Here is a 72,089-nt window from a genome sequence, read left to right as displayed (position 1 = left end):
AATGTCACCAACTCTAAGAGAGCTGTAATCAGTTAATTCAGCACAAAGTATTGAATATGTGACCTCCTGGTAGCTTAGTTCTTTAATGCTACTTTGGGCAATATTCTCAACAGTCATGTTTAAAACCGACCAAGTATTTTCACAGCATTTTTATGCATGCTGTAGTTCTTGTTCTTGTTTGACATCTATGCACTCAGTATATATAATATTGGTATTTATGAAATTTGTATTTCATATAAAACCTCACAAAAGAATTTTTCACATGACACTTGGGGGAGAATTTTCTCCCCGTCGTGCAGGCTTGTCAGGAGCAGGTGCGGAGCCAATAGCTGCCCGCGATCGGCTGTGCGCTGCCATTTTACCTAAGCAGGTCAATTAAGGCCTGCCTAGCATGACACGCATCCGGAAGTGCTCAGCGCTACCTGTGGGGCGGGGGGAGGAGGGAGAGTCGGGGCCTGTACTCTTTCACGCATGCACGTGAAAGAGCGCAGAAACCTCCCTGAGGCACAGAGCTGCCTCAAGGAGATTAATTTCACAATAAAACATTGGAAAAAAGAAAAAATAAAATTACTCAGGCAAGTCCCTTCATGTGACATTGTCACATGAGCTGGGACATGTTTATGAATTTTCATAAAACCTTTTATTTAATTAAGAAACCCTTCATGAAACCTTGTCCCGCCCGTGGATGAGGTTCCATGAAAAATGCAAAGGCTGCCTGGGCTCTTCGCCTGCCCGCCAACCTTAAGGTTGGACGGGCAGTCCTGACAAGTACTTTAATTAATTCATTAATGGCCTTAACAGGCCTTTGACAGTTCGGTGGTCTCCCACCGATTGGAATGACGCGCGATGACGTCGGGACGCACGCCTGACGTCACCGCCCGTCATTTTATGCGTCAGTGTGTGGGCCCCCCCCCCCCCCCGCGTGCCGAGCAGAAGATTCTGGCCTTGGACTTCTGCCAGACTACAATGAGCAATGCATATAATGTAACTGAATCACATGATTCAATTATGCACCAGTAAACACCAACCTCTCTCGAAATTCAGGATTTTGCTGTTTTATATTTGCAGGTGACTCGAGCTGCTACAAAGGGAATGGGGATGGGAATATTGTACAGAATCTGTAGTATGATGGAAAAGATTACTGAACTGGAGAAAGATCGACTGGAACTTCTGAAGCAAAACAATGAACTTCAGGATCAGCTATCTCAAAGTCAACAGGCAGAAGTGGGTTACAGATAATTACTTTTCTAACTGCTTTTTAATTTTTCTGTTTAGTCTGCCCATAGGCCTTGTATGCATGGTTTCCGAGCTGAAATATTGGCCAAAGCTGTTGAAAGAGGATCTTGTAGCTTAATGGTTTGGTTAGTTATCTGTTAATGTAAGAAATCTGAAACAGAAATCTAATCCCCTTGAACCCACCTACTTCCGGTTTAAACAGAGGTGGGATGAGAGATGGGCAATTAACATACTCATGGGAAGTGGGTTGGTCATTTAAATAATTTAACGAGGCTGCCCAGATTCATTTTTAATGTCATTCTATGTTTAAATGAAAGAAAGACTTGTATTTATATAGCACCTTTCATGACCTCAGACATCCCAAAGTGTGTTACAGTCAATGAATTACTTTTTTTGTTGTAAAGATTGTCAGGTGTCTCAAAGGGAGGTCTGGAGGATTGTATGATTGAACATAAACCACTTATTGTTAACCCATAACTATGTACATATCCAAGATACTGCCATGCACAGGTGTTGGCTCCTTTCAGACTCTACTCCACAGTCTACTAACATGTGACTCTCTACGTCATACTATGGGTAGTACTGTTCTCCAGTCCCACTTAGACCTTGCTCTGCCAAGCACCCTTATACTAAAATGGCATGTTGCTATCCCTTAAAGCATATTACAACATCTCCCTTTCTTTAAAAAAAACTTTCCCCTTTCCAATGATTGTATTTACAATACGATCTTTACCTTACTCGCTACCTCTTCTCTCCCCCTCAAGTCTCTGACTTTATAAAGTCAGGCTTGACAACTATTCCAGACCTCAGTCTGTCACGTTTGGAGGAATGGTAGTCTCAGTTGCTTTGGGTTGACTTTGTCGTTTTGGCACTGCAATTGTAGTGCCCTGTGCTTCTGGTACTTGGTTATCTCTATTTGATTCATTTTTTGCACTCCTTCAAGTTGCGTTTCTCTTTATTGACAACCCACTGCTTTGTTTGGGTACCATGGTTCTTCCCATTCCTTCCAAAGGGAACATTCACTCCATTCACGGACTCGGATTTTCTTTTTCTGTGGGGTCCGCCATGTTCTTCCTGGATCTTAATGTTTCAAAAATGGAACTTTCATTTCCACTTGTTTCACAATTTCAGCCAAATATTTGGCTCTCTTATTTTCCAATCCTTTTGCAAGCTTATGGATCTTTTGAATCAGTTCAGCAACTACTCTGGTGAGTTCAGTAGTCTTTGTGTCAGGGTTATCTGTGAAATCCACACTTATCGTATTTCACAGCTTCACTTGGGCATTCAGTTCCTTTCAGAGTCTTTTTTTCCATGGTCACTCACTGACTGCTCCTTAGATTCTTTCAATTCACTCAATAGACCCTTACCTTATTTCTTACACTATTCCTTGTTTTGAGCTTTCTTGTAATTCAACAGTCTCCTTGAGTTTCTTTCTCAGTTTGTCTTGAGTTTTCTTGTAGTTCAACAGAGCCTCCTTGAGTTTCTTCTGCTGTTCTTCCATTCTGCTGTTGAAGCCAATCTTCATTTCTTCATGCTGCTGAAGGGTTATACACTCCTTTTGCATTTGATCTTGGGATGAAAAGGAAAAGGCAATACCTGAACAAATCACATGAGGGCACCAGAGAGGCACAGAACTTCCCAGAAATCCCAGGAATCTATATATTTAGGCAGAAGTCACAAATGATTTCCTTTTTGAAGACACAGACATGTTTCCAAAATTGTACCAGCAGCTGGGAGTGAATGACAAGGAAAAAGCCCTGCAGCAGATAAAGCAAGAAAAATTAGAAATAAAATCAGAAAATGCTAATATGAAAGTTGAACTGTAAGATTTGAACTGGCAGATCCAAGCTGATCCATGCATTCGATCATGAAGGACAATTAGTTGTTCTTTCGACTCTATTTTCTTGCTGACTTCTTGCCGACTCAAACTGTGCTTCAGCGCATTGATTTATTGCTAATGATAGCTCTAAGGCTGTTTTTGCTGAAACAATATTCAACTCCATTTTTAGCCCCTCATGTTTTTCCATGGCTACACGTTGATTCCTCAAAGAGTCTTTCAGGGCTGCAACGTCTTTGGGTGCCTTTTCTGCCTGCTGTTGTGCCTGGCTATACAGCTGGTTGAGTTTTCCCAACTCCTGCTTCGATTTGCAAACTGTGGAATTGTGGTCATTATTTCCTCCTGGTACCTTTGTGACACCTCAGACATTTGTTTGTTCAGGTCTTAAACAGCTTGGTTCATTGAAAACTTCAGTTTGTCATGTGTTTTTAAAGGTTTACTTCTCCTGCAGAATCAATTATTTTGAAGGATCGGACCTGAAACTGCAGCGGAAGCCCCCTTTTGCTGGGGGTTTACTGTGCCTCTTCATGAGCTCTGCACGGTCCTCAACTGGAAGATTAAATTTTTGACAAAAGGCTCTTAATATTTCATTGAAGCTGGTTGAGGACTCATCAATGCACTGCATTAAGATCACTTCACCAGCAATCTCACCAAATGAATACAAAAAGGTGATTCTAGAATTCTTCAGATTTTGTGCTTAGACCAGAATACAGTCCAACAGTTTAAACATTCCCTTCTCCAGGACACCTAATTGTTTGTCAGGTTTGACCCTGGGATGAGTCCAAACTGACCCGATAGTTTTAATTTTCTATCCATGGCTCTTTTTTATAACAGGTGAGTGCCTCTTTAATTTTTTTTTTCTCTCCAAGATGGCTCCCCAGCTGCCTTTTTTCCCCTCTCCCTCTGTTCTTCCCCCGCTTGTCAGTTTTGGTGAGCTTCCGCTGCGGTTACAGGCTTGATCCTTCAAAGTAACTGTTTCGGCAGGAAAAGTAAAAGAAAAGCCATTTTGGGCCAGCCATATGCCCCTTCAAGCCTGGGAGTCAAACAGAGGGGAATGTTTTTACTCTGTCTGCCGTTTTTAAAATTTCTTTTTTACATTAGCCCAGCTTGCAATGTGGGACCAGGTGGATGGATTTCTCAGGCCTTGGGGAAACTTGGCTGCTTAAAGGAGGTGAGAGGGGCTGAATCTATGAGGTCAGTGCCTAAACAGCATTGCCTGTAGGACAGCAGGAGCAGGAGTGCTTCCTCTAAGTCAAAAAAGCTGATCAGTAAATTCCCACTCCCCCCACTGCTATCTGCCTGCTCCCCACCCAGAACATCATCGGACATCCCCACCATATTCCAACCCCCACCTCTTCCAGTGATCAGGAGTCCCTGGACCACCATGGAATTGACCTCCTCCATGAATTGGACCATCTTTCTTGTGATCCGGAACCCCCCACGACCTCACTCCCCCGGTACACCTGCCTGCTCTCATAGGCTTTGACCTCCCTGCCTGGAAGGGACCCAGCCTGTCAATCAGGCTGCCTGTGGAACTGTTATTTTGGGTTTCCTGACATTACAACAGCCTATCTGCACAGAATTCACCTTAAGTGAAAATCCAGCCATTGAAAGTTAACCACAGTAGTAATGGAGCTATTTATCTAAACATATTATGAAATATAGTAATCTGCTGTCAACTAGTTTTTTTCTAATACACCCATTCCTCTCCCTTCTCTTAAAAGAGGTCACTTATCCCGGGCACAGATTCATAGTTACTAACCCAAATATTATTGTACAATTCAAACACAGGAGGCATGACAGCCCAAGCCTAATCTTGTTCACACCCAGTTTCTCTCTCACAGCCCCACACTCACTTTCAAGCAGGGATAATTGCAGACTTTTCTCTGTGCAGCACAGAGGTGACAATTGCCTTGCAGGGACCTTGTGCAAAGGATTGGTTTAGAGTCCGTACTTTATCTGGTGTCAAGGTTTTCAGTAGGTCATAAAAAAGTAGTTGACTAAAAATCAGGGGTCATCTATTGCCAATGCTCAGGTGCCCTTTAACTCCACCCTATGATAGCGTGTGGCTTGCATGGTCCTATTGCCACCCACCCCCCAACCTTCATAGCATTGAAGTTAAATACTAAGTTGCTGTGTGGTCATGACTGAAATCAGCCAACTCAGTGCAAAACAGGGATCAATGAATGGCTTCCTCCTGTGGTGTGACCATTCTGTGATCCTGTGAAGTTGGGATCTCCATTGAAGGTTGAATACAGTAACAGGTACAGCATTGACTCACTGAACTATTGGAGGAGCCGCTGTAAACTGAGGGTTTTTTTTTTCTATTTAAAGGGAAACTGAATAGCAAAACTGAATGCTTCTCAGAAATAAATTTCCTTCTGAACTGAACAATATATACTTAAGGGCTGGATTTTACATGCCCCTGGTGAGCACGTTTCCAGCAAGGGGGAACATAAAATAGGGTGGGTTCCCACCCGGGTTCCCACCCCATCACCTTCCTGCCCACCCACATAATTTGGGGGGTGTGTGGATGCCAAAATTGGCAGCCTGCCCACCATATTCAAATAGGTTATCAAGGGTCAATTAGGCTTGTTACTCTGATAATACGTTGCTCACGCTATAAACCGTTTGGTGTGGGTGGACAGGTGGGAGTGGGCAGCCTGATTTTTTACCTGATTTCTTCAAAAGGCGGGGGAAGGAAGGAGGATTTTGATTTTTGGGGGCTGCCCTTTGCGGATTGGGATCGGCCCTCTTCAGATCGAACCCAACCCTACTTCCTAATCCCCTTGCCCAAGATTCAGGATTTACAGGTTCCATGGATCCCTGGGCCTTCATCGGCTTCTTCTTGCAACCCCGGCAGCAGCCACTAATGGGCTCTTGGCACTGCCGGGATTGAGCTGGTGAGCTGCCTGTGTACCACCCCCCACCACCCCACCACCAGTATTATTCACCCCTAAGTCTCAGTAACAATCACTACACAATGTTTCTCTTGCCTGTTGTAGGTCACATTTCTTAGTTGCTGTACCTGTGGTGCAGGTGCTGGAGTGAATACTTCTCACAATATTCCACAACAATCTACTTGTTCCAGACAGACGATGACAAGGACAAATCCAATAACAGAAATAAAGCGTCGAGTGTCCCTTGCGCCATCTTTAGGTAAACTCTCAACTTCTTCTCATGTTTAGCTGTAAAGCACTTCACTGAGGGTGTTGTACTCTTCCTCAATATTGCTTCCTCTGTTCTTGGTCACTGAATCAGATTGTTATTCAAATCACATAAGCAGGTTGGTTTTTAGTGATGGTAAATGATGGATCCTGACCAACACTTCTGATGGTGAATGTTACAAATTATAAAAGAAAGGAAGAAAGACTTGAATTCTTATAGCACCCTTAATGACTTCACAACAACTTAATGCATTTTACATTCAAGTTAGTACTTTTAAAGTGTAGCTACTGCTGTGTTATAAGGAACAAAGCAGCCAATTCGCAACCAGTAAGGTCCCACAAACAGCAACATGATAGTGACCAGATAATCTGTTTTAATGATATTGGTTTAGAGATAAACATTCCGCAGAACACAGGGGAGAACTTCCCTCACCTTCTTCAAAATAAAATCATGGGATGTTCTATGTTTACCTGACACAGCAGCCTGGGTCTCATTTTAATGTCTCATCCAAAAGCACCTCTGACAGTGCAGCACTCCCTCAGTATTACACTGGAATGATAGCCTAGATTTAGCACTCAAGACTCTGCTTTCTCAGAGATGTGAATTCTACCAATGGAACAATGGCCAACACCATGTAAATACATGGAAACAAAAAAAAATTCATTTATGACAGGCCTGGACTTTAAAAAAAAAATCTAACATTACGGGCAGAATTTAATGCGGTGATAGGGGTCCTGAACCCCAAAATAATAAGTGCTGACAGCCCCATCGACCCAATCTCCCAGAGCCTTGATAGAATAAAGTGCCCAATTGACAGTGGGATTCTTGTTGCCGGGGTTCTGCGCTCTACCAGGGGCATTAAATTGCCGCATCATTTAGTGTGGATGGATATCCTGCTCCCAAGAGCTGGAGGCTAATCAGAGGCTGGTAACTCTCCAGGACTGAGCACCTTCGGGAACACTGGCCATTGCCAGTTCCACACTGGGGCCTATGTCAGGGGTCATTGATGGAGTCCTCGGAGAGAAGGAAGTGGGGAGGAGTGGGGGTCCCAGGGAGGGAGCTGCCAGGAGGGAAGGGGGGTGGGGCAAGTTAATAGCGTGGGCAGTGGGGTTGCTTCACACAGGCACCCGCCACCATGTCTAATGCTGGGTCCCTCGATCGGGCACAGAGCAGGGATGATGATGGAGTCTCCACCCTGCACCTTCCCATCTGATTAAACAGGCTTTCCAGCACCCCCTCTGGGGGGCGGGGTGTTGGAGGAAATACAATTCTGCCCTATATTTTTGTGTGTGAATGCCGATGTTACTTTCAAGGAGAAATTTAGTTTGTCACTGATCCAGTGATGAGCCCACTCATAACAATGGTTTTTCTTTTTCTATTTTTCAGAAGCCAGTGCAGGATTTGAACAGTCCAATAGTTCCCAACACAAATTCACTGGTGTTGCTTCGACTTTGACACCCATATCTCCAGAAACATTAAATCTTGTATCTAAGGATAATCTACAATTATGTATTAGCAGAGTGTGAACAACAAAACCTCATGCAAGAAGAAGTGTCAGACACAAACGATCAACGTTGCATCTTTTCTTCCTAATTTATCCAATATTTCTCCCAATATTCATAAACGTGTCTTTCCTAGAAACAGTAAGTGGGCTATGAGCAGAATCTTAACAATGCCGATTTTACTCTCTCCAGCCCAGGAGCACTGAATATCATATCTTTATAGGGTCATTATCACTATCCTGCTCTGATCAGCCAAGTCTGCACGGACCAGTGATCAAACGTGACTTTTGCGACCAACATTGTGAAGCATCACCACACGGTACATTTACCCCCTGAGTCATTCAGAGGGCTTACCGTGTTTTGTTCTTGCAATCTATAATCCCCGTATTTTGGTATGGGTGGGATGTGAGGACTGGTTCTTCATGTACCAATAGAATGGGAGACACTTTCAACTACAGTGGAGGAATAAAACTGGCAGTACTGGATCAGCCACCCATTATACACCCCGCCTGATTTACCTTACCATTGGGGATCAATGAGGGCCCAGTTCGATGCCAGCAGCTTTACACCACCTCTCCCCGTTCAACCCCCCAGAAGTTACAAGCTTTGCTCTACATCCCTAAGTAACATGAGCTGAAAAATCATCTGTTTGCTCCCACTGGAATTGTTGAAAAAGTTAGGCCACTTTTAAATAAACCATAGTATACATCCCACAATAAACATAGCTGCATTTTGAAGGAATAACTCCTCTGACACTTCCTTTAAGGCATAAGATAGAAGTGACTGTTGATGCTATTATTGTCAAAATATTTAATATGCTTTAAATAAATTATTTACTACCTCAGTTAAATCATGCTGAGAGGAACTTAATCCACAAGTGTTTTAGAGGTTTGTATGATAATATTGTAATAGTAAATTCTGCTTGATAAGTTCCCTCATTTTCCAAAGGCAAAGCTCTGCTCATTTATATTGTCCATCCTTGCTTCCTACAGCTGGAAAATTTCCCTTTATTATTCCATTAATACTTCGCAGAACAAAAGGACAATGTCAGGAGTTTGAACTCTCAGGGTCTGAAGTTACCTGCCCGCTGATTGCACTAACAGGAATGTTTTTTCTCACCACAGGTCAGATTTGAGAGATCAGTGTATTTATATGTTATATCTCATATCAGAACTATAGAATTGTAATCCTATCTCCCCATTTGCAAGGTCATCGTGATGTAGTGACAGAAAGGCCATACTATTTTTGATCCCATATTAATTGTAATTGTTGAATATCTGATAAATGAATAAGACAGACAAAAGGAAAAACTGAAATAACATATTAATAATTAACTTTATTAACAACATAAATTTGAAATATAACATAAAATATTTAATTCAAGTGATCAAAACTTCCTACGAAAGGTATGAGGAGTGTAATAGTTTAGGCATGTCAGGCAAATTTAAGGCTAAATGATTTTTTTCCAAATGGCTATCTGACCAGAACCCATGGGCAGAATCTTCTGGTCAGTGTGAGGGGGCGGGGCCCTGCATGCCGACGCGTAAAATGACGCGCGGTGACATCGGGCGTGCATCCCGACATCACCGCGCTTCATTCCGATCTACGGTTCAGCAGGCGTGCACCGGAGTCGGCTGCAGCCCGCCGAACTGTCAAAGGCCCATTAAGGCCATTCATCACCTAATTGAAGTAGTTGTCAGGGTTACCCATCCAACCTTAAGGCTGACGGGCAGGTGAAGAACCCAGGCGGCCTTTGCATTTTTCATGGAACCTCATCCACAGGTGGGATGAGGTTTCATGAAGGGTTTATAACTTTCATAAAATTTTTTATTCAAATTCATTGATATGTCCCAGCTCATGTGACAGTGTCACGTGAGGGGGCATGTCTGAATAATTTTTTTAATTCTTTTTTTCAAGTTTGCATAATCAAATTAATCTCCCTGAGGCAGCTCCGAGCCTCAGGGAGATTTCTGTGCTCTTTTGCGCACATGTGTGAAAGAGATTCAGGCCCTGACTCTCCCTCCCCCACCCTGCCCTGCTGAGCGCTTCCGGGTGCACATCACCTTAATTGGCCCGCCAACGTAAAATGTTGGCTTGCAGCCAATCACAGGCTGTGTGCCCGCCTGCGCCCCACTCCTGCCCAGCCCGCCTGATGGGGAGAAAATTCTCCCCGCTGTGTTTTTTCTGGAAATTCAATTTAAAGGGGAAGTAAATCTTAAAAGTTGATGGGTGTGGGGAGACTATGTGCGTGTGTGTGTGCACATGTGTGTGTGTGCACATGTGTGTGTGTGTGCACGCGTGTGTGCACGCACGCATGTGTGTGTGCATGTGCGTGTCTGTATGTGTGTGTGCGCACGTGTGTGTGCATGTGTGTGTATGTGTGTGTGTGTGTGCGCGCACGTGTGTGTGCATGTGTGTGTATGTGCACATGTGTGTGTGTGTGCATGTGTGTGTATGTGCACATGTGTGTGTGTGCCTGTGTGTGTATGTGTGTGTGTGTGCATGCGTGTGTGTGTGTGTGTGTGTGCACATGTGTGTGCGTGCGTGCATGTGTGTGGGCATGCCATTGTGTGTGTGTAGTACCATTTGGACAAAATATCTCCTGTTTATTGAAGGAAATAAGAACAGAATTGTTGTTGACATTTTTGTTTAAAGACAATATACTCATGAGTAGGTAGGCCCTTGAGGAGGTAATTTTGTGCTACAAGACTCTTTGCTGGTACCACCGACAGTGGGTACTCTCATCCATACTAGAGTTACTCGATTGAATATATTGGGGACAGAGTGGAAAACTTCAGGCCAGTTTTTGAACTCATTTGGGAATATTGCATCCCAGGAAACTATTCTATAGTTAGAATCTGCATCCCGTTTTGCCGAGGGCTGCCTAGGGTCAGACTGCTCTGGAATGGTGCTCAAGCGGATTTGATGTGGTCCCATTTTGGTCCACTGTTTACTATGGAACCAGTTGATCAGAGGTAAGCAGTCCCACCTGAAAGTGAGGTTTAAGAATACCCAAAACAAAAACAGAATTACCTGGAAAAACTCAGCAGGTCTGGCAGCATCGGTGGAGAAGAAATCAGTTAATGTTTCGAGTCTTCATGACCCTTCGGCAGAACTGAGTATAGTTAGGAGAAAGGTGAAATATAAGCTGGTTTAAGGTGGGGGGGCGGGGGGAGAGAGAAGTTGAGGGTGTGGTGATTGTGGAGATAAGCAAGCAGTGATAGGAGCAGATAATCAAAAGATGTCACAGACAAAAGGATCAAAGAGGTGTTGAAGGTGGTGATATTGTCTAAGAAAAGTGCTAATTAAGAATGGAAGACAGGACACTCAAGGTACAGCTCTAGTGGGGGTGGGGTGGAAAGACTAACAAAGTTTTAGTTTTAGATTTAAAAATAATGGAAATAGGTGGGAAAAGAAGAATCTATATAAATTATTGAAAAAAAAGGGAGGGGGGAGAAACGGGGTGGGGATGGGGGGAGGGGAAGTTTAAGATCTAAAGTTGTTGAATTCAATATTCAGCCCGGAAGGCTGTAAAGTGCCTAGTCGGGAGATGAGGTGCTGTTCCTCCAGTTTGCGTTGGGCTTCACTGGAACAATGCAGCAAGCCAAGGACAGACATGTGGGCAAGAGAGCAGGGTGGAGTGTTAAAATGGCAAGCGACAGGGAGGTTTGGGTCTTTCTTGTGGACAGACCGCAGGTGTTCTGCAAAGCGGTCACCCAGTTTGCGTTTGGTCTCTCCAATGTAGAGGAGACCGCATTGGGAGCAACGAATGCAGTAGACTAAGTTAGGGGAAATGCAAGTGAAATGCTGCTTCACTTGAAAGGAGTGTTTGGGCCCTTGGACGGTGAGGAGAGAGGAAGTGAAGGGGCAGGTGTTGCATCTTTTGCGTGGGCATGGGGAGGTGCCATAGGTGGGGGTTGAGGAGTAGGGGGTGATGGAGGAGTGGACCAGGGTGTCCTGGAGGGAACGATCCCTACGGAATGCCGCCGGGGGGGTGAAGGGAAGATGTGTTTGGTGGTGGCATCATGCTGGAGTTCAAAGGATCATCCTCCGCCATTTCCGCCAACTCCAGCATGATGCCACCACCAAACACATCTTCCCTTCACCCCCCCGGCGGCATTCCGTAGGGATCGTTCCCTCCGGGACACCCTGGTCCACTCCTCCATCACCCCCTACTCCTCAACCCCCACCTATGGCACCTCCCCATGCCCACGCAGAAGATGCAACACCTGCCCCTTCACTTCCTCTCTCCTCATCGTCCAAGGGCCCAAACACTCCTTTCAAGTGAAGCAGCATTTCACTTGCATTTCCCCTAACTTAGTCTACTGCATTCGTTGCTCCCAATGCGGTCTCCTCTACATTGGAGAGACCAAACGCAAACTGGGTGACCGCTTTGCAGAACACCTGCGGTCTGTCCGCAAGAAAGACCCAAACCTCCCTGTCACTCGCCATTTTAACACTCCACCCTGTTCTCTTGCCCACATGTCTGTCCTTGGCTTGCTGCATTGTTCCAGTGAAGCCCAACGCAAACTGGAGGAACAGCACCTCATCTCCCGACTAGGCACTTTACAGCCTTCCGGGCTGAATATTGAATTCAACAACTTTAGATCTTAAACTCCCCCTCCCCCCATCCCCACCCCGTTTCTCCCCCCTCCCTTTTTTTTCAATAATTTATATAGATTCTTCTTTTCCCACCTATTTCCATTATTTTTAAATCTAAAACTAAAACTTTGTTAGTCTTTCCACCCCACCCCCACTAGAGCTGTACCTTGAGTATCGTGTCTTCCATTCTTAATTAGCACTTTTCTTAGACAATATCACCACCTTCAACACCTCTTTGATCCTTTTGTCTGTGACATCTTTTGATTATCTGCTCCTATCACTGCTTGCTTATCTCCACAATCACCACACCCTCAAATTCTCTCTCCCCCCGCTCCCCCACCTTAGACCAGCTTATATTTCACCTTTCTCCTAACTATACTCAGTTCTGCCGAAGGGTCATGAAGACTCGAAACGTTAACTGATTTCTTCTCCACCGATGCTGCCAGACCTGCTGAGTTTTTCCAGGTAATTCTGTTTTTGTTTTGGATTTCCAGCATCCGCAGTAGCTTTTAGCTTTTTGTCTTTAAGAATACCCAAGTTGGTAAGAAAAGAAACTTGACTTTTTTACTAAAACATCGAAACAAAAATCTGCTCAGACCAATACCAATAAAATTTAAACAAAATTTGCTCCCTTAGATTTTGCATAATTTTAGACGCTTTTACAATGAGAACTTTTGAAGTTGTACTGCACAGGAACAGCTGTGCACAAACATCTAACAAAATTTTTGATCCTCATTTTTTTGGAACTATGATCCTACTGCCAGGATAAGTGAGCTGGATTTAGAAGCATAAACACAAACCCGATATATAGATAGTGCTTGTGATCCAATCTAGGAAATGCTTCAAACTGTTGTAGTTCACCAATGCTGATAATAGTGATACCACTGATTGTGAGTATTCTCATCCATGCTGGAGTTATGTGATAGGTGATTCACTTATAAGGCTCAATGGTACCCTCTTGTGGCTGGAATTATGAACTGTCTCCATGGAAAGGAATCAACATTACTTCTCAAGGAGGGCTTGGAAAGTTTAAAGTTGACAGGAGCTAGAAGCAAAGTTTTCACAAATTTTCTTTGTACTCTTTCAGTTCCAATGCTCATTTGCAGATGAAAGTAATCATCCTCTTACACACCAGGAACTCTTAAGGACTTATTGATTCAAGGAAACTTGTGTTCTGTGACTGACAGGACTCTCATTATCAGGAAAGTGTTAGAGTGAGATTATCAAAATAGAAATCACAGCCATATGTTGATATATGGAGCACTGTTTATTTTTAACAAGGCCATATTTTTAAATCAAAATAAGATTAATTTAAGGTTACACTTGTTCAGTTCTGAGATCATGAACTGACATTGTGAGAAAAGGCTGTTTGGCCCATTGAAAATATTTTTATTAACATCCTGACTCCCATTTTAGCATCCAAATGTATTTTGAATCACACCCATTTTGCCTCTAGTACCCTGTCAGTCAGGTTATTGCAAACATTTATCACTTTTAAAGAAGACCTTCCTGATGTTTGTTGATGATTTTTATTTTATACATACATTTATTGTTTAAATTTGTATTTTTAGTGTTTTCCTCATGTACTTTGGCATAATATTCTGGGTTTATATAACTTTAAATTTTAATTAGTTCTTGTAGCCATATTTTCCTAGACGGTAAAATTTGATCATTCCTGATTATTCCTCATAGCTGATCCCTGTTACGTGTTGGATTAGTCTTGTATCCTCACCCTTTACTGTATCCTCAGCAAAGTATAAAGTTCATTTTTGCAACGTGTTAGATTAAGGACTGAAAGCAATACTCCATAAGGCCCGGTTGGTGCTTTGTGAAGCCATTGCAGGCCCTCTTTAAGCTTGTGTTCTAGAGTTCTGGCCATATAACCCATCATTCTATTAGGTTTGTGAATTGCATTGCCACTTTGTCTAGACATTTTAATAGTGACATATATCCTGTTACACCCAAATCCTTTGATAAGAGTCTCTTCTCATTCAATTCCAACAGGTGTGTTGTTATCCTGTGCAATTTTTGACCTCAGCAATGCTTTACATTTATCAGTCTTAAATTTCATATCCTGCTGATCTTCCTATTCTTTATACCATATTTATGTGAAAAAAAAACACTGTTTATTTTTTTAATATATTTTTCTCCTTTCAAGCTCTCCTTGCCTTTGGTCTGGAAACAGTATTTTGAGCTGTATAATTGAGTGAGAATTTTTGGTGGTAGTGGTGGAATTAATTTGGAATGTTGAGTTAAGAAGTGTAATGCTACAATGTTGAAATACATTGTTTTTAGTATATTCTACTCTATAATGTATTGGCAACAAATCTTTGAATAAGTTTAGCAACAATACCATATCACATCTCATTTTAACAAAATTATTACAAATTGAGCATTAAATTAATATTTTCCCCTTGGTAAAATTTGAAGCCATATAAGAAGTACTGTGGTCTTCTTACAAGCTTTTGATTGGCGGACTTGCTTTATCATTTCACATTAAATACACATATGAACAATTGACTATCAAAGTCGATTAATTATTGTTGCCATTGACACATGCCCCATTAAAACAATGGATAGATGAATCATATGAACATGTCAAGCATTCAACTGCTGATTTCACTGATAATAGTTTCTGGTTTAACATGTTTTTCATGTTAATAAATAAAGCTGTGAACCAACTATAACTTTTATATTGCTGAAAAGAAAGACATGTTGCTGAAGCTTTTCATCTTACACTCCTCAGGACAAATGCAAGATTGCCAAATTTCAAATGATCACAACAGTTTATACTACAGGAGAAAATGGTGCTGATTGGTTGACAAGTCAAATCTGATTGACTGGAGTGTTGCCATGGAGAACAAAATGGGGCACTATAGGTTCTCGAAGCTCTAAAGTAAAAAAGGCACAAGGCTACAATAATCACCAACTTAAAATAATTATTCAAGCTCATAACCTGGTCCATTTACACTTGCTGGAAGTGACATATATTCAAATGCAAGGACCTGTTCTCTGCGAACAAAAGTAATATGTTCAAGCCTTGCACCTTTTGAATTACACTGGAGTTTGGGGAGCCTATAGATCCCTGTTGCTTTCTCCATGGCAATGCCTCAGTCAATCAGAGTTGACTTGCCAACCAATCATCACCCTTTTCTCTTGTGGCATAAATAGTTGTGATAATTTGAAATTTGGCATTCAAATTTGTCCTGATGAGTGCAAGACCAAAGCTTTGACACAAGTCTTTCTTTTCAACAACATTACATTTATATTGGAAGATATTGTGGAAAATATATTTTTGTACAATGTTTTATTCATTTTGTAATGTTTCATGTATGATCAATGGAGGGTAAGCAATAAAATATTTACCAACAGTACTTTACGATTGTACCGATGAATTAAATACAGAATAAACTGAAGCAATGCAAACATGGTCATCAGTGAAATGCTGAATGGTCATGAACATTGTGCAATGGAGTGTATAAAAGTCATGGAACAATGTTACTGTAATACTCAAAATAGAGTTATGGAATGGCTGATATAGCACATGAAGTGCACCCGATCACTAATGTCTGAGTGGCATTGAACACTTGTGTAATACAGTATGCTGTGTTTGCCGATGTAGCAAATACAGTGCAATGCAAAGTAATTAGTTGCATGTTAGGTTCTTTGAGGTGTTCCTGGGACATATGACAAGATGCTACATAAGTATAAATCTTTCTAACAATGCATTGCTTGTTGTTGTGGTACAAGTCCTGTAGATCCAAGGCTTGATCCTTGATTTTTGTTGAGTGAGCAGATTGATGTCAGCGGAATACTATATTTTGCCTGAGTGCTGCTGGTATTAGCAAAGAGGAATCTCTCTGGGTTCTAGCTATCTGTTCTCAATGATAACAATTTGCATTTATATAGAGCCTTCAACAGAGTAAGGAGGATCTGAAAGGAGGAGGGAGAGTCAGAGAGGCGGAGAGGTTTATGGAGGGAACCTCAAAGCTTAAGGCCCAGGTGGCCAAAGGCATGGCTGCCTAAAGTGGGGTGATTAAAATCAGGAATGTACTAAAGCCAGAATTGGAGAAGCACAGAGATTTATAATTCTGTAGAGTTAGGATACAGGCAGCAGAAAATTGGATGAGCTTGGGTTAATGGTAGAAGGGAACTGTTCTGGTGGGAGGAGCTTCACTTGAACCATGCTGGGGCCAGTGTCCTGGCGAATCAAATAACTAGGGCTGTAGAGAGGGCTTTAAACTAAATGGAGGATTCGGGTGGGAGGGTTGTAGAAAGGGGGTGCATATGCTAACAAAGCAAAAAGCATTGCAGGGCAACGATTTAGGTACTGATACTCAGGGCAGAATTTTACGGCCCTGTTTCGGCGGGGGCGGGGCTGTAAAATGCGATGAGCCATTATAAACCCCATTGAATTCAGCGGGAACGTAAAATCCCACTTACCATAAAATTCTGCTCCCAGAGCGTGACAGGAAGGGACAGAGTGTACAAACATTAAAAAAAAACAGCAGCAAATACAGCCAAAGGGGGAAAAATAGTAAAAAGGCAAAATTAGCAGCTCTTTACTTCAATGCACATAGTATTTGAAACAAAATAAATGAATTAACAGCACAAATAGAGGTTAATGGGTATGATCTAATAGCCATTATGGAGACATGTTACAAGGAGATCAAAGCTAGGAACTAAATATTCAGGGGTATGTGACTTTTCAAAAGGACAGGCAAGATGGAAAAGGTGGTGGGGTAGCTTTGTTAGATACTTGATGGAATAAGTATGATAGTAAGAATTGACCTTGGATTGGAAGATGTAGAATCCATATAGGTGGAGGTAAGAAATAACAAGGGGAAGAAGACACTGGTGGTGGTAGGCTATAGGCCCCATGACAGTAGCTATACTGTAGGACAGAGAATAAATCAGGAGATAATGAGGGCATGTAAAAAAGGTAGTACATTAATCATGGGTGACTTTAATCTTCATGTAGTTTGGAAAAATCAAATTGGCAGAGGTAGCCACGAGCAAGAATTCATAGGCCAGGATTTTGCCCTCATTGGGTGGGTTCAGTGGCGGCGATGGGTGGGAGCGGTCAGGAAGGCAACAGCCCCCCTGTGATCGGGGCCCGACCACGATTTGATGCTGGCGAGCCAATTAACGCCCACCCAGCATGAAGCGCATGCAGCAGCGCTCAGCACTGCCTGTGTCGGGGTGGGGTAGGGTGTTGGGAGGAGGGTGTGCGGGGAACTTAGCACATGTGTGCGGGCACACGCAGGGAAAGCTCCCTGAGGCAGCTCCGTGAAGATTTTAAAAATTAAAACTAAAGGTCTTTAAAATGTTACAAAACATGTCTCCTCATGTGGAGTCACATGAGTAGGGACATGTTATTAATGAAATGTTACATTTTTAATTCAATTTTTAATAGCAGTTTAATAGCCCATTCTTGAGGTTTCCTAAAAAATCCAAAGGCCGCTTGGCCTTTTTGCCTGCCCGCCAACCATAAGGTTGGATGGAGAACGAGACATTTAATTCAATTATTACTTTAATGGCCTTAATATGCTTTTGATTGTCTGTGGACGCACTGCCAACTCCTGCGCGCATCCACCGACAGAAATATAGCTCATTGGGACACTCGCCTTACGTCATCCTACTTCATTTTACATACGTTTGGGTTGTGTGCGTGCCCGCCCAACGAGCTAAAAATTCTGGCCATAGAGTTTATTTGGGTCAGATTCCGAGAACAATATGTTGTGAATCCAATCAGGGATCAGGCTATTTTGGATCTTGTAATGCATAATGAGGCAGGTTTAATAAATGCCCTCAGAGTAAAAGATCCCCTAGGAAACAGTGACCATAACATGGTAGAATTTAGCATTCAGTTTGAGAGTGGGAAAATTGGGTCAGAAACAACTGTGCTGAATTTAAATACGGGTCATTACAAAGGAACGAGGGCAGAGTTGGCTTGAGCGGACTGGGAAGGGAGTTTAGCAGAAAAGACAGTTGATGAACAATGGCATTTAAGAAAATAGTTCATGACTCACAACAAAGATATATCCCAGTGAAAAAAAAAGATTTTAGGAAGGGGATAAACCAACCATGGTTAACCAAGGAAGTTAAGCATAGTATCAAATTGAGAGAAACACATACAATGTGGCAAAGATTAGTGATAAGCCAGAGGATTGGGAAAGTTTTAAAAACCAACAAAAGATGACCAAAAATATAAAAAAGAGGGAGAAAATAAACTTTGAGGGTAAACTAGCAAGTAACATAAAAACAGACAGTAAGAGCTCCTTTAAATATATAAAAAGGAAGAGAGAGGCCAAAGTGTACATAGGCCCCTTAGAGAATGAGGCTGGGGAAATAATAATGGGGAACCAGGAAATGGCAGAGGAGCTGAATAAATATTTTGCATCATTCTTCACAGTAGAGGACACTAAAGGCATTCCAAAAATACTAAATAATCAAGGTGCAAAAGGAGGCAGAGGAAATAAATCCAATAACTATCACCAGAGAAAAATTACCAGGGAAACTAATGGGGCTAAAGGTAAATAAATTTCCTGGACCTGATGTGTTGCATCCTAGGATATTAAAGGGAATAGCTACACAAATAGTGGACGCACTGGTAGTAATCTTTCAGGAATCCTTCTGGATAAGTCCCAGAAAATTGGAAAACTGCCAATGTCACGCCCTTATTCAAAAAGGGAGGGAGACAAAACACAGGTAACAATAGGCCAGTTAGCTTAACATCCGTCATTGGGAAAATGTTAGAGTCTATTATAAAGGATGTAATAGCAGAGCATTTAGAAATGCATAATATAATCAAGCAGAGTCAGCATGGTGTTGAAGGTAGTATATCAGCATGGATAGAGGATTGGTTGAATAATAGAAAACAGAGTTGGGATAAGGGGGGCATTTTCAGGATGTCAACTGCAACTAGTGGGGTGCCACAGGGATCAGTGCTGGGGCCACAATTATTTACAATATATATTGATGACTTAGATGAGGGGAGTGAGTGTACTATTGTCAAGTTTGCAGATGACACAAAAACATATGGGAAGGCAAGTGACGAGGATGACACAGAGTCTACAGAGGGTTATAGACAGGTTAAGTGAGTGGGCAAACACTTGGCAGATGGAATATAATGTTGGAAAATGTGAGGTTATGCATTTTGGCAGGAAAAATAGAGGAGATGAATATTATTTAAATAGAGAAAGACTGCAGAAAGCTATAGCACAGAGGGATTTGGGAGTCCTCGTGCATGATTTCCAAAAAGCTAGCATACAAGTTCAGCAGGTAATAGGGAGGGCAAATGGAATGTTGGCCTTTACTTCAAAGGGAATGGAGTATAAAAAGAGGGAAGTCTTGCTAAAACTATACAAGGTACTAGTCAGATCACACCTAAAATACTGTGAACAGTTTTGGTTCCTTTCTAAGGAAAGATACGGGCATTGGAAGCAGTCCAGAGAAGGTTCACTAGGTTGATCCCAGGTATGGAGGAATTTTCCTATGAGGAGAGGTTGAGTAGGTTGGGCCTCATTGGAGTTTAGAAGAATGAGAGGCAACCTTATTGGAACATATAAGGTTCTTAGGGGGCTTAACAGGGTAAATGCTCAGAGGTTGTTTCCCCTCGTGGGAGAATCTAGGACCAGAGGGCATAATCTCAGAGTAAGGGGCTTCCCATTTAAGACAGATGAGGAGGAATTTCTTCTCTCAGTGGATAGTGAATCTGTGAAATTCTTTACTGCAGAGAGCTATAGAGGCTGGGTCGTTAAGTATCTTCAAGACTGAGATAGCTTCTTAATCAGCTAGGGAAGCAAGGGTTATGGGGAAAGGGCAGGAAAGCGGAGTTAAGAATTATCAGATCAGCCATGTTCTCATTGAATGGCGGAGCAGACTCTATGGGAAGAATAGCCTATTTCTGCTCCTACAGCTTATACTCACAGGCTTAAACAGGAAGAAGTGAAATTTAAAAAGCAGGGAAAAGTTGCTGATATTCAATTAGTTGATACTATCTTTGATAAGATTGTTCAGGGATAGAGAATGGAGGAGAATGAAGCTGAAGCATTTAGTTCAGTTACAGAATCAGAATCACAGAATCACAGTGCAGAAGAGGCCCTTCAGCCCATCGAGTCTGCACCGACACGTGAGAAACATCTGACCTACCTACCTAATCCCATTTACCAACACTTGGCCCATAGCCTTAAATGTTATGATATGCCAAGTGCTCATCCAGGTACTTTTTAAAGGTTGTGAGGCAACCTGCCTCCACCACCCTCCCAGGCAGCGCATTCCAGACCGTCACCACCCTCTGGGTAAAAACGTTTTTCCTCACATCCCCCCAAACCTCCTGCCCCTCACCTTGACCTTATGCCCCTTTGTGACTGACCCTTCAACTAAGGGGAACAGCTGCTCCTTATCCACCCTGTCCATGCCCCTCATAATGTTGTACACCTCGATCAGGTCGCCCCTCAGTCTTCTCTGCTCCAACGAAAACAACCCAAGTCTATCCAACCTCTCTTCATAACTTAAATGTTTCATCCCAGGCAACATCCTGGTGAATCTCCTCTGTACCCCCTCTAGTGCAATCACATCCTTCCTATAATGTGGCGACCAGAACTGCACACAGTACTCCAGCTGTGGCCTCACCAAAGTTCTATACAACTCCAACATGATCTCCCTACTTTTGTAATCTATGCCTCGATTGATAAAGGCAAGTGTTCCATATGCCTTTTTCAACACCCCACTAACATGCCCCTCTGCCTTCAGAGATCTATGGACACACACGCCAAGGTCCCTTTGTTCCTCAGAACTTCCTAGTACTTTGCCGTTCATTGAATACTTCCTTGTCAAATTACTCCTTCCAAAGTGTATCACACTTTTCAGGGTTAAATTCCATCTGCCACTTATCTGCCCATTTGACCATCCTGTCTATATCCTCCTGCAGCCCAAGACACTCAACCTCACTGTTAACCACCCGGCCAATCTTTGTGTCATTCGCAAACTTACTAATCCTACCCCCCACATTGTCATCTATGTCGTTTGTATAAATGCCAAATAATAGGGGACCCAGCACAGGTCCCTGTGGTACGCCACTGGATACTGGATTCCAGTCACTAAAGCATCCTTCTGTCATCACCCTCTGCCTCCTACAACTAAGCCAATTTTGAATCTACCTCATCAAATTACCCTGTATCCCATTTGCCTTTGCCTTCTTTATAAGTCTCCCATGTGGGACCTTGTCAAAGGCTTTGCTGAAATCCATGTAAGCTACATCAACTGCACTACCCTCATCTACACACCTGGTCACCTCCTCAAAATATTCAATCAAATTTGTTAGGCATGACCTCCCTCTGACAAAGCCATGCTGACTATCCCTGATCAAACCTTGCCTCTCCAAGTGGAGATAAATACTCTCCTTCAGAAATTTCAGAGAGTGGTGAGAGTGTGGTACGAGCTACCATCTGACGTGTAAATGCGGGCTCACTCTTAAGTTTTATGAATAAATTAGATAGATACATGGATGGGAGAGGTCTGGAGGGTTATGGACTAGGTGCAGGTCAATGGGATTAGCGGAATAATATTTCGGCACAGACTAGAAGGGCCGAATGGCCTGTTTTCTGTGCTGTAGTGTTCTATGGCTCTATGGTTTCCCTACCGCTGACGTGAGACTCACTGGCCTGTAGTTTCCTGGCTTATCTCTACAACCCTTCTTAAATAGCGGAACCACATTAGCTGTTCTCCAGTCCTCTGGCACCCCCACCCCGTGGCCAGAGAGGAATTAAAAATTTGGGTCAGAGCCCCTGCGATCTCCTCCCTTGCCTCCCTCAGCAGTCTGGGACACAAAACATCCGGACCTGGAGATTTGTCCACTTTTAAGCCTGCCAACACCTCGAATACCTTGTCACTCCCTATATCAATTTGCTTAAGAACCTCGCAGTCTCTCTCCCCGAGTGCGATACCTTCATCCTCATTCTCTTGGGTGAAGACGGACGTGAAGTATTCATTCAACACTCTAGCGATGTCCTCTGGCTCCACCCATATATTGCCCCTTGGTCCCTTATGGGCCCTACTCTTTCCCTGGTTATCCTCTTCCCATTGATATACTTATAGAATATCTTGGGATTTTCCCTACTTTTACCAGCCAGAGCTTTCTCACATCCTCTCTTTGCTCTCCTAATTGCTTTCTTAAGCTCCACCCTGCACAGTCTGTACTCCACTAATGCCTCTGCTGATTTGCTTCCCTTATACCTGCTAAAAGCCTCTTTTTTCCTTCTCATCGTAACCTGAATATCTCTGGTCATCCATGGTTCTCTGGGCTTGTTTCTCCTTCCTATCACCCTAGAGGGAACATGTTGAGCCTGTACCTCCCCATTTCCTTTTTGAACACCCCCCATTGTTCCTCTGTAGATTTCCCCACAAGTAACTGTTCCCAGTCTACTTTGGCCAGATCCTGCCTTATTTTACTAAAATCCACTCTCCCCCAATCCAAAACATTTTTTTGCAACTTGTCGATTTCTTTGTCCATAACAAACTTAAACTGTACCATGTTGTGGTCGCTATCGCTAAAATGCTCGCCCACCACCACCTCAGCCACCTGTCCGGCTTCATTCCCCAGAATTAGGTCCAGCAATGCACCGTCCCTTGTTGGACCCTCTACATATTGACCTAAAAAGTTCTCCTGTACACATTTCAAGAAATCCACTCCATCCAAGCCCTTAACACTATGCCTATCCCAATTAATGTTGGGAAAGTTGAAATCACCTAATAATCACCAACCCTATTGCTATTGTTTTTACACACCTCCAAAAATTGTGCACATATTTGCTCCTTAATTTCCCGCTGACTATCTGGGGGTCTATGATAAACACCTAATAATGTGGCTGCCCCTTTTTTATTCCTAAGCTCTACCTACAAAGCTTCATTTGATGCCCCCTCCAAGAGATCATTTCTCCTTACTGCAGTAACTGACCCCTTAACTAATAATGCAACGCCTCCTCCTCTTTTATCCCCTCCCCCTCTCGCCTGTTACGTTGGTTACAGCAGAAAGATCCACAAATAAAGCAGTTATATCAGACAGCTTACTCAGAAACAGAGGTAGAATTTATTCCAGAATGTTATTACCTTAAGGGTAGTGTGTTAAGGAAGAAGTGAAGACCATCTCATATTTCAGCAGAGGGAAATTGGATCATAGTGCATCAGATTGTTATACAATCTGGATACAGAAATGAGGTATTGAGAGTAGCTCATGAAAATCCAATAGGGGGATGTTTAGGACCAGGACAGCCAGGATGCAAGAGCGATTGGATTCGCCCAGGCCTCGGGTTTCCCATAGGATCAGGGTGCAATCGACTGCACTCACATGGCTGTCACTTCTCCATCTCAACACTTGGTGAACGACTTTATCCACAAGAGGCTCCATTCGCTGAATGTGCAGCTGATGTGCAACCACCTACAGTGAGTCCAAGGATGAGCATGAACAGGAAAATGTTGAGGGGGCAGACACTTTCCCGGGATTACTCCAGGGAGGCAGGGACACCCGGGAGGCTTTAATCCAATGAACCTTCAGCTATCACACCACATATGGACCTCGAAGACAAGCCTGGGCTGCAGGCTGCATACTCGATACCTAAGTGCAAAATCTACCTGGATAAGAACGTTAAATAAGGGCCTTGTTAATAAAGCTGAATGTCCCACAAATCACTCTTAACATTATTGGTAACCATCCACCTGCAGGAGAAAAGAGGCACCCTCAGCCATGGTGACATGTCTGAATTTAATGGTATAACAAAAGGAACTTAAGAAAACAAAATGACAAATCACACCAACTCATAAAGACCGCATTGCGGGCCAAAATCACCAGTGATAAACCCGTGGTGTGCCGAAGGTGCCTTATGTTTACGTTTTCGGGTGCTACGTCTTGGTGCTGCCCCCTCGCTGGGAGTGGCATCTGAGACAGCCTGCACACTCTGCTGTCCTGTTGGCCTCAATGACGTTGGTGGCCGTCCTCTGGCCCGTGGAGCCTGTGCTGGCCCCGCCTGGGAGGGAGTGGCCAGTTCCACTGCTGGCACCTCCCCAGTCTTTGCAGCCTCAACAGATGCAATGGTCACTGGCAGACGGGCGGAGGAGCTGCCGCCCTCATCTGGAGCGCCCTGAGAGGAGCTCGCAGCGACGACAGGCAGCTGCTGCACCGACGTGAGGTCGCTTCGGACCTCCCTGCTTACCATGGATGGATGGGCACTGAGCTGGGAAACTTGGTGCCGAGACCATCTTCCACACTGGTACTGACCAGCTGAGGTCAATGCCGACGTGAGGGCTTGCTGATTGGTCTCCTGGAGGTACCTCTCCACGAGAGTCTCCACTCTCTCCATGGAGGATGCATGGCGCTCGGCCATGAGGCTCATTGCATCGATGATAGTCCGCATAGACTCCTTCACCACAGACTCCAAGCCAAGCACAGCCTCATGTATCTCCCCCAGATGGTCCCACACACCCTGCCTCATTTTGTGCATTTGCTGCATCATGGACAACTCCAGAAGCACATCATCAGCCACTGACTGAGCATGTGCCTGGTCCCTTGCAGTCCCCTGACTGCTAGCGCCATGGGCACTCTCTGTTTCTGCCAGCTCCTCCAGTGACTGTGAAGTGCCCTCACCACTGTGCCCTGGGACACTAGCCAATGTTCAAATTCCCACCGAGGTGCTAGAATCTGCGCTGGTGCCTGCCAGGCAGAGATGGTGTGACGCTGGTGAGTCCAAGACTTCAGGGCCCTTGGTTTGAGAGGAGGCCTCTGCTGCTCCTCCTCCCGGCCTTGCTCCACTGCTGAAAGGAAGAACAAGGACATTGGATGGGTTAACGTGGAAACAATGTCAATGTGCATCCCTGTCCCCCGGATTATTATGTGCTCATCCTTCCATGAGCAATGGTCAAGCCATGTTGCAAACTTCCAATCATTGAAAAATCAGCATTGCCGTGGCTGTTGGGAGAACAATGGTGACCTCACAGCTGGGCAAACATACCTGCCCATGGCACCCCAGCCTCATTGACACCGGTGGACCTGGGTGCATGGCGCCTCTCCAAATCTAGGGCCTCCTACTCGAAGCAGCTGAGAATTGCCAACTGGGCCGGCCCTCCGCCAGTCCTCACCCGCTTGACGAGATCATGGGCATTCCTCTCCCGAAAAGGAGAGAAGAGCATTGATTAGTGCTACCTGTACCTGGACTTGCTCTACGGCCTGTGCACCCCAACCAGAGTGGGACATTGCAGGGCTCCAGTGCCTCCTCACCTGTTGCTGCCGAACACTCACACAAAGACACTAGGCCTGTTCCCCCCCACCCCCCACCCCCCACCCCCTTAGCCAAATGCTGCTTATGTCACATTAGGCACCACACTGTCTAACCTTCCATAGCAAGGAGGCGCAAGCATGTGGAGCGCAGAGGGCAGCAGATCGATCGGTGCCATGCCACCTCGAAGCTCCCCTCCCAGCATGTCATCACCCTGACTTTGACATGTCCAGGAGTTCCAGCACTGCGCCTAGGTGCAGCTCCTCCAGGTTGTCCCCAAAACAGTAATGTGGGTATCAGTGTGCCACATGCCGCGGGGGCAGAACCCATCTCATCACCACCCTCTCAGGGTGACCTCGGCATGGGCAATATCTGCTGGTCCACCCAGCGAAGGACACATGCCTTCAATGATTCAATGCAGTCACTATACTCAGACTTTGAGGGGGTCAGTGTGCTGGGGGGAAAGTCTATCTGCTGGGTGAAGTGACCAAGGCCAACATGGTGCTCACATTTCATGAGCGCAACAGGTCATTGAAGCGCTTGCGACACTGGACCCAGGTGCGTCGCACCACATCGTGGGAGCTCACCATCTCCGCCACCTCCTCCCAGGCACGTTTGGTCATGTGGGGGGACTCCTCCTCCCGTCCTGGGGTACGAGGACTTCCTCGAGGAGGGCAGCAGGACAATCATCAGAAAAACAAGGGCACAGTGTCCCCCTGCCCTACCCTCCTGCCTGGCCTGCTCACCAGCAGCGCTCTGGGGAGCCCTTCCACTGGCCATGATTCACAGCCTTTGAAAGGCTGCAGTAGCTTTTTAAAACAGGCCGCCGGGTCGCCATTGGACCTGCAGTCCCACCGCCGCCCGCCCACTCCCGCTGTCCTTGGGAGCCGCGATTCATGCTGGCCAGGCCTTAATTGGCCAGCACGTGTAAAATGGCGGTGCGGACCCGATCACGGGCGGTGTTCTGGTCTGCGCCCGCCCACGCCCTCTCCCGCAATGCCCACACCACGACAGAAAATTCTTCCCGAGAAGCACCTGATCCTTTGTCCACCTTCAGCACCTGAGCCCTTCAGGAACACAGCATCAGTGATCACAGATACTGAAGAGATGGGGGCCAGCCCCACCTTAAAAGTGCTGAGAGCACACTGTATGAGTGAACTCTGTGGTGCCTGTCCACTACATTCTGGCAGCAATGACCAGCACCGCCAAGGTGCAGGCATCAGTAATGTTTCCAGGGCATGTGAGGCTGGACCATCACTTTGGCCTGAAGGCTGCACAAAGCACAGGGAAGAGGCCCTGGACTGAGACACCTGCCTTTATCTTGTGCAGAAAGGTTTCACATCTGAGTGACAAGAACACTGCTCATCAGGAGAAGGATCGATAGGCAGGTAGGTATTCTTTAGAGTTTATTCACAGTAGTGAACAGTATGTACAAGTGATTAGCACCCGTGCCCAGGCTGTGCAACTAATTCTTCTTAACTTTCCTAACCCTGCTGCTATGTTTTGGTGCTCCCCGGACATCCAGAGTGGAGGTGGAGGCAGCCTGCTGACTGTGATGCCCTGTCTGTGATGACCTTGGCAGGCGTCCTATGGAGGGCCGAGACTTGGAGGGCAGAGGACATCCCTTCCTGATGTTCCCAAGTTTGTCATTGCAGCTCCAGAGCTGTGACATGACCAAGTCCAGAGGCTCGTCATCTGACTCGGATTCAGCAAATTTCTGGCCTCCAGCAGTCCTTCGAGTGCTGGTGCCAGGGAAGTCTCTGTCACCCCCTGCTGTGGATCAGACAGTACGATGTGTTCACCAGATTGTGATCCCGAGGCTATTCTAAAGCCAGGTCCCATCGAGGTGTGTGTTTTTCCGCTGGTGGAGGGTGTGGGTGAGCGCTGTGACAGGACTTCAAGAAGGGTGCCTTCAAATTCCTCTTCAGAGGTTTCTGTGGGGCATGATTGTAGGTCCTGGGTCATGGACTCCCTTGGCTGTTTCCCAGATGCACCTGTGGAAGCGAGGGGAGATAATTAATGTACGGCAGTGGCCTGTGAAACAGGACATATCACTCACAACCAGTTCCAATGCCTCAGAAATCTGAATCCTTCCCTCCTATACCAGCCTACCAGCCATGTGTTTACTCGCTCAATTCTCCTATTCTCGTTTGCATATACGACTGGGAGTGATCCTGAGATTACTGCTTTAGAGGTCCTGCTTTTCAATCTCCTTCCTAGCTCCCTAAAGTCTGCTTTCAGGACTTCATCCCTTTTCCTACCTAAGTCATTGGTACCATGATCACTACCTCTGGCTGATCACCCTACCCTAGAAGAATGTCCTGAACCCGCTCTGTGACAATCTTGACCTGGTACCAGGGAGGCAATATACCATCCTGGAGTCACATTTACAGCCACAGAAATGCCTGTCTGTTCCCCTAACTAATGAATCCCTTATTATTACTGCTCTTCCCCTCTTTTCCTCCCCTCCTGTACAGCAGATCTGCCTGTGGTGCCACAAACTTGGCTCTGACTGCACTCCTCCAAGGAACCAATGCTTTCACCGGTATCCAAAATGAAAAACTGATTGGTGAGTGGGATCCCAGAGGACTCCTGCTCTACCTGCCTAATTTTCTTGGGCTACCTGGCAGTCACCCATTCCCTTTCTGTCTCCAGTCTCCTAAGCTGCGGTGTGACCACCTCTCTGAACGTGCTATCCACATAGCTCTCAGCCTCACGGATGCGCCACAGTGACTCCAGCCACCACTCAAGCTCCAAAGCCAGGAGCTCTAGGTTCTGCAGCTGGTGACACTTCCTGCACATGTGGTCATCTAGGACATTGGTAGCGTCCACAACTTCCCACATATTACAAGACATGCATTCCACATGACCAAGCTGTCCTGCCATGGCTTCAATTTACTTCCATTGCATTTCACTGCATTTTACTTTGCCTTACTTATACAATTTTATTTTACCTGGCCTCGATTACCTTTATTTCCCTATTGCTTGTGTTTCTTACTTAACTGTAAGAAGCCCTTTCTTTTAAAGAGTATGTGTTTTTTAAATTCTCAGCTACTTGATGACACTTCCTAACAGCAGTTTATCACCAACCGATGAACTTATCTTTCTCCTATGATGTTAGGTGCTAGATGCTGCTGACTGCCTGGCTGGGAGACCTCCTCTCGCACTCTCCTCTAGGTGTTGCTGACTGCATGTCCCAGAGTCCCTCTTTTGCACTCTCCTCTACGTACTGATGACTGTCTGTTCCAGGGTCCTCCTCTCGCACTCTCTTCTATGTGCTGCTGGCTGCCTGTCCCAGGATCGCCCCCTCGCACTCTCCTCAGCCTTCTTTTTCCATGAGAAAAAAGATCCAGAGTCCTCATCCTATTCTGATGGGTATACCCACATTCCTGGCATCAACCTCGTAAATCTTTTTTATGCATCCTCTCCAGTGCCTCTCTATCTTTTTTATAATATGACAGTAATATTTGTACACAATACTCCAGGCCCGGTCTGACCAAGGTTTGATACAAATTTAGCATAACTTCATTATTTTGTAATTTTATCCTTCTAGAAATAAATCCTAGTGCTTAGTCTGCTATTTTAATGGCCTTGTTAAGCTGTGTCACTACTTTTTCATGATCTGTGCATTTGTAGTCCCCAATCCCTTTGCTCCTCTAATCCATTTAAATTCTTTTATCGTAAGTAATATGCAACCTCTTTATTTTTCTTGCCAAAATCAAATACCTCACATTTACCCACAACATGTTGAAATTCATTTTCCAATTGTATGCTCATTCTGCAAGTTTGTCAACATCTTCTTTTAATTCGTTGCCATCTTCCATAGAATTGACCATCTCCCCAATTTGGTATCATCTGCAAATTTAAAAACTGTGTTTTTGATTCCAATGTTCAAACCATTAGTATAAATTTTGAACAATACTGTACTGATCCTTGTGGAACATCACTCCTTACCTTCTGTCACCCGGGAAACTGCCCTTTATAACTATTATCTGCTTTCTGTCTTGATGTAAGCTCGCTGTCCATTTTGCTGCTTCTCCACTGACTCTGCATACTCTGACCTTACTTATTAATCTATAATGGTGTATCGCGTCAAAGGCCTTTTAAAAATTTGAAAAATAAAATCTACTGTATTACCCTTGTTTATGCTCTAAGACACAGAGCAAGATGCGAGCCAACATGTCCCAGGTTAGAGATGACCTTTCACTGTCATGATGGATCCAGAACCCTAATCTCAATCTGCACTGCCCTGCTCAGAAGGCCTGGCTGAGGCTGGAGAATTGCACGAATCTGAGTAAAATCCATGCACTTTTCAGCAGCACAGTTCTGCCACTATATCCAATGGAGAGGCTACAGAATGTGACTGGTTGCTGGTAACACATCAACACTAACGCTGGTGATCTGACCCTGACAATCACAGCTGCCATAATTCCTGTAGGTCAGTCAAAACCAAGATGACTGATAAAAACAATCTTTAATTTTCACAAACATGTGGTATCGATTGTTCTGAGCTAGGTCCTTCTATCTCGGACTCTTGTGTGTGGGCCTTGGTTAGTTGGCTGATTGTAGACATACTCTGGTCTCCGTTTAACACTTGTTTATTAATACTACATCTAAATAGGTTACAGGGTAGGCACATTGCTACCAGGCATGATTCCAACCCCTCTCTCTCTGGAGCCTAAAACGTGACTGACTGATGTCAGTAGAACATCATCATCTACATCATACATTAGCATATCTCACCTGTTAACTCTTTATAGTACACTGATCATAGGAAGTTGTAGATATAGAGAGTGAAGTTGATCTAGGCCAGTGGCACAAAATGAACTCATAATGATTCGTCAACTTGTTTTACACTGTTAATGATTGTTAATGAATGCATCCGTCTGAGTCACAGAAGATTTTTATTCAAAACAAAGCACAGGTTTGTGCAGGAGGCACAAGACAGTCTGAACAATGATTCCCAGGATTACTCCCTCTTTGACAACAATCCTGTGAAATGCCTTGGGACCTTTATTATATTAAAGGTGCTATATCAATGCAAATGATTTGTTGCTGTTGTTGATGGCCTTTCAATCAATTTGTCCGGGCTAGATTGTTGTCTGAATTCTTTATCGAGGCAGACATGCCTATTTCCACACATCTCTGGCTAATACATAGGTGTTATAGATGTGTGCCCAGCAAGATTCCTGGAAGGCAGAAGTATGGAAAGTTAGAGGTTGCCATGATAGTGAATAAGGAACTGAAATCCGATAAAGGTAAGTCCCACTCCAGTTCCTGACCCCTTTTTATCTATGATACCAGACATCTTCCCCAAAATAGACCACGGGGCAGAATTTTACACCTCACAGGCGGGCGTGCGCCTGACCCGAATGGACTTGAAATAGCACGAGGTGACATGGGGCGAGTGTCCCGACCTCATCCTGCACACGAGCAATCTTCAGGTTGGAGGGCGCGTGCGGTAGTTGGAAGTGCACCCGCCAACAATTAAGCCCAAAGGACTGAGGCAATTGAAAGCGATTTTTCGTGAGGTTATTGGCCAGGTGGCCTTTACGCTTTTGCTCAAACCTCAATCCAGGGTGGGATGAAATCTCCGTGGGGAAGTAAAATAGAAAGAGATACCTGGGGACTGGTTTTTTTATGAGGTATGCTTTCAGATGCTTGTGTGTGTGTGTGGACACATTTTGCAGCATTTTTGTTGTTTTGTTTATTCTGTGGAGGTCTGCAGCTCCCTGAGGCAGCTGTCTGCCTTCAGGGTGCTCCCTAGAAGTGCTCGCCAGCACCCGCAGTGACATCGGCGCCCGTCCTCTTCCTGCCCTCACCGGCACTGCTGAGCCTTTCTCAGGGCGCGTTTCAAACTGGCCGTTAATTGGCCGGCCAGCGTGAAATCGCGGTCAGAGACCAGTCGCCGTCAGGAACACGTTTCCCGTCCGCTCCCGGGCCCGCCGATAGCGTGCACTCGACGTGCGAAAAATTCAGGCCCAAAAGTTTTCATTTCTCAATGACGCCTTAAGAAGCCGAGTTCAGTTTTAATAAAGATAAAAGCAAAATACTGCGGATGCTGGAAATCTGAAACAAAAAACAAAAATTGCTGGAAAAACTCAGCATCTGTGGAGAGAAGGACAGAATTAATGTTTCGAGTCCGTACGACTCTTCATCAGAATGAAAGAGAAATAGAAATGTGGTGAAATATTAGCTGTTTAAGGGGGGGGTGGGACAGGTGAAGCTGGATAGTGGGCCAGTGATAGGTGGAGGCAAAGGAGAGATTGCAAAAGATGTCATAGACAAAAGGACAAAGGGGTGTTGAAGGTGGTGATATCAGCTAAAGGATGTGCTAATGGTGACATTAAGGGTAGAAAGCAGGATGAGCAAGTGGCAGATGGTCCTAGTGGGGGTGGGGTGGGAGGAGGGGATCAAAATAGGCTAAAAGGTGAGGATAAAACAATAAATGGAAACATTTTAAAAAAATAATAATAGAAATAGGTGGGAAAAGAAAAATATATATATAATTTAAAAATAACAATTATTAGAAGAAAGGGGATCAAAAAGGGGTGAGGATGGAGGAGAGAGTTCATAACCTGAAGTTGTAGAACTCAATGTTAAGTCCGGAAGGCTGTAAAGTGCCTAATTCGAAGATGAGGTGCTATTCCTCCAGTTTACGTTAAGCTTCACTGGAACAATGCAGCAGGCCAAGGACGGACATGTGGGCATGAGAGCAGGGTGGTGTGTTCAAATGGCAAGCGACAGGGAGGTCTGGGTCATGCTTGTGGACAGACCGAAGGTGTTCCGCAAAGCGGTCACCCAGTCTGCATTTGGTCTCTCCAATGTAGAGGAAACTGCATTGGGAGCAGCGAATGCAGTAGACTAAATTGAGGGAAGTGCAAGTGAAATGCTGCTTCACTTGAAATGAGTGTTTGGGCCCTTGGACAGTGAGGAAAGGGGAAGTAAAGGGGCAGGTGTTGCACCTTCTGCAGTTGCATGGGAAGATGCTGTGGGACCTCTTCCCACCTACATCCGCGATTCCTCTGATGCTCTACATAATATCAACAATTTCCAGTTCCCTGGCCCCAACCGCCTCCTCTCCACCATAAACATCCAATCCCTCTACACCTCCACCCCCCACCAGAATGATCTGAGGGCTCTCCGCCTCTTCCTTGAACAGAGGCCCGAACAATCCCCATCGACCACCACCCTCCTCCGCCTGGCTGAACTTGTTCTCTCACTGAACAATTTCTCCTTAAACTCCTCTCGCTTCCTCCAAATAAAAGGTGTGGCTATGGGTACCCGCATGGGCCCAGCTATGCCTGTCTCTTTATGGGGTATGTGGAACATTCCTTGTTCCAGTCCTACTCAGGCCCCCTCCCACAACTCTTTCTCCGCTACATCGATGATTGCTTCCGTGCTGCTTCATGCTCTTGCCTGGACCTGGAAAAATGTATTAATTTTGCTTCTAATTTCCACCCCTCCATCATTTTCACATGGTTCATCTCTGACACTTCCCTTCCCTTCCTTGACCTCTCAGTCTCAATTTCTGGTGATAGACTCTCCACCAATATTCATTACAAGCCCACTCAGTCCCACAGCTACCTCGACTACAGCTCCTCACACCCTGCTTCCTGTAAGGACTCCATCCCATTCTCTCAGTTCCTTCACCTCCATCGCATTTGTTCTGATGATGCCACTTTCAAAAACAGTTCCTCTGACATGTCTTCCTTCTCCCTTAACCGAGGTTTTCCACCCATTGTGGTTGACAGGTCCTTCAACCATGTCCGACCCATCTCCTGCGCATCCGCCCTCACACCTTCCTCTCCCTCCCAGAACCATGATAGGGTCCACCTTGTCCTCACTTATCACCCCACCAGCCTCCGCATTCAAAGGATCATCCTCCGCCATTTCTGCCAACTCCAGCATGATGCCACCACCAAACACATCTTCCCTTCACACCCCCCACCGGCTTTCCGTGTCCCTCCGGGACACCCTGGTCCACTCCTCCATCACCTCCTACACCTCAACCCCTCCCACGGCACCTTCCCATGCAACCGCAGAAGGTGCAACACCTGCCCCTTTACTTCCCCTCTCCTCACCGTCCAAGGGCCCAAACACTCCTTTCAAGTGAAGCAGCACTTCACTTGCACTTCCCTCAATTTAGTCTACTGCATTCGCTGCACCCAATGGAGAGACCAAATGCAGACTGGGTGACCGCTTTGCGGAACACCTTCGGCCTGTCCGCAAGCATGACCCATACCTCCCTGTCGCTTGCCATTTCAGCACACCTCCCTGCTCTTATGCCCACATGTCCATCCTTGGCCTGCTGCAATGTTCCAGTGAAGTTCAACGCAAACTGGAGGAACAGCATCTCATCTTCCGATTAGGCACTTTACAGCCTTCCAGACTTAACATTGAGTTTCAACAACTTCAGACCATGAACTCTCTCCTCCATCCTCACACCTTTTTCTAATAATTATTATGTATAATTTTTCATCTTTTAAAAATTATATATATTTTCTTCTTTTCCCACCTATTTCTATTATTGTTTTTAATTTTTATTTCCATTTATTGTTCTATCCCCACTTTTTAGCCTATTTCCACCCCCTCCCCTCACTCCACCCCCACTAGGGCCATCTGTCATTTGCTCATCCTGCTTTCTACCCTTAATGTCACCATTAGCACATCCTTTAGCTTATATCACCACCATCAACACCGCTTTGACCTTTTGTTTATGACATCTTTTGCAATCTCTCCTTTGCCTCCACCTATCATTGGCCCTCTATCCAGCTTCACCTGTCTAACCCCCCCTTAAACAGCTTATATTTCACCACATTTCTATTTCTCTTTCGTTCTGATGAAGAGTCATACGAATTTGAAACATTAATTCTGTCTTTCTCTCCACAGATGCTGTCAGACCTGTTGAGTTTTTCCAGCAATTTTTGTTTTAGTTTCAGTTTTAATAAAGTTACTTTACTATTTGTTACCACTAGAGGGTAGTAAATGCCATATAAACTTACAGGTATCAGTGTCTGACATTGTGTTACAATTTTATAACAGACACATGATTCATCAAGCTTCATGGTCATTTCACTCAATTAAATCTGGACGGAAAGTTTGTACAAATGAATGAGAGCAATTGTCACAAAACCATGAGATGGATACTGACGAGAAAGAAAGTTCAACCCAATCGAGGAAGAACCTAATCACACAATAAAATGGATTCTTACAGTGGTGTCTATTTCTTTGCATTCATTAGGCATGTTTAGTAAATGAAGAAATTCCTAATTTCAAAATTTCCCTTTGCCAAGTTCAACTCTGTGAGGGTGAAATTAAATTTTGTTGAGGTTATAAAATGGACAGCAGATGATTGGCTGCACCTTTTACACCACGCCTGATTTACCTTTCCACAGTCAGTGGGAAACAGCATTCAAAATATTTCTTTGTTCTGACGAAGAATCATACGGACTCGAAACGTTAACTGTATTCCTCTCAGCAGATTTTTCCAGCTATTTTTGTTTTTGTTTCAAAATATTTCTGCCTCTGAGGGAGAGCTGCACTGTCAGAGGTGCTGTTTTTCTGATGAGGCATTAATCCCTATTAGTTGGACACAAAAGATCACAGGATCATAATGATTAGAGCACAGAAGGAGGCCATTCAGCCATCATTTTATTATTCATTTACTGGATGTGGGCTTCGCTGGCTCGGCCAGCATTTATTGTCCATCCCTAGTTGCCCTTGAGAATGTGGTGGTGAGCTGCCTTCTTGAACTCCTGCAGTCCACATGGTATAGGTACACCCACAGTGCTGTTAGGGTGGAAGTTTCACGATTTTGACCCAGCGACGGTGAAGGAATGGTGATATATTTCCAAGTCAGAATGGTGAGTGGCTTGGAGGGGAACTTTCAGGTGGCGGTGCTCCCATGTGTCTGCTGTCCTTGTCCTTCTAGATGGTTCTGGTTGTGAGTTGGAAGGTGCTGCCTAAGGAGTCTTGGTGAGTTCCTACAGCATCTTGTAGATGGTACACACTGCTGCTACTGTGCGTCGGTGGTGGAGGGAGTGAATGTTTTGTAGAAGGGATGCCAATCAAGCAGGCTGCTTTATTCTGGATGGTGACGAGCTTCTTGAGCGTTGTTGGAGCTGTACTCATCCAGGCAAGTGGGGAGTATTCCATCACACTCCTGACTTGTGCCTTGTAGATGGTGGACAGGCTTTGGAGAGTCAGGAGGTGAGTCACTTGCCATAGGATGTATCTGCGCTGGCTCTCCGAAGGAGCAATTCACCTAATGCCACTCCCCGGCTTGCTCCTGGGAGCTCTTCCTTTTCAGACAATAATCCAATTCCCTCTTAAATGCCTCGATTGAGCCTATCTGCACTGGACTCTCAGGCAGTGCATTCCAGACCCCAATTACTCGCTGCATGAAAAGGCTTTACCTCATGTCAACATTGCCTGTTTTGTCAATTACCTTAAATCTGTGCCCTCTGGTTCTCGATCCTTCCTTTTTCTCCTTATCTACTCCATCCAGACCCCTCATGATTTTGAATATCTATCAAATCTCCTCTCAACCTTTTCTCCATCCCAAATTCCCCAATCTATCTACATAATTGAAGTTCCTAATCCTTAGAACCATTCTCAGGAATCATTTTTACATGCTCTCTAATGCCTTCAGGTTCTTCCCAAATGTGGTGCCTAGAACTGGACACAATAGTCCAGTTGAAGCCAAACCAGTGTTTTATGCAGGTTTAACATAACCTCCGTGCTTTTGAACTCTATACCCCTATTTATAAAGTCCAAGATGCTGTTTGCTTTACATCTGTATCCTGTATCTGTCCTGCCAGCTTCAATGACTTATGCACATGTACACTCAAGTCCCTCTACTCCTGCACTCCCTTTAAAATTATACCATTTACTTTATACTGTCTCTCCATGTTTTTCTTACCGAAATGAATCAGTTCACACTCCTCTGCTTTAAATTTCATCTGCTGCTTGTCTGCCCATTCCACCGACCTCTCTATGCCCGTTCACCATAACTCTCTGCTTTCTGTCACTCAGCCAATTTTGTACCAATGCTATATATTGTCTCTTTTATTCTGTGGGCTCTAACTTTACTCATAAGCCTGTTGTGTGGCACTTTATCAAATGTCTTTTTAAAGTCAATGAATACCACATCAACAGCATTACCCTCATTAACCCTCTCTGTTAGCTCATCAAAAAACTCAAGCAAGTTAGTTAAACATGATTTGCCCTGAACAAATCCTGCTGGTTTTCCTTAATTAACCCGCATTTTCCCAAGTGACTGAATGTTGTCCCCAATTATCGTTTCTAGAAGCTTCTCCACCACCAAGGTAAAACTGACTGGCTTGTAGTTGCTGGGCTTATCTTTACATCTTTTTTTGAACAAGCTTGTAGCATTTACAGTCCTATGGCACAAACCCTGGCCGGAATCTTCCACCACCCCCATGGCGGGTTCCCTCGTGAAACTTCCGTTCACAACAGTGGGACTGGAAGATCCCGCTGGTCTGAGGGGCTGGAAAATTCCAGTTCCTGAGTCTAAGGAAGATTGTCCAACATTCAGTACTAGATGAGCAGGCATTTCCTCTAACTAAATAGTGGGAAGACAAAAGCCATTGATTTTGATCTCTTGGCTGAACAAGACTATTTGCAACTTTGATGTCATATTTGACCCCAAGATAAGCTTCCAACCACACATTCATGTCATTACTAAGACTGCTAACTTCCAACATGGTAGCACTGCCTGTCCTTGTCCCACCTCCTCTACTCTGAAACTCTCATTTCATGCCTTTGTTACCTCTAGGCTTGACTATTCTAACATGTTCCAGACCAGCCTCCCACATTCCACACTCCCTAAGCTTGAGCTCATCCAATACCCTGCTGCCTTGGTCCTAACTCGCAGCAAGTCCCGTTCACCTGTCACCCCTATGCTTACATAGCCTACATTGTCTCTTGGTTAAGAAATGCTTGGATATTAAAGTTCTCATCCTTGTTTTCAAATCTTTCCATGGCCTCATTCCTCCTTATCTCTTTAATCTCATCCACCCTGAAACCCTCTGAGATATCTGTGCTCCTCCAATTCTGTCCTCTTGCATCATGTTTGCAGTTGTCTTATGCTCCGGAATTCCCTCGCTAGATGTCTCTGACTCTCTATCTTCGTTTCTTCTTTTTAACTTAAAACTTAAACTCCTTTTTCTTCCTTAAATTCTGCTTATCTGGCTTATCTGGTGTAAATTTTTGTTTGATAATGCTCCTGTGAAGTGCCTTGGGTCTTTTTATTATGTTAAAGTTTTTATCAATACATATATGCTATTGTTGTTATTTAAATTATTTTTAAATTATTTTTTAGTAAAATCATTTTTTTCATTCATCATGTGCTCTTCAACCTCATAATTAGTTTAATGCATCATCTCTGCATTTCTAAGGTTGGAATGAGAAACAAATATGAAATGGATTACAACCCTGCTGTATTGAAGTTTTCCTTTAGATCAATTTTATCAAACCTAACACTAGTTAGCAGTAAAAACATATTGAACAGTAATCTGACAAAAGTCTTGCATCATAGGATACATTATTTTCACAAAACAAATAAATTCTGGGAACTGTGCAGTTAACATTTAGATTTTGACATATAATCACATCTGAACGCATATGTTTCCTCTGTAGTTACTTTTACGTTTTGTACGTTAAGAGTTACAGCTACAAGATGCAGTCTGCTGGTTAAACTGTAAGGGCTGAATTTTCAGGCTGATGTGCTGGTGGCGGATCCCGCATGTCAGTGCTTAAAATGTCGCGCGCTGACGTTGCGTGAGCGTCCCGACGTCAGCGCGCGGCATCGCGATATTTAGGTGGGCGGGCGAACTATGCAGCACGGTGCGTGCCCACCATTAATTAAAGGCCTTGTTAAGGCCCTTAACTCGGCAATCGATGCTAATTTTGAGGAGCCCGTGCGAACTTCGGCTTGGCGCACGGGCGCAACAGGCAGGCAGGTAAGTGACTTTTTAACAAACCTCATCCACAGGCGGGATATGTGGGCTCAGAGGGGTTGTTCATGTTTTTTCTGAAGTATTTAATGCAGAAAGCGTTTTAAACTTGCCTGTGTGATTGTTACCAGTTCAGATCGATTTCCAACAGCTTTCTCAAATCAATTTCCAATAGCTTCAGCTCAGCAGTCTGCAGACAGTAACCTTTATCGGGCCTGCAGCTTTCTGGAGGCCTCCATTTAGCCTGAGGGTATGGGTTCTGACATCTCCACTGGAGGCAGCTCCTCTGAGGAGGAAGGGAGAGAGAGAATAAGGAGGAGGCTAGGAGTGGACAATCAGCCTCCAGGGGAGCCACCTTTGGGAGGCCAGGCGCAGGCACTAGGGACGCAGGGCCAAGAGGTTGTCCAAGGTGGTAGGGGCCGCAGAAGACGCCACAATCCTGCTGCCAGGGTATACAGGCGGTGAAGCAGCTACCTCAATATGACTGAGGTGCAGTGCTGAAGGAGGCTCCGGCTGTCAAAGGAAACAGTGAACTATATCTGTCAGATGATTGGCCCTGAGATCTCCCCTAACTGTGTGGGTGGACACCCCATGCCAAAGGCTCTCAAGGCCACAGTTGCCCTGCACTTCTATGCATCTGGCTCCTTCCAGGGCTCGGTGGGTGATCTTTGCGGTGTCTCCCAATCAGCTGTACACATTTGGGTCAAGCAGGTTACAGATGCTCTGTTCATGGGCATTGACCTTCATCCACTACCGTTGGGACCAGGCAAGCCAGACACAGAGAGCCAGAGGCTTCGCGGCCATTGCTGGCTTCCCCCGCGTCCAGGGTGCAATAAGCTGCACACATGTGGCCATCAAGGCGCCAGCAGGTGAGCCCGGTGCCTTCGTCAACAGGAAGGGCTTCCACTCCATGAACGTGCAGATAGTGTGTGATCACAGGATGCTGATTCTGCAAGTCTGTGCAAGGTACCCAGGCAGTTCCCACGATGCCTGCATCCTCAGACACTCCCAGGTGCCGGGGCTCTTCAGTGCTCCGGCTCGGCTTGATGGTTGGCTGCTGGGTGACAAGGGCTATCCCCTCAGAAGGTGGCTCATGACGCCACTACGCTGTCCAAGGACAGAAGCTGAGTAGCAGCGCAATAGGAGCCAGGGCACCACAAGGGCTGTGGTGGAGAGAGCCATCGGTCTTCTCAAGGTGCGCTTCCATTGCCTGGACCGCTCAGGGGGCACACTCCAGTACCCCCCAGATCGCGTCTCTGTGATAGTGGTAGCATGCTGCGCTCTGCACAATCTTGCGCTGGAAAGGGGGGATGCAGTTGACGATGAAGACCTTGACGCACTGGATGAGGCTGCACATGATGAATCCAGCAGTAGCTCAGAGGATGAGGAAGCACAGGGCAATGATGAGGGGCAGCATGCCAACCCGCTACTACACCAAGGAGGCAGGGACACCCAGGACACTTTAATCCAACGAACCTTCAGCTAGCTCCACACACATGGATCAGCAGGACCAGCATTGCCTGGCGCTTCCACACGTGGCACTTAGGTGCTACATCTTCCACCTCATCAACTGCAACTAAGGGCTTAGTACAGAAACATCAATGTCCACTCAAACACTCATGATATGTCCGTGAAACATACAAATGTAGCACAAAGGAAACACCCTCAGCCATAGTCAGAAAAGTGGACTTTATTCAGTCCAAAATAAAACACATACATCGCTCAGACGGACATAAGTATTTTTTCCCTAATCTAGGGCCAACACAAAATCACCAGTGACAAACCCATGGAGTGCCGAACTTGTCTTATGCTTTCGTTTGCGGCTGCTACGTCTAGGTGCCACCCCATTGCTCAGAGTGGCTTGTGAGACAGCCTGCTGACTCTGCTGGCCTGTTGGCCTTGATGACCTTGGCGGGCATCCTCTGGCCCGTGGAGCCTGTGATGGCCCCGCCTGGGAGGGAGTGGCCAGTTCCAGAACTGGCACCTCCCCAGTTGTCGCAGCCTCAACGGATGAAATGGTCACTGGCAGAGGGGCGGAGGAGCTGCTGCCCTCATCCAGAGCGCCCTGAGAGGAGCTCACAGCGATGACAGGCAGCTGCTGCGCCGATGTGAGGTCACATTGGACCTCCCTGCTCACCACAGATGGATGGACACCGAGCGGCGACACTTGGTGCCTAGAACATCTCCCACCTTGCCAATGACCACCTGTGGCCATTAGCGCTGTGAGGGCTTGTAGGTCAGAGCGTAACCCAATCAGAAGACTCTCAATCCGATCGAAGCCCCTCTCCATGAGAGTCACCAATCTCTCAGTGGAGGAAGCCTGAAGCTCTGTCCTGAGGTTCATGCCTTCACTGACACTCTGCCTGGATTCTTCCACCACAGAGACCAACTGAAGCACACCCTCATGCAAGGGCCATTGGATTTGCCTGTATCTCAGGATTCCCACAGATGCAGGGTGTGATTGACTGCACTTATGTGGCGTTCAGGCCTCTATCGCTACACTCAGTGGACTTCATCAACTGCAAGGGCTTCCACTCATTGAACGCGCAGCTGGTATGCAGCCACCAGAAACACATCCTGCAGTTATGCGTATGGTTTCCAGGGACTGTGCACGATGCCTACATCCTGAGTCGCTCGCAGATCCCTGCAGTCTTCCAGGGCCCACAGAGGATACAGGGTTAGCTCCTTGGGGACAAGGGCTACCGGCAGAGGCCGTGGCTGATGACACCCATGCGGTGGCCTCAGACTACAGCAGAGCGATGCTATAATGAGGCTCATGCAGCAGCTCGCAACTTGGTGGAGCAAACTATCGAGATGCTGAAGATGTGGTTCCAGTGCCTGCACCGGTCTGGTGGAGACCTGCAATACAGTCTGCAGACAGTGTCACACATCCATAAGACCATAAGACCATAAGACATAGGAGCAGAAATTAGGCCATTCGGCCCATCGAGTCTGCTCCGCCATTCAATCATGGCTGAAAAGTTTCTCAACCCCATTCTCCCACTTCTCCCCATAACCTTTGATCTCCTTACCAATCAAGAATCTATCTATCTCGGTCTTAAATACACTCAATGACCTGGCCTCCACAGCCTAATGTGGCAATGAATTCCATAGATTCACCACTCTCTGGCTAAAGAAGTTTCTCCTCATCTCTGTTCTAAAAGGTCTTCCCTTTACTCTGAGGCTATGCCCTCGGGTCCTAGCCTCTCCTACTAATGGAAACATCTTCCCCACGTCCACTCTATCCAGGCCTTTCAGTATTCTGTAAGTTTCAATCAGATCCCCCCTCATCCTTCTAAACTCCATCGAGTATAGACCCAGAGTCCTCAAATGTTCCTCATATGTTAAGCCTTTCATTCCTGGGATCATTCTCGTGAACCTCCTCTGGACCCTCTCCAGGGCCAGCACATCTTTCCTGAGATACGGGGCCCAAAATTGCTCACAATATTCTAAATGTGGTCTGACCAGAGCCTTATAAAGACTTGGCAGCACATCCCTGCTTTTATATTCTAGTCCTCTCAAAATAAATGCCAACATTGCATTTGCCTTCCTAACTACCGACTCAACCTGCAAGTTAACCTTAAGAGAATCCTGGACTAGGACTCCCAAGTCCTTTTGCACTCCAGATTTCTGAATTCTCTCCCCATTTAGAAAATAGTCTATGCCTCTATTCTTCCTACCAAAGTGCATGACCGCACACTTCCCCACGTTGTATTCCATCTGCCACTTCTTTGCCCATTCCCCTAAACTGTCTAAATCCTTCTGCAGCCTCCCCGCCTCCTCAATACTACCCGTCCCTCCACCTATCTTTGTATCATCTGAAAACTTAGCCAGAATACCCTCAGTTCCTTCATCTAGATCATTAATGTATAAAGTGAAAAGTTGTGGTCCCCACACTGACCCCTGCAGAACTCCACTATTCACCGGCTGCCATCTTGAGAAGGACCCTCTTATCCCCACTCTCTGCCTCCTGCCAGACAGCCAATCTTCTATCCATGCTAGTACCTTGCCTCTAACACCATGGGCTCTTATCTTACTGAGCAGCCTCCTGTGCGGCACCTTGTCAAAGGCCTTCTGAAAATCCAAGTACATAACATCCATAGGCTCTCCTTTGTCTAACCTGCTGGTTACCTCCTCAAAGAATTCTAACAGATTTGTCAGGCATGACCTCCCCTTGATGAAACCATGCTGACTTTGCCCTATTTTACCATGCACTTCCAAGTATTCTGAAGTCTGATCCTTAATAATGGACCCTAAAATCTTACCAACGACCGAGGTCAGGCTAATCGGCCTGTAATTTCCCGTCTTTTGCCTCACTCCCTTCTTAAACAGGGAGGTTACATTAGCGATTTTCCAGTCCTCTGGGACCTTCCCTGACTCCAGTGATTCCTGAAAGATCACCACTAATGCCTCTACTATCTCTTCAGCTATCTCCTTCAGAACTCTGGGGTGTAATCCATCTGGTCCAGGTGATTTATCCACCTTCAGACCTTTCAGTTTTCCTAGCACCTTCTCCTTGGTAATGGCCGCCATACTCACCTCTGCCCCCCGACTCTCTTGAACTTTGGGGATGTTACTCGTGTCTTCCTCCGTGAAGACTGACGCAAAGTACCTATTCAGTTCCTCCGCCATTTCTTTGTTCCCCACTACTACTTCTCCAGTGTCATTTTCCAGTGGCCCAATGTCCACTTTTGCCTCTCTCTTACCATTTATATATCTAAAAAAACTCTTGCAATCTTCTTTTATATTACTGGCTAGTTTACCCTCATATTTAATCTTCTCCCTCCTTATTTCTTTTTTAGTTGTCCTCTGTTGGTCTTTGTAGGCTTCCCAATCCCCTGGTTTCCCATTGCTCTTCACTTCATTGTATGCTTTCTTTTTAGCTTTTATGCTGTCCCTGACTTCTCTTGTCAGCCATGGTTGCCTCGTCCTCCCTTTAGTATGCTTCTTCTTCCTAGGGATGAATTTTTGCTGTGTCTCCCAAATTACTCCCAGAAACTCCTGCCATTGCTGTTCCACTGTCTTTCCTGCTAGGCTCATCTCCCAGTCAATTCTGGCCAGCTCCTCCCTCATGCCTCTGTAGTTGCCTTTATTCAACTGTAATACCGTTACATCTGATTCCAGCTTTTTCCTCTCAAATTGCAGGGTAAATTCTATCATATAATGGTCACTTCCTCCTAAGGGTTCCTTCACCTTAAGCTCCCTTATCAAATCTGCCTCATTACACATCACTAAATCTAGAATTGCCTGTTCCCTAGTGGGCTCCACCACAAGCTGCTCCAAAAAGCTATCTCGTAGACATTCCACAAATTCCTTTTCTTGGGACCCACTACCAACCTGACTTTCCTAGTCTACCTGCATATTGAAATCCCCCATGATCACTGTAACCCTGCCTTTCTTACACGCCTTTTCTATCTCCTGGTGTATCTTGTGCCCCACATCCTGACTACTGTTCGGAGGCCTATACATAACTCCCATTATGGTTTTTTTACCTTTGCGATTCCTCAACTCTACCCACACAGATTCTACATCATGTGACCCTATGTCGTCACCATCTGCTGCACCCTTTACAACCTTGCGCTGTAATGGGGAGTGGAGCTGGCTGAGGAGGAGATGGAGGAGCTGCACATCTCCCCTGATGAGGAGGATGCCAAGGGGATGAGAGTGAGGGGGTCCTCGGTGGTGACAATGATGGGGATGAGGCTTTCGCACTGACTAGATGAGGCAGGCGCACTCGGGAGGCCTTCATAGCTGCCAGATTTGTGGAGGATGATGACGACATGCAGTGAGGTGTCCTCATACATCCTCACATCGCAGTTGTGAACATTTGACTCCAGTCTGGCTTATCGCAGCGCCAATACCCTCTGTGAGAATGCTCCTGTCATGGAGATGCAGTGGACGCCCTAATAGTCGCTCAATCACAGGAGGATGATGACAACATGCAGTGAGGACACTCCATAGGTCTTCACATAGCTTTTGAGAATGTCTGACTCCTTTCTGGCCGAGGGAAGCTCGCTTGAGCTCTGTGATCAGGGCCATCTCAGAGACGCAGCCATGGAACTTTAGATGCATCTGATGCTGTGTCTGCCTTCAGCATCTCAGCCCTTCAGGAGCTGGTGCACAGCATCACTGGTCACAGATGCTGGTGTGATGGGGGCCAGCCCCACCTTAAAGTTGCTGAGAGCACACAGAGAGAATGAGGGAACACTGTGTCGCCTGCCCACGACATTCTGGCAGCAATGACCAGCACCGCCGAGGTGCAGACATCAGTAATGTTTCCAGGGAGTGTGAGGCCAGACCATCATTGTGGTCTGAAGGCCACAAAGAGCACAGGGAAGAGGCCCTGGACTGAGACACCTGCCTTTTATCTTGTGCAGAAAGGTTTCATATCTGAGTGACAAGAACACTGCTCATCAGAACAAGGAACCACAGGCAGGGAGACATTCTTCAGAGTTTATTGACAAGATTGAACGGTACGTAGAAATGATCAACACCCATGGCCAGGCTGTGCAACTAACTTACCTAACTTTCCTAACCCTGCCACTACATCTTGGTGCTCCCTGGACATCCGCAGCACAGGTTGACAGAACCTGCTGACTATGATGCCCTGTCTGTGATGACTTTGGTAGGCGTCTTCTGGAGAGCCGAGACTTGGAGGGCCCCGGCCTGCTTTTGAGGTCCTGCTGTGTGGCAGTGGCACCCTCCTCGGCCTGTGAAGCTGGATCTGCGGAGGTCACAGAAAGAGGGGAGTCAAATGGGCCAGTCACTCCCAGAGTCACCTGGGTGAATGGCCCCGGAGTGTGCACCTGCTGATCCTCCTCCCTATGGGTGCCCGAGGGCCCCTGGCTGACTCTGTGAGCGGAAGGGATAGTTGGAGTGAGATCAAGCTGTCCAGCACTCCTCTCACGTACACACTGTTGGAGGCCAACTATGGCATCAGTGATGGAGTTAAGCCCACGCAGCAGTGCAGGAGTGATGTCCTGGACCAAGGTCTCCATGGCGGCTGCCATCCTGCCAGTGTTGGCCTTGGTGCTTTGCAATGCTGGCGCTATCACCTCAGCCTGTAGACAGATAGAATCTTCCATCATGCCTTGCAATCTGAGGAGTACAGCGGACGTCCCTTCCTGATGTTCCCGAGCTTGCCTTTGCAGCTCCAGCAACTGTGACGTGACCGAGTCCAGAGGCTCTTCTCCTGACTCGGACTCAGCAAAGCTCTGGCCTCCAGCAGTCCTCTGAGTGCCGGGGACCTGGGAAGTCACTGCCTCCGCCTGCTGTGGATCAGAAAGTGCGATGTGCTCACCAGATTGCGATCCCGAGGCCTCTCTAAGGCCAGATCCCACCGAGGTGTGTGTCTCTGTGCTAGTGGAGGGTGTGGGTGAGCGCTAAGATGGGACTTCAGGAAGGGTGCCTTCAGATTCCTCTTCAGAGGTTTCTTCGGATCTTGATTGGAGGCCCTGGGCCATGGACTCTGTCGGCTGTTTGACAGATGTGCCTGCGAAAACAAAAGGGAGATAATTAGTGTATAGCAGTGGCCTGTGAAAGAGTACACATCACTCACAGCATGGTTGTCTGATGGATGTTGCACTGCTGGATCCTCACATGGTAGAGCAGCGCCAATCTCACTGTCAGCACAGGACTGATCCCAGTCATCGCCGGCCAGCTGGATGGCTCTGTTTTCAAATTCTGTAAGAACTTTGATTTCCGACATCCCTCCACCTGTCTGTGACCTTTCCCTCCTGTTGTGAGCCAGTTTGTCCTGCATGGGTAGAGATGGGGAGAGTGTATCAGGACACCTGCTGGGCCAGATGTTAAGTATGCCTGGCCTGTGTGGGTGGTGAGTGTTCCCATGGATGGGATGAGGACAATGACAGTTTGTGTGAAAGAGTGAAGGGTGATGTCCCTTGCACTGCAGCGAGTGAGGGCCCGGTGGATCTGTGATGGATTTGTGAGTGTGTGAGTTGGGAGTGATGAAAAGAATGACTTACCCTTAATGGAGGAGATCATTCATCCTTTTGCGGCACTGGGTGGCTGTCCTCCTCTGCAGGGCATTCACACTGACCACCGCTGCCACCGCCTCCCAAGCCAGGTTGGTGATATTGCTGCCCATCCTGCAGCCAGAGCGGGGGTAGAGCACATCCCAGTGGCCCTCCATGGCATCCAGCAGTTGCTCGGAGGACCCGTCATTGAAGCGGGGGCTGCAGTCTTTTTGTCTTTGCTCTCTGCCATGTCTCCCGGGCAGCAGTGGTGAGCTGGTGGCGATTAATGCTTTGCTGACGGCTGCCTTTTAGAGATGGCAGTCAGTCATGGAAACAGCGTGTTTCCCGGGAGTGAATAAATAATGAGGCGGTCTCGGGAAGATAGGGCGTGAAAACCTGCCATTTTCATCGACAGGTAGGACTCCACTTTACCTGCCCGCTACTCCACTTAGTGCATCTCTTGGAAAGTTCAGCCCACTGAATTTGTAGTTTTGTAGGCGAATGCAGCAGCAAAGTTCCACACAGCAAACTCCAACAAACACAAACGAGATACACACTGGAATTTCCTTGAAGCAAATCTCATTCCGCCACTGCAGCTTTGCTGGATGTGAAGCAAAAGCCTCAATCAGCAGCCATCATCCCATCTCCATTGCCTTAGGACAGGATTTTCCCCTCCGTGGGCTAAGTGTGATAGTGGGCAGGAACAGTGGCATTCTCCCTGTCAGCCGCAATACTGGGTTTTCGCACCCGATTGTTTGCAGCTCACCTCACTAAATAGGTATTAGCAGGAAACCCATCATATTGCTAGTGGGTGGCCTCTGATTCGCCCGCCTGGCAGTGACCTCAGTGGAACCTCACTCCTGGTGTCATATTTAAACCACATCCATGCACAGCTTTCTCAATGTCTGCAGCCCAGAACCACTTTATGTAGGAGATGTCCCCCAAACCAAAGCAGCCCCCAAGTTTAGTGACACCTCGCTGGGTCACCTTCTGGATGTCATTGAAGAACACCATGACCTTCTCTGCCCTTGTGATGGCCGGAGGAGGTCCAAACACAGCCTGGGAGGGGGTGTCAGTGGCAGTGAGTGCCAACTCTGCCCAAAAGAGAACAGGGATCCAGTGCCACAAATGATGAATGATCTCATCCACACAGCCAGGTTAAGTCAACCTTCTCATCGCTCTCACTTCACATTCTCACAAACCCCTCAGACCTTCGCAGGATAACACTACACAGGGAACTCAAACGCTACCAGCACCGGGGACATCACCACTCACTCTCCGACACACACCTTGACCTCTCCATCCGGACTCCCATACCGTGCAGCTCGTGTCCTCATACAGTGCATGCCCCCCCCGAGCACACGCACACAAGGCAGGCATCCTTGGCATGCTTCCTGATCATACTCTCCATCTGTCTTAATGCAGGACAAGCTCACCCATAATAAAAGGGAGTAGTCCCGGACCGGTGGGGGCGTGCCAGGATCAGAGCCCTCACCCAGTACGAGAAGCAAGCAGTACACCTGGCTGGAGGGGACCGGGACCCCTGTGGTAACAGTGAGACCAGCAACGCACACCCAAGTGAGGACCTTGCACCAGCTGATCTTTCAGACAGCAAGATAGTGAGTGCAATGTGATGTTTTGTACTTTGCTGCCATGCACTAATAATCTCTAATCTCTTTCATAGGCATCGCCACCAGATGATACAGGGATACTGGGAGCCAGCCCCTCCTCTCCAGCCCCCTCGACTCCTCAGATGAGGATCCTGAGGAGACAACAATGGAAGACCTGTCACAGCGCTCACCCACATCCTTCACAGATGCAGAGACACACACCTCAGTGGGACTGAGATCTAGAGCAGGCTCAGTGTCACCAGCTGGTGAGCACAGCACAGATTCTAGTTCACAGCAGGCAGAGACAGGGGCATCCAAGGTCACCGGCAGTTGGAGAACTGCTGGATGCCAGGAATTTGCTGAGCCCAAGCCAGATGATGAGCCTGTGGACTCGGTCTTAATGTAGATGTTGGAGCTGCAGCGACAGTCGCTGGAATGTCAGGCAGGGCTGTCAGATGCATTCCGCAGATTGAAATGTATGATGGAGGAGTCCCCCTGCATTCAGTCAGGTGCAATAGCACCGACATGGCACTGAGGTCAACACAGTTAGAATGGCGACCATAATGGAGGCCTTGACCATGGACTTTGGTACTGAACTGTGCCAGGAGCCGTACTCCATCACTGTACGCGTTCGTGGAATCTATCAGTGACTACATTACAGGGGGCCAGTGCACCTCGATCTCACTCCAGGTGCCCCTTCTCCTCAAGGAGTCAGACAGGTGTCCTCGGACACACATTGGGATGAGGACCAGCAGCTCGGAACCCTGGGGACAACCCAGGTGACTCCGGGAGTGTCCAGCCAATCTCACGCCCCCCCTGCCTGTGGCCTCATCACCTCAAACTCCACAGGCCGAGGAGGGTGCACCTGCCCCACAGCAGAACACCCAAAGCAGGCCGGCACCCTCCGGGCCTCACCCCTCCAAAGGACACCCGCCAAAGTCATCACAGACAACTGGGCGTAGCAGTCAGCAGGCTGTCTCCACCGCTGATGCTCCATGTGTTACCCCCTGAGTAATTTGAAGTGAATGTTCCTGTTCCCCATTTCATTATGTTGACCTTTCCCCTCCCCATCAAGGCCTACTGTACTGTGACATACAGAGATCCCCCCACAGCCTCACCTTGAGACCATCAAGTGCCCACCTCTACACTACCTGTTCCCGATCTATAGACTGCTGAAGCCTACCCTGTCTGTGACTGTGCCATCTGTGGCCCAGTACTATGCCCAAAACCCCCCAACTGACATGTTTGAGGTGATGACCACACCCTGCGCACACCATGCTAGACAGGACAGACACTGACAAGCCCTCCCCCAACCTGGACTGGGACAAGGACAGTCTTTGCAAGCTCAGCAATCTAAACTGAAGTGCTTCTTTACTCAGCTCTCTGCCCATTCTGGCCATGAGGACTTTTCTCTTCTCCCTCCCCAACGACCCCAGACGTGTGTCTGTGCGCACCCTTCCCCAGTCTTCTGCATCCCCTGTCATGTGTCTGTGCGCACCCTGCCCCAGCTATCTCCACCATCCAATCAAGCCTTTGCCCTCCAACCCCTCCCCTTGCCTCTGTCTTGCTTCCCCCCCTCAAGTCAAGCCTTTGCCCAATCACATTTCAACCCACCCCCGCCTTACCACTGGTCAGGTATGTATTGCCTTGCTTGTGAAACCCTCCTGAAACCAATGTGCTGTTGCCTGTGCAGGCTCACGCTGAGTCGGTGGAGGCGTGAGAGCAGCGCTATGTAAGGTAGGCGACTATAGCTTAAAGTCATGAATGAAGTGCAGTTCGCCAGGTGAAGCACATCAGTCCAAATAGAAGCTGGTGTGGCCTTTTGAGCTTGAGCGGTGTGGGGGTGGAGGTGGGGCGGGGGGGAGTGGGGTGGCGCACGTGATTCTGGTGAGCTGCCTTGATAATGAGCATTCATGATATTCTCGTCCACTCAAATGGCGATCCTGACATGGCGCAGTGGGAAACGTGCCCCGCCATTGAAGCCCGCAGCACTCGCTCACAACCCATTTTCACACAGACGGGAAACTGACTTATTCGCTGGCGTGATATTTTCCTGTCCCGCCCGCCATTACACCCACAGCTGATGGGCCCAGGAAATCCTGGCCTAGTGTTAATTTTCATCTGATTACACTCCGATGAAACACCTTAGGAAGGGGCCAAAGAGGTTACGCAAATGCAAATTGCTGACGTTGCTATTGAAGATTCCTTTCCACGAGAAAACTAATGAACTCTTTGCAAACATTACGGAAAAAAGTTCCACAGAGGGCCTCCTACTCATCCTTTATAACTGTGGAGAAAGGGCCTTGAAAACAAGAGAAAACCCGTATAAATATCATTGATGCCATTTTTATATCTTTCCTCGGCTCTTTCACGGTACTCAGAAGAAGAATAAGCAGAAGAACATCCATAGATTAACCTCCTTTCTATCTGCCTCTTGTTTAATACACCAATGCATTCCAGGCTGGTTAGTTTGTCAGATCACCCCTGCAGTGACTGCAAGGGTCCAGAAATATAAAAGCTTAATATCGTTCCAAACATATTCTAAACATTATTTGTAGATCGGCCTGTAGCAGGTAGCATCATTCTGTGACAGTCTCTGTCATGAAGCTTAGGGATGAAGGCTTGTCTCCTTTGATATCTCTTGATAGGTGGCTGTGACCTGTAACTGCAGTCCTGGGGTAGTAACCAAAGCAGACATTGGAGTTTGAGATCACCTGGGCCCCCATCATTGGGATTACCAGGAATTGTTTCTTCAGCCTCCTTCACAGATCCAGGGCAAGCTGTTGGCATAAGTTGTGCCTCCACAGGCAGCTCTTCCCACAAGAAAAGCCTGGATCTTCAGCAATGACCCTCAGTTAAATTTTGGGTGAGGGCTTGGAGCTCAGGAGTGTGAGGGGAGGGTGATGGGAGGGCAGTAGAGAGACTGTGGAGCCAGGGGCAGCAATCTTCCCCTCCTGGTTCCTAAAAATATTTACATTTATTTAATGACCTCAGGATGATGATGGATCCTGAGCGGTGTTGGCCCAATGCAGTTTATTGGTGACTGCATGTTGTGGATGAATGTGGAAGGTGCATTTCAAGAGATTTAACATCTATTTTAGTTGAAGGCCTGGACACCTTCAAAAGGGACCCTACAAAGTGGGATGAATGCCTATGCAGATTGGTTGCAGACTGTCCTGTTGCTAAGTTGATATCCATAAAATGGGTGCAACACATACCAACTTCTACTCTAATGCCTAACATCCCTTTGTACTTACATTCGATGCCCCTCCACTATCTTGTCTTTCTCATTTAAATCATGCAACTAAGGGTACCCCTAAGAGCTCCTCATCTTCATCACTTTGCTGCAAATTGAGCTGCAATGCGAGCAAAAAATACAATAGGAAAGTAAAGAAAAAAACAGGAAGTGCAAAAATGACACGTTCCCCAGGCAACAGAAATCCAAGCCAGGGACAATATGCAATACAATTTCAATGCTAAGTGAAGGGTGCATTTAATTTTGCAACAGTAACTTCACTTTAAGATTTGGAGTCCAGCTGTCCAGTAAAAGGGAATTGACATCCGTGCATCTTGTATGGGTGAGCTCAGCATCAGGACAAGCTGACCTGAAATGCACGAGGGGAGAATTATATGAAGTAGAGCTCTAACCTCCTTTGTTGTAACTTCAACGGATCATTGGAGGAATCCCTGGAGAAATGTTATCAATGAACGTGTTTAGTTGTTTACAGCATTTCTTCACTGATCTTCCACCGAAGTTATGGTAGGAGATACGGAAACGGCAGTGGAAATTCTTGGCGATTAATTCGGGTGAATGTCAGATTCTAGTGGTGACAGGGGGCGTGAGCTCGCTGAAAGTACATCCGGAAAGCTGCCGAATTTCATTGCTGCAAGATATGGCACATTGTGCTTTAAATGCATGGAGCTCCAATTTTACAACCCCCTATAAATGCTGGCAAGCTATCATTCCAACATTGCGAAATCAGCTTTTAGTTATGGAGTTTCTCCTCATTCTAATGCATCGCATTTAAAAATGACTGCTGAATGTAAAAAGCTGCATGTGTGTCAGATTAGAGTCACTCCATGCTTAAACTTAACCTCCTCAGAGAGCCTGCATTCTTCATTTGGGGGGAGGGTGGCTATGCTTCTGGCCATCTCAAATTGATTATTGCTTGATGAAAACAACAGTTCTAGATGAAGCACACATTTTTGAGCAAGAATTTTCCAACATCAGTGGCTCATTTGTACTTAAACAACATGAGTTTGGTTTTCAAGACAAAAACAAAAATACCTGGAAAAACTCAGCAGGTCAGACAGCATCGGAAGAGAGGAATACAGTTAACGTTTCGAGTCCGAATGACTCTTCATCAGAACTAAGGAAAAGTAGAAAATAGGTGAAATATAAGCTGGTTTAAAGGGGGGTGAGACAGGCAGAGCTGGATGGAGGGCCAGTGCTAGGTGGAGATTGCCAAAAGATGTCACAGACAAAGGGCAAAGAGGTGTTGACGGTGGTGATATTAACTAAGAAATGTGCTAATGGTGATATTAAGGGTAGAAAGCAGGACAAGCAAGGTACAGATAGCCCTGGTGAGGGTGGGGTGGGGGGAAGGGATCGAAATAGGCTAAAAGGCGGAGATAAAACAATGGATGGAAATACATTTAAAAATAACGGAAATAGGTGGGAAAAGAAAAATATATATAAATTATTGGAAAAAGGGGGATCAGAAGGTGGGGTGGGGATGGAGGAGAGAGTTCATGATCTAAAGTTGTTGAACTCAATATTCAATCTGGAAGGCTGTAAAGTGCCTAGTCGGAAGATGCAGTGCTGTTCCTCCAGTATGCGTTGAGCTTCACTGGAACATTGCAGCAGTCCAAGGACGGACATGTGGGCATGAGAGCAAGGTGGTGTGTTAAAATGGCATGCGACATGGAGGTCTGGGTCTTGCTTGCGGACAGACTGAAGGTGTTCCGCATAACGGTCACCTAGTCTGCATTTGGTCTCTCCAATGTAGAGGAAACCGCATTGGGAGCAGCGAATGCAATAGAATAAATTGAGGGAAGTGCGAGTGAAATGCTGCTTCACTTGAAATGAGTGTTTGGGCCCTTGGACGGTGAGGATGGTGGAAGTAAAGGGACAGGCATTGCACCTTCTGCAGTTGCATGGGAAGGTGCCGTGGAAAGGGGTTGAAGTGTAGGGGGTGATGGAGGAGTGGACCAGGGTGTCCCGGAGGGAATGATCCCAGCGGAATGCCGCCAGGGTGGGTGAAGGGAAGACGTGTTTGGTGGTGGCATCATGCTGGTGTTGGTGGAAATAACAGAGGATAATCCTTTGAATGCAGAGGCTGGTGGGGTGATAAGTGAGGACAAGGGGGACCCTATCATGGTTCTGGGAGGGAGAGGAAGGTGTGAGGGTGGATGCACGGGAGACTCGCCAGACACGGTTGAGGGCCCTGTCTACCACCGTGGGTGGAAAACCTCGGTTGAGGAAGAAGGAAGACATGTCAGAGGAACTGTTTTTGAAAGTGGCATCATCAGAACAGATGCGACGGAGGCGAAGGAACTGAGAGAATGGGATGGAGTCCTTACAGGAAGCGGGGTGTGAGGAGCTGTAGTCAAGGTAGCTGTGGGAGTCGGTAGGCTTGTAATGAATATTGGTGGACAGTCTATCACCAGAAATTGAGACAGAGAGGTCAAAGAAGGGGAGGGAAATGTCAGAGATGAACCATGTGAAAATGATGGAGGGGTGGAAATTGGAAGCAAAATTCATAAATCTTTCCAGGTCCAGACGAGAGCATGAAGCAGCACAGAAGCAGTCATCGATGTACCCGAGAAAGAGTTGTGGGAGGGGGCCGGAGTAGGACTGGAACAAGGAATGTTCCACATACCCCATAAAGAGACAGGCATAACTGGGGCCCATTCGGGTATCCATAGTCACACCTTTTATTTGGAGGAAGTGAGAGGAGTTTAAGGAGAAATTGTTTAGTGAGAGAGCAAGTTCAGCCAGATGGAGGAGAGTAGTTGTGGATGGGGATTGTTCGGGCCTCTGTTCGAGGAAGAAGCAGAGAGCCCTCAGATCATCCCAGTGGGGTTGGAGGTGTAGAGGGATTGGACGTCCATGGTGAAGCAGGTTTGATGACAATGTCAGGGTTGGACCTGAGAGAACGGAGCGCAGCAAGTTCAGAGAGAGACAGGTTAGAGTGGGTGAGAGGAGCAGAGAAATTGAGACGACTAATGTCACGCCGACAGTTCTCAATGAGCAGGTAAAAATCCAGAGGGAGGGGTACAGGTGGAGGGAGAATATTGGAGGCGGGTAAAAGGATCCGTTGAACGGGGAGAGGACTCCTGCCCAAAGAAGTGAGCACGGAGACGAAGGCGGCGGAAGAAGGGTTCAGCATCGTGCCGAGCCCGAAATTCATTGAGATGAGGGCGTCAGGGTATGAAACTGAGTCCTTTGCTAAGCACTGAACGTTCAGCGTCGAAGAGGGGAAGGTCAGGGGGTATGGCGAATACACAGCCGGGGTTGGGATTGGATGACGGGATGGGGACAGAGGGACGGGCAGGGGTGGAGGGTCCTGGATGGGCGTTGGTGTCGATGAATTGTTGGAGCTTGCGTTCCTTTGCACCTGAAAGAAAGAGACAAAGTTTCTTGTTGAGGTGTCGGATGAGACGAAGGATAAAATGAAACAGGGGGCAAGGGCAGCTTAGAAATAGGGTGCGACGGGCCGAACTTGTTCTATCACTGAACAATTTCTCCTTAAACTCATCTCACTTCCTCCAAATAAAAGGTGTGGCTATGGGTACCCGCATGGGCCCCAGTTATGCCTATCTCTTTATGGGGTATGTGGAACATTCCTTGTTCCAGTCCTACTCCGGCCCCCTCCCACAACTCTTTCTCCGGTACATCGATGATTGCTTCTGTGCTGCTTCATGCTCCCGCCTGGACCTGGAAAAATTTATTAATTTTGCTTCCAATTTCCACCTCTCCATCATTTTCACATGGTTCATCTCTGCCACTTCCCTCCCCTTCCTTGACCTCTCTGTCTCAATTTCTGGTGATAGACTGTCCACCAATATTCATTACAAGCCTACCGACTCCCACAGCTACCTCGACTACAGCTCCTCACACCCCGCTTCCTGTAAGGAGTCCATCCCATTATCTCAGTTCTTTCGCCTCCGTCGCATTTGTTCTGATGATGCCACTTTCAAAAACAGTTCATCTGTCATGTCTTCCTTCTTCCTTAACCGAGGTTTTCCACCCAAGGTGGTTGACAGGGCCCTCAACTGTGTCTGGCCCATCTCCCGCGCATCCGCCCTCACACCTTCCTCTCCCTCCCAGAACCACGATAGGTCCCCCTTGTCCTCACTTATCACCCCACCAGCCTCCGCATTCAGAGGATCATCCTCCACCATTTCCACCAACTCCAGCATGATGCCACCACCAAACACATCTTCCCTTCACCCACCCTGGCGGCATTCCTCAGGGATCGTTCCCTCCGGGACACCCTGGTCCACTCCTCCATCACCCCCTACACCTCAATCTCCTCTTACGGCATCTTCCCATGCAACCTCAGAAGATGCAACACCTGCCCCTTTACTTCCCTCCTTCTCACCGTCCTTTCAAGTGAAACAGCATTTCACTTGCACTTCTCTCAATTTAGTCTACTGCATTCGCTGCTGTCAATGCGGTTTCCTTTACATTGGAAAGACCAAACGCAGACTGGGTGACCGCTTTGCGGAACACCTTTGGTCTGTCCGCAAGCATGACCCAGATCTCCCTGTCACTTGCCATTTCAACACTCCACCCTGCTCTCATGCTCACATGTCCATCCTTGGCCTGCTGCAATGTTCCAGTGAAGCTCAACGCAAACTGGAGGAACAGCACCTCATCTTCCGACTAGGCACTTTACAGCCTTCCGGACTGAATATTGAGTTTAACAACTTTAGATCATGAACTCTCTCCTCCAACCCCACCCCCTTTCCGATCCCCCTTTTTCCAATAATTTATATATATTTTTCTTTTCCCACCTATTTCCATTATTTTTAAATGTATTTCCATCCATTGTTTTATCTCTACCTTTTAGCCTATTTCGATCCCTTCCCGCCCACCCCCCGCCCACCCCACCCAACTAAAGCTATCTGTACCTTGCTTGTCCTCCTTTCTACCCTTAATGTCACCATTAGCACATTTCTTAGATAATATCACCACCTTCAACACTTCTTTGTCCTTTTGTCTATGACATCTTTTGGCAATCTCCACCTATCACTGGCCCTCCTTCCAGCACTATCTGTCCCACCCACCTTAAACCAGCTTATATTTCACCTCTTTTCTATTTTTCCTTAGTTCTGATGAAGAGTCATACGGACTCGAAACGTTAACTGTGTTCCTCTCCGCAGATGCTGTCTGACCTGCTAAGTTTTTCCAGGTATTTTTGTTTTTGTTTTGGATTTCCAGCATCCGCAGTTTTTTGCTTTTATATCTTTGAGTTTGGTTTTCCTTTATTATCTGGTGGATTTAATTAACCTTGAGGAAGCTTGTTAAACTTGGGCGTTGCAGGGGGAATGGAATTTTGCTCAGTGCTCAGTTCAACATGTGGGGTAAAGGTCGCACTGCATTTGTGATTTATTTGTGATAATAAATGTTCAGCACTGGGTTGCGTCCTTTCCATGTTTACAATTTAGTTCACATGACATCATACCAGGTGGCTAACATTGCATCAACAGACGTGCAAAGCAGCTGTCCGAAAACTGGATGGGTGACACAAGATTTTCAAAGTTGTGTGTTTCTAATGTTCGGCCTAGCTCCCTGATTCTGAACGTACTGAGGTCGCTCCTAATGTACGATACTGCAAGGCTTTTGCTAGTTAACTATTTCCCTTTCTACTACACCAACTCACAAACAGAGGTCGATAAAGGGCACTGAGTTGCCTTTCGTATGTAAAAGCATTTCTTCGAGGTTGTAAGTTGTAAAAGTTACTGCAAAGGCCAGCTAGAGCCTGAAGATATTTTATTACTTCGAAAGAGGTATTGATTCTTATAAATGATTATGGGTTGTTTCCTTAACAGAAGCGAAATGCGACAGATGCTGGAAATCTGAAGCAAAAACAATAAAATGCTGGAGATACTCTGTAGGTCAGTACACAGTGGTGAGGAGAGAGAAACAGTGTTAACCAGTTCATGCCTATTACCTATTAGAACAGTTCTGATGAAAGGTCATTGATCTGAAGTGTGAAAACTGTTTTCTGTATCCTTGTTTCTGTTAACATTACTTTCTAATAAACTTTTTCTAGTTTTAGAGATGAGGTTCTACACTGTAGCCCTGAAAACCTCGCCAAACTTAGCTAGGTTCCACTGTCTTCTGTATAACTCTACAACACAGATTGAAAAATCTATTCAGAGAATGAGGAAAATCTCGTGTGGTGATTAAGTTTTTTTGCTGCTGGGATCTGAGATGTCCTGCAGCCTTACAGGGAAGGGCATAAGGCAGAATTTTCTGCTCCCCTTTGTGGCGGGAGCGTTTGGCAGCGTGAGCGGAAAATATCACGAAATGGCCCTAGTTGCGTTTCCCAACGACATAAATTCAGGACGTGATTGTCCCCTCCCCCCATCAATGGACCACGTTTCCCACCGTCCAACATTGGGGACTTAATTTTAATGCATTTGCATCGCATTATTCTGCCGGCATGTCAGAATCATCCCCGCATGTCAAATTTAACTCCCACATCCAGTGTGACTTCAGAACAGCATGCTTCATGGCTGCCTTTAAAAGGGGAGCTGAGCTTTGAGGGGGAACTCAGAGGTGAGTGCACACAACCTTGCGCAGTGCTCACAAGGATCGCCCGTAGGACATCAAGGAAGAGGTGCTGCGCATTCAAGGGGGCACACAGGCAAGTCTCATTTTCTCGGCTGTCTTTCAGTGCAGTGCTGGGCAAGAGCTCCAGTGCGGGTGGGGCCGGGGAGGGGTGCAAGGCAGCACAGACTGATGGAAGTGCAGAGGCACATGCTGAGAGTGAGGGTAGGGATGGAATGGGGGGGAGGGGGAGGGAAGCGGCCATGTGCTTGGAAAAGCTTGTCAAAAGCGAGCATTCTTCCACAGCTGCAGCTCCATTGACACGCTTGAAGTCGGGCTTCTGAAGCTTTTCTGCCCACTCAAGCAATGCAAAAGCATGAATGGGCCACCAAATGCTCCAGAACTCTTCACCCCTTGGGCGCAGGCTGCAAATTAATGTGCGTTTTAGGGGACTGCAGAACAATCGGACAACTGGGCAAGTTGTAGAAGCCCCTTGTGAAAGGTGGGCATAAAACAGTCACTGATGGAGGTGCTCAGAGCCACTTGCAATGTATTTATTCGGGTTTGGACCAGTAACACTCATGGTTCAAGCCAACAGCACAGCCCTGCAGTGCAGGTTAGGAGAGTGAGAGCACAGCATGCAGTCCAGTGCCCAAAGATACCACCAGTCGGTCAAGTGGAGTGGGGTGAAGGTGGGTGGGGATTTGCACAGCCATGAAGCGCACTACACACTGGCCATCTAAGTGGTAGTCAGCACTCTCCGACATACGTGAAGGGGCCATGAGATGTATCTGGATCTGGAGATTTAACCAAGAGAGGTTCTTAGGCGACATATGCTGACCCTTGCATCTCTCTGATCCTGCAGGAGGAGAACATCAGGATCATGGAGCCTGGTGATCTGACTGTATGCCTCATGGCTTACAGGGAGCAGAGAAGGAGAAGATTGCCTGTCTCAGGAGGTGCCTGTCTCAGCAAAGGGAAGAGCACCACCCTCAAGATGAAGGAGCAGCACCACCTTCTCCAGACGCAAATAAAGATCTGCAGTGACCGTTCGCTCGTAGGTGACTCACTAGTCCCAGGGTCTATAGATGGCACTTGTCTTTCCTGCAGTTGAGCAAGAACCAGTGTTGCCAAAAAACTACACATGTCTATGAACTGGTCAGTCATATAGGCCTCCTCCTGCAGGCTTTGGCGCCATGGGGACTTGGAGGGCATCCACTGCCAGAGGCATTGAAAGTCAATTTTTACACTTCCTTCCAGGGCTCCACAGATGACCTGTGCAGGACCTCGCAAGCCTCCACCCACAAGTGCATCCAGGACCACAGAACTTTGTGCGTTTTGACCGGGATCAGGCAAGCCAAGAAGTCAGGAAGCAAGAGCGTTGGGATTTGTGGCAATCTCTGGTTTTCCACATGTGCAGGGTGCCATAGACTGCACTCATGTGGCGCTTAGATCGCCGTGGCAACAAGCAGTCAACTACCTCAACAGCAAGGGCTTCCACTTGATGAATTTTCAGCTGGTCAGCAACCGCCACAAATGCATCATGCAGGTCTGCGCACAATACCCTGAAGCGTCCATGGCTCCAACATCCTTGGCATGTCTCAGATCCCTGACATCTTCTAGGGTCCATAGAGACTGGAGAGTTGGCTCCTCAGGGACAAGTCACCCGCAGAGGACGTGGCTGATGACGCATGTGCGGCGGCCTCAGACTGCAGCAGAGAGATGGTAAAATGAGGCTTAGGCCACAACCTGGACTTTGTTGGAGCACACGATTGGCATCTTGAAAATGAGGTCCCAGCGCCTCGACAGGTCTGGTGGAGCAGTCCAGTACAGTCCCCAGAGGGTGTCATGCATCATCGTAGCTTGCTGCACGCTACACCCTGGTGCTGCAAAGGCAGGAGGACCTGGCTGAGTAGGAAATGAAAGAGCTGCATATCTTCTCTGATGAGGAGGATGTCAACGGGGATGAGGATGATGAGGTCCTGGAAGGCGAGGATGCTGGCGATGAGACCATCGTACTGGCCAGACAAGGCAGGCGTGTTCATAGGCTCTCAGCCACAAGATTCATGGATGATGATGACAAGATGCAGTGAGAACACTCCAGACATCCTCATTTCATCTGTAAATGTCTGATACCTATCTGGTTGATGGCAGCGCACATACCCTCAGTGATCTGGCTCATGACATGGAGATGTAGTGGAGGCCCTTATAGTCACAAGATTCCAGGGGGATGATGATGACATGAAGTGAGGACACTCCATAGATCTTCACATTGTATCTGTGAATGTCTGACTCCTGTCTGGCTCACTTGCTCTCTGTGATCAGGGTCATATCATGGAGGTGAAGTGGTGATAAATTAACCGCACCTAATCCTTTGTCAGCCTTCATCACCTGCCCCCTTCAGGACCACACTGTCACAGAACACAGATGCTGAAGAGATGGGGTGGAGGGGTGCAACCCAACCTCAAAGGTGCTGAGAGCAAAGAGAGAATAACGGAACTCTGTGATGCCTGCCCACAACACCCTGGCAGCAATGACAAGCACCATTGAGGTGCAGGCATCACTGATGTTTTGAGTGACTGTGAAGCCGGACGTCCCCAGCATCACAGATGCTAGTCTTCAGCCAATTCAATTCACTCCACATGATATCAAGAAATGGCTGAAGATACTGAATACTGCAAAGACTATAAGCCCTGACAACATTCCGCCAATAGTGCTGAAGACTTGTGCTCCAGAACTTGCCGCACTGCTAGCCAAACTGTTCCAGTACAGCGACAGCAATGGCATCTACCCGACTATGTGGAAAATTGCCCAGGTATGTCCTGTGCACAGAAAGCAGGACAAATCCGACCCAGCCAGTTACTGCCCCATCAGTCTACTCTCCATCATCAGTAAAGTAATGGAAGGGACCATCAACAATGCTATCAAGCAACACTTGCTTAGCAATAACCTGTTCACTGATGCTCAGTTTGGATTCTACCAGATCCACTCAGCTCCTGACATCATTGCAGCCTTGGTTCAAGCATGGACATACCCTCGGTGACACTACATTCCAGGAGGATGATGACGACATGCAGTGAGGAAACTCCATAGATCCTCACATAGCTTATGCAAATGTCTGACTCCTGTCTGGCTGATGGCACCTTGCTTGTGCGCTATGCACAGGGTCATATCATGGAGATGCTTTAAACTCTCCTGACCCTATGGCATCCTTCATGAGCTGAACCCTTCGGGACCACACTGTCACTGGACACAGATGCTGATGAGATGGGGGGTTAGCTGCACCTCAAAGGTGCTGAGAGCACACAGAGAGAATGACAGGAACTCTGTCGTCAGGACATTCTGGCAGCGATGAGAAGCCCCATCAAGGTGCAGGCATGACTGATGTGTCCAGTGACAGTGAAGGTGCACCATCAGTCTGCTGGGAAGATTGAAAAAGCACAGGGAAGAAGCCCTGCACCGAGACACCCACCTTTATCTTGTGCAGGGACCAAGGTTTCACATCTGAGTGACATGAACACTGCCCATCAGAACAAGGAGCCATAGGCAAGGAGGCATTCTTGGGATAAAAACAGAAAATGCTGGAAAAACTCAGCAGGTCTGACAGCATCCGTGGAGAGAGAAACAATGTTAACGTTTCAAGTCTGTATGACCCTTCTTCAGAGCTACATTCTTGGGAGTTTTTTTACCAGGTGAACATACGTGATATACGAACATACGTGCCCAGGCTGTGCAACTACATCTTCTTAGCCTTCCTAACACTGCTGCTACGTCTTGGTGTCCCCTTCCCTGACATCCACAGTGGAGGTGGAGGCAGCCTGCTGGCTGCTGCACCCTGTCTGTGATAAGCTTGATGGGCGTCCTCCGGAAGGTCGAGACCTGGAGGGCCTGGCCTGCTTTCAGTGCCCTGCTGTGTGTGGCTGTGGCACCCTCCTCGGAGCTGGATTTGTTGGGATCACAGGAAGAGGGGAATCAGATGGGCCGGATGCTCCCGGAGTCACCTGGGTGGGTGGTTCTGGGGTGTGCACCTGCTAATCCTCCTCCCTATGGGTGCCCGTGGGCCCCAGGCTGACTCCTTGATCCTTGGGTAGCTGGAACGAGATCGAGATGCCCCGCACCCCTCTTGCATTGACATTGTTGGAGACCAACTATGACGTCAGTGATGGAGTTCAGCCCACGCAGCAGTGTAGGGCCAATGTCCTGGACCAAAGTCTCCATGGGGGCTGCCATCCTATCAGTGTTGACCTTGGTGCATTGGCATGCCAGTGCTATCACCTCATGTTGAAGGTAGATGGACTCCTCCATCGTGCCTTGCAATCTGAAGAGTGCAGCGGACATCCCTTCCTGATGTTCCTGAGCTTGCCTTTGCAGCTCCAGCAACTGAGGTATGACCGAGTCCAGAGGCTTCTCACCTGACCCATACTCTGCAGATTTCTGGTCTACAGCGGTCCTCCGGGTGCCAGAAACCTGGGAAGGCTCTGCCGCCACCTGTTGTGGACAATGTGATATCCTCATCAGATTGTGATTCCGAGGCTACGCTAAAGCAAGGTCCCACCGAGGTGTGTGGAGGGTGTGGGTGAGCACTGTGATGGGTCTTCAATGAGGGCTTCAGCAGATTCCTCTTCTGAGGTTTCTTTGGGTCTTGAGTCGAGGACCTGGGTCGTGGACTCCATTGGCTGTTTCCCAGATGTGCCTGCGAAAGCAAGGAGAGATAATTAGTGCATGGCAGTGGCCAGTGAAACAGGACACATCACTCACAGCATGGTTGTCTGATGGATGTTGCACTGCTGGATCCTCACTTGGTAGAGCATCGTCGACCTCACCATCAGCACAGGAGTGGCCCAGATCTTCACAGGCCAGATGGATAACTCTATTCTCAAAGTCTGTGAGGAGCTTGATTTCAGGCATTCCTCCACCAGTTTGTGACCTCTCCCTTTTGTTGTGTGCCAGCTTGTCCTGCATGAATAGAGACGGGGAGAGTTTAAGCAGGACGCCTGCCAGGCCAGGTGATAAGTATGTCTGCCATGTGTGGGTGGTGAGTGGTGCCATGGATGAGAAAAGTACAATGAAGGTGTGTGTAAGAGAATGAATGGTGATGTCTCTTGAACTGGCAGTGAGTGAGATCCCTGTGGATGAGTGTTGGACTTGTGAGTGTGTGAGTTGATAGTGATAAAAAGAGTGATTACCCTGGCGGAAGGGAGGAGAACATTCATCCCCTTGTCGCACTGGGTGGCTGTCCTCTTTTACTGGACGTTGGCACTAACCACTGCTGCCACTGCCTCCCCAAGCCGAATTGGTAATGTTGCTGCCTCTCCTGCGGCCAGAGCAGGGGTAGACGACATCACGGCGGGCCTCCACGGCAACCAAAAGGCATTCCAGGGACTCATCACTGAATTGGGGGGGCTTCAGTCTTCTTGCCTTTTGGGGCCATGTCTAATGTGCAGCAGTCCTGGGCTGGAAGCATCCTGAGAGGTGTGTGCATGGTTCCACTTTAAATATGGTGTCTGGCGTAAGGAAGCAGCGAGGTGACAACGTGCGGGCAAATCGGAGGCCGCCCGCCAGCAAAACAGCACGTTTCCCGGGAATGCATGATTAATGAGGCAGGAGTGGGATCCGATGGTGGGAAAAGCTGCTATCATGGCTGGTGGGTAATGGTTCTTTTTCCTGCCGGTTACCACACCTAGTGCAAATCTAAGATGATTCCACCCCGTGATTTGCAACCGTTTGAGTGATGAGATTCCTCCTCATTTCAGTTATGAATGATCTGACCCTTATCCTGAGAACGTGACCCCTTGTTTCCCCAGCCAAGGTAATCCACCTCTTAGGGTGGAATCATCGAAGGTTTGCACTAGGTGTGGTATCGTCCCCTTTCCTGCCTTAAAAATAATGCATTCATGGAAAATACACCAGATCACTGGCAGGAAGGCTCGGATTTGCACACCATGCCGTGACTTCAGCATTTCCTCACTCCGGGTACCATATTTAAAGCGCTCCAGAGCGCATTCCTACTTCATGTCTACAGACCAGGACCGCTCCAGGCAACGGATGGCCCCAATAGCCAGGAAGATGGCAGCTCCCAAATTTAGTGACACCTCTCCGGGGCACCTGCTGGACACAGTGGAAGGCCACCACGATGTCCTCTACCACCAGTCTGACCGCTGGAGTTGCACCAGCATCACCAATCCAGCCTGGGAGGCTGTGGCAGCAGTGGTCGGCGCCACCGGAGGACAGAGGTCGGCCATCCAGTGCAGGAAGAGGATGAATGCTCTCATCCGTTCCGCCAGGATAAGTCAACTACCTCAGCATTCTCAACTCACACACTCACAAACCTATTGCACATCCACAGGGATCTCATGTCTCAAGGTACAATACCACTAACTGTCACACGCACCCTCAGATCTCCATCAGACCCATATCCTCTGGAGCTCATGTCCTCAGCCTGTCCATGGTTCCACTCACCACAAAAACATTCCATGCAGTACCATGTGTCCTGCTGACACTCTCTCCATCTGTTTCCATGCAGAAGAAGCTGGCTCACATCAGCAGGGAAAGGTCTCAGACCGGTGGGTGGGAGGTTGAGTGGCCCACATTAAGCCACTCACTCAGCTTGAGGAATGTACCATCGTGCTGACTGGTGACAACCTGGACCCTGCCTGCGGTGACGGTGAGGTTGGCGGTGAAAACCCATGTGAGAATCCTGCGCCACATCCTCCCTCTCTCAGCACAACTGTGAGTGCTCTCTCTCCTGCTTTTGACTCTGCTGCCATGCACTAATTATCTCTAATTTGGTTCACAGGGAGATCTGCCAAGCGACCGACACTCTCAGCCAGCCAATCCCTCAGCTCCATCCACGTCCTCATGTCCAGACCAGAGGACACCTCCTCCATTGATGATCTGGAAATAAGAAGCCTGGAAGACTCATCACAGCGCTTACCCATACCCTCTACCAGCGCAGAGGCACACACCTCGGTTGGACCTGGATCAACAGCAGACTTAGGTTCACAATTTGGTGGTCACCGCATGGATACGTGTCCGAGGCAGGAAGAAGCAGGTTCAGCTAAGCTCTCCAACTCTCAGAGGACTGCTGGGGAAGAGATACCTGTGAGACCCGAGTCAGATGACGAGCCTCTGGATTGGGCCTTCCAACTCATCAGAGTCAGCAGAAGGCGGGGAACATCACACAGAGCTGTCGGAAGCCCTCAATAGAGTGGCACGCAAGTCAGAGGAGTGTGTCTGCCTGCTCTCTGATGAAGTGGTGCCTACATGTATGCGTATGGAGGTCTCCATGGGAAGGATGGCAGACGCCATGGAGACCCTGGTCCAGCAGAACACAGAGATGCCTGCAGACCTGCACTCCATCGCGGTAGCCAGGGGTGATTCCCTGCAGTGGCAACGCGAGAGGGAAATGGGGCACCTCGACAACCTTCCAGGCACTCTCCCCCCTCAAGCAGTCATGCCTAGGTCTTTGGGCACCCAATGGGAGTGGGTCCGGCAACTGGACACCACTAGGTCATCCACTCAGGGCTCTCATAGACTGTCCTCTCCCTCTGAGTCCCCTTTGCCTGTGACCCCCTAAACCTCGTCCTCTATCACTGCAGAGGGTGTAGCTGGCCCACAGGAGGACAACCATAACAAGAAGCGGCCCTCAAGGCCTCGGTCCTCCATAGAACATCATCTGCGGATGTCAGGGCAGCGCCTAGAAGAAGTGATAGGCCTAGAAAAGTTTAAAAATTCTGATCACGGTTGATTGCACGGGTGAACGCATTTTGTCATTTTATAATCTGAAAATATATTCACTTTCACTGAATAATGTGCATTGTTATCTTTCAGCTTCATTTACAGGCTTCGCAAGCTCTTCCTCTGCATCCTCACCCATTAGCAGCTGCACGCAGCTGGACTACAAGTGATTCTGGAGGGAGAAGAGTGTGTCTGTGTGTGTGTGCGTGTGTATGTGTGTGAGAGACAGGGTCTTTTGGAGCCTCATGCAAGCACTCTCCCACAATGCAGAGTTTTCATCCCTCACGCTCATCTCACTGTCCCGAGCATTTTCAGTGCTGCCTGCTGGGGTTCACTTTCAGTTGTTCCTCTGAGCTGACCTGCATCTCTGCCCACTCACTGACTGCACTCCCATGCAGCACCTGTATCCATCCAACACGAGGTTCTGCTCACTTTCGATTTTAGAAGCGTGGTGGTAATTAAGTATGTCCTCAGCTTCCCTGTCCTGTCCCCTCCTCCTTGTCCTTTCTCCCATCACTGTTGACTCCCATGGCATCACCTTCCACCTCCCCAACGTCACCTTCCAGCCAGAACCCTTTTCATTCTGGGATGTCCAGGTGAATGTGCATGTCACCTATCTTCCTTAGAAACCTACCTCCATTCACATTGACCTCTCCGACCTCCTCCTTCCCACTCCCAGGCTGCCTCCGAGTCCCCACCAACCACTTTAGCAGTCTCTTCTACTGATACCATCGCACCCTCACCCTCCCACTCTACTGGCTCCCTCTGCCTCTCTCATTCTCACCATGCCCTCCTACCATGCCCAACCTCATTTCGCTCCCCAGGAGGCAGTCATCGACTCCTCCCTTGCACATTCAACTGGACATTCCACCCCTTACTCCTTTCTCCACCCTTAATCCTTCCTCCACTCTTACTCCTTCCTCCCACTGTACTCCTTCCCCCCAGAACTCCTTCCTCCCTGTGGACTCCTTCCCCTCTCTGAACTCCTTCCTTACCCCAGACTCCTCCCCGCCCCAGATTCCTACCCCCCTGAACTCCTCCCTCCTCCCGAAGTCCTGCCGCTGTCCAAACTCCTACCTCCCCATCGAAGTCTTTCCCCCCTCCGAACTCCTCCCCTTACAACATCCTCCCCCCTGACACCTACCTTCTCAGTTGCCACATTCTCTCCTCCACCCCCTGTACTCCTTGTCCACCCAACCTCACCTCCCCAACACCAACATTCCAGCCCTCCCAACCTCACCCCACCCAACACCATCGTCCCTCCCTCTCAACAACACCCCTCCTCCTCGGACACCACCATTCCCATCCTCCCAACCTCACCCCCGGGTGCACCTTCCTCTCCCAGTCAAACTTCGACCTTCCTCTCCCACCTTCCCCAGCTCATCTTCCTCTCCCACTCACAGGTGGACCTTCCTCTTCACCCCCTTGACGATCATCCATAGCAGCCCATGGCCAAGATACTGATGTTTCAAAGCAGACCCCAGACATCAATGGTCACCTTCCACTCTCCATGTGCTGCTTCGAGGCAGAGCCATGTCCATGAGAATCCACCCAGCATGTGATGCACATGTTCCTCCAGGGTCCGGTGGCTTTAGGGCTCCAGCATCTTCTGCTCCTTGGATGTCAATGATGTAAGCAAGGCCCTAACGGTAAGTCCCGACTTCTGCATGTCATAATTGTCAAGACGTGTTCTGGGCTGGTGTGTTTTCCCACCTACGTGGGCGGTAAATTTGACATGGGAGGATGATCCCTGTGAGCAGGGATTATAATGATATACAGATGTACTAAAATTATGTCCCCGATGTCCAGCAGCACCATTGACGGGCAGAGTGGGCAATTGCAAACTGGTTTCATGACAGCTTGAAACTAATTCTTGGCTTTCCTGCCATATCATCCACTCACGCCCGCCATGACGCCCAGTGCCAACGGGGATGGAAAATTCCGCCCAATAATTCTGTCCAAATCCTCTTGAAGCTGCTTTGCATCTTCCTTACAACAGACTTTCCCACATAGCTTCGTGTCATCTGCAAACTTGGAAGTATTACATTTGTTCCCATTTGTCTCCTCCCCACAACTTACTTTCCCACCTAGCTTTGTATCATTAGTAGTCTTAGTTAAATTGCTCTTAATCTGTTTGTCCAAATCATGAATAAATATAGCTGAGGCCATAGCATTCATCCTTGCAGCATTCCACTAGTCACAGCCTGAAAGTGCCCAATTATGCCTACTCTCTGCTTCCTGCCCATTAACAAATTGTCTTTCCATACTAATGTATTATCCCCAACTCCATCAGCCCATGTGCATTTTGTGTGACACCCTATTGGATATCTTTTGGAAATCCAAGTATACTACATCTACTGGTTCCTTTTTATCTACCCTATCAATTAATTCTTCAAAAAGTAAATTTGTCGGACACGATTTCCCTTACATTTAACACCATGATGATTAAGAATAAACAGACGGGATGGTAACTGGTTGGGTTGGATTTGTCTTATGATTGTGGACAGGGTTTACTTGGGCAATTTTCCACAGTGACATCATTGGCATCTAGGTGACACATACATGTCAGGAAGATTGTGTGCCCAACAGGTCAATGTGGTGTGTGTAGTGTGTGGATGACACAGTTCTTGCATCTGAAAGCATGAAGGCAGAAGTGTAGTAATGAGGGAAAATGGGGTGTGGGGGCAGGGGAAAGCAAGAGGTATGCAGTTATACCATCTATAGTAACTCAGAAGAAATTGTGGAATGATTGTGAAGTGGGATGTGAGAGGGTGGGATATAAAGAACATGGTATCATTCGAAATAGTTTCAGTCCTACATTTGGCCACAGCCTCAGTTGTGGTCGCATCATTGACTGTCGGTAACGTCTCTTGCACGGTGGTGAGATTGTGCAACTATGCCTGGCCCCTACCTGTTATCTCCTGTTGCTTCCGATAATGGGCCACCTTGGCCTGCAACAGAGAGGGAAACATACTAATGAGTGTGTTCAAATATGTTTTGGTAATGTGCCTGCCACAGTTGAATGCAATGTTTGCAATCTTGTGAAATGTGAGTGTGTGGTTTACAGCAGTCCAAATGTGTGAGTGTGAGGTGAAGCTATGAATGTGAGGTAGAAGTCCTGGTTGATGGAGATTACTGGTAGGTGTGTGGCGGGGGTGTGGCAAATAGAGCACTGTGTGAGGCTAGTGGTTCAGTGGTAAGGGTATGGCAAATTGAGAGGCATTCACTGATGTTGACCACTCTTGTGAGATCATTAAACTTCTTGCAGTTCTGCACTCAGGTCCTCTGGGAGAATCTGCTGGCAATGAATGTGATGGCCACCTGATCCCTTTGCCTTCTCAGTATCTGCCAAGAGGGTCTCCGGGCCCCCTGAGGGAAAAGGACCTTTTTCCTCCTCTGTACCTCCTGCACTATGGCCTCCATTGCTGCATTGAAGAAACTTGGGGAGCACTCTCTGCTCTTCGGTAACATTTTCCAAGGGTTTTCCTGATCATTAACTCCTCTTTCACCACTTCCAACTCATGCTGAGCCAATAGGCACTGCCCTTTTAAGAGATCATGTTGGCTTTTAGTAGTGCACGGGAAAAAAAAGGTCCATAGGCAACAAGTAAGTTTGAAAGGGAAGATTGCTTTCCACTTGCTTGGATGGGTTGAACATCAACAACACTCATGAAGCTCCACGCTATCCAGGACAAAACAATCCACTTGATCTGCATCCGTCCCTTGGTATAAACATCCGCTCCATCTACCGTCTGTGTGTCCAGTGACTGCAATGTGTACAATCTACAGCATGCACTGTAGCAGCTTACCAATGTTTCTTCAGGAGCACTACCCAAGCTGCAATTACAGTCACCCAGGTCAAGAGAAGCATGCACAGGGGAGCATCCATTACCTCCAAGTTTCCCTCCAAGTCACACATCATTTTGACTTGGAGGTACATCACCATTTGTTCGTTGTCTCTGGGTCAAAGTTCTGGAGCTCCCTACAGGGCAGGTTTGTGGGAGCACCTTCACCACATAAACTGCAATGGATCAAAAGAAAAGCCCATCACCATCTTCTTCGGAGCAATGAGGTATGGTCAATAAATGTTGGTCTTCCTGTACTTTCCAAGCTGTTAGAATCATATCTCTCAAGAGTGAAGTTTTCTTTTACAAAATGGAAGGATTTGGCATGATGTTGGTCAGCTGGGTGCTAATCTAGGATTTTTTTAAAAAGGAGGTCATAAATTCACCTTGGAACTGTCAGCAAGCAGGCCTCTTCCAAGAAATCACCTGACCTTTATGGTACTTGAGGGAGATCTGGTTTGTTGTTTTAAACAGCAATCATTTTAATTGAGGGAGAAAAAAAACTGAGAAGGAATGTTGATAACTTGCTGGAAATCACATGGGAGGGAAAAAGAAACTTAATTTGTGAACTTGTTTGTTTTGGAGAGTTTTGTTGGAGAACAAGCTGAGAAAGGAAGGATCCCTCTCTACCTTGCCTGAAATTGTGTGTGGCTATCAAGTTGTAGCCAGAGAACCCTCATCTGAGTATAACCAGTCTGCATTCGGACCTGCAAAGCTGAGACTAGTTGATGGGAACTTCCAGGCATCTACCGGGACCAGCCTGCCACGAGGGAACTCCAGGTCGACAGCAGGAGACCCTGCAGACTTTATCCTTTAGTTTATAATGCCCATCCTCCGAAGCCCATCTCTGCAGAGAGACTCTGTCATTTGTTTGTCTGTATGTGTGTCTGTGTGCATGCTGGGGGGGAATCCTTTAGGAAGAGATAGGCAGTTATACTTCCCGATTACAATTGAGTATCAACCAAGAAGTGCAACTTCTTAAAAGAAGTTTTATTTTAAAAATAAATGAATCATTCTGAGTTTTTGAAAGAATCCCAGTCAAAGTCTCTTTTCTTCTGAGCACCAGAAGTAAAGGTACCCAATTGGCCATTTTGTTGAGAAAACTAAACATTTAAATTAATGGCATGGCCTGCGGAGTAGTGGGGCTTGATAATTCACACACTCACCTCATCCCGATCGTAACAAAACCCCAAGAATTAATTTATTAAATATAATGGTACATTTACCCACTGAGTCTGTGAACCTTCTTTAGTTTCTAGGTTGCATTCCAAACACAGTCAATGAAGCTTAGAAAGTACCCCCTGTTGAGCACTGAATGGTCCTATTTTGTAAGGTGTGTAACTCCCTCAGCATTTGCTAACGTTGCAGTTGATCCTTCAGGAAGGGGCAGTTACACATTAGGCAGAAACTGCAGTCAAATATGCACTAAGACACTTAGTTTGCTGGACCCTAAAATGTTTTGATGCAAATCAGCATATCAAGGTGATTTTTTAAACACAAATGAATTAATTTCAGGTCATACTGGCTTTATGTTTCCCCATGGAATGTTGATGGCATCATTTCAGAGTGAAAGATTATCTCAATAGATTAAAAGAAAAAAGTTTTATGGACTTGAAAACAAAGCCAATGGTCGTAGTAATAGAATTACACAATTACTCCTCATTTGAAAAAAATTAATTAACATTTGCCTTTCTAAATCCTATCAGTAAGTGTTTTAAGATGAAGTGGGTTGAATGATGTAATTATGGAAAAGTACAGATCCCCTCCCCTCCCCTTACCAGACACAGGGCCTGAAAACCTATAAGCTGCGATCCAGTTACATTGGCCAGAATTTTTCCATTGGCGTTTCCGGAAGCCGACCGCCGCCCGCGACTGGTTACCTGCCGCAATTTTACACGGGCGGGCCAATTAAAGCCCGCCCAGCGTAATTTGCGATTCCCGGGATCTGCAGGAAGGAGCGGGCGGTGGTGGGAGGCCAATATCCACCGGGTCCAATGCCGGCCGTCGGCCTATTCAAAAACAACGCATGCAGCCGTCCTAAGGCTGCCACTGATTTCGGTTAGTAGCTACATGATGAAGAACTTCTTCAGAAGGTAGGCCAGGCGGGAGGGCAGGTCAGCGGGGCAGTCGGCCCTGAGGTTCTCCGATGAGTGCCTCGCTGCCCTCCTCGGGGAGGTGGCAGCATGCTGTGAGATCCTGGTCACAAGGGACGGGAGGAGGAGGCTCCCCCACCTTACAAAATGTGCCTGGGAGGAGGTGGCATCACGGGTCAGCTCCCATGATGTGGTGAGACGCACCTGGGTGCAGTGCCTCAAGCGGTTTAATGAGCTCCTGCAATCGGGAAGGGTGAGTACCGTGTTGGCATGGGTCACTTAGCACAGCAGTTAGGTTGCCCTCCAACCCCCATTCCCCTTCCCCCTCCCCACCCCCGCCAACCCTGCACCTCAGAATTTTGTTTTTTTATTCATTCACAGGGTGTGGGCTTTGCTGGCTGGGCCAGCATTTATTGTCCATCCCTAGTTGTCTGTGAGAAGGTGGTGAT

This window comes from Cetorhinus maximus, chromosome 10 (assembly GCF_964194155.1).
Source record: "Cetorhinus maximus chromosome 10, sCetMax3.hap1.1, whole genome shotgun sequence".
Taxonomy (NCBI): Eukaryota; Metazoa; Chordata; class Chondrichthyes; order Lamniformes; family Cetorhinidae; genus Cetorhinus; species Cetorhinus maximus.
The sequence above is the reverse complement of the archived record's forward strand: the minus strand, read 5'-3'. Positions refer to the sequence as shown.